The sequence below is a fragment of the Oncorhynchus keta genome, unplaced genomic scaffold, assembly GCF_023373465.1.
Source record: "Oncorhynchus keta strain PuntledgeMale-10-30-2019 unplaced genomic scaffold, Oket_V2 Un_contig_7036_pilon_pilon, whole genome shotgun sequence".
In the NCBI taxonomy this organism is placed as follows: domain Eukaryota; kingdom Metazoa; phylum Chordata; class Actinopteri; order Salmoniformes; family Salmonidae; genus Oncorhynchus; species Oncorhynchus keta.
In genome coordinates, this window is record NW_026289216.1 from 96874 (window position 1) to 168962 (window position 72089).

Here is a 72089-nt window from a genome sequence, read left to right on the forward strand (position 1 = left end):
GTCTTACTGGTCTCAGGTGACCAGGTTCTAACCAGAGTCTTACTGGTCTCAGGTGACCGGGTTCTAACCAGAGTCTTACTGGTCTCAGGTGACCGGGTTCTAACCAGAGTCTTACTGGTCTCAGGTGACCGGGTTCTAACCAGAGTCTTACTGGTCTCAGGTGACCGGGTTCTAACCAGAGTCTTACTGGTCTCAGGTGACCGGGTTCTAACCAGAGTCTTACTGGTCTCAGGTGACCGGGTTCTAACCAGAGTCTTACTGGTCTCAGGTGACCGGGTTCTAACCAGAGTCTTACTGGTCTCAGGTGACCGGGTTCTAACCAGAGTCTTACTGGTCTCAGGTGACCGGGTTCTAACCAGAGTCTTACTGGTCTCAGGTGACCCAGGTTCAAACCAGAGTCTTACTGGTCTCAGGTGACCAGGTTCAAACCAGAGTCTTACTGGTCTCAGGTGACCCAGGTTCAAACCAGAGTCTTACTGGTCTCAGGTGACCGGGTTCTAACCAGAGTCTTACTGGTCTCAGGTGACCGGGTTCTAACCAGAGTCTTACTGGTCTCAGGTGACCGGGTTCTAACCAGAGTCTTACTGGTCTCAGGTGGTTCTAACCAGAGTCTTACTGGTCTCAGGTGACCAGGTTCAAACCAGAGTCTTACTGGTCTCAGGTGACCAGGTTCAAACCAGAGTCTTACTGGTCTCAGGTGACCCAGGTTCAAACCAGAGTCTTACTGGTCTCAGGTGACCCAGGTTCAAACCAGAGTCTTACTGGTCTCAGGTGACCAGGTTCAAACCAGGGTCTTACTGGTCTCAGGTGACCAGGTTCAAACCAGAGTCTTACTGGTCTCAGGTGACCGGGTTCAAACCAGAGTCTTACTGGTCTCAGGTGACCGGGTTCTAACCAGAGTCTTACTGGTCTCAGGTGACCGGGTTCAAACCAGAGTCTTACTGGTCTCAGGTGACCAGGTTCAAACCAGAGTCTTACTGGTCTCAGGTGACCGGGTTCAAACCAGAGTCTTACTGGTCTCAGGTGACCCAGGTTCAAACCAGAGTCTTACTGGTCTCAGGTGACCGGGTTCTAACCAGAGTCTTACTGGTCTCAGGTGACCGGGTTCTAACCAGAGTCTTACTGGTCTCAGGTGACCGGGTTCTAACCAGAGTCTTACTGGTCTCAGGTGACCGGGTTCTAACCAGAGTCTTACTGGTCTCAGGTGACCGGGTTCTAACCAGAGTCTTACTGGTCTCAGGTGACCAGGTTCTAACCAGAGTCTTACTGGTCTCAGGTGACCCAGGTTCAAACCAGAGTCTTACTGGTCTCAGGTGACCAGGTTCAAACCAGAGTCTTACTGGTCTCAGGTGACCCAGGTTCAAACCAGAGTCTTACTGGTCTCAGGTGACCGGGTTCTAACCAGAGTCTTACTGGTCTCAGGTGACCGGGTTCTAACCAGAGTCTTACTGGTCTCAGGTGACCAGGTTCTAACCAGAGTCTTACTGGTCTCAGGTGACCGGGTTCTAACCAGAGTCTTACTGGTCTCAGGTGACCGGGTTCTAACCAGAGTCTTACTGGTCTCAGGTGACCCAGGTTCAAACCAGAGTCTTACTGGTCTCAGGTGACCAGGTTCAAACCAGAGTCTTACTGGTCTCAGGTGACCCAGGTTCAAACCAGAGTCTTACTGGTCTCAGGTGACCCAGGTTCAAACCAGAGTCTTACTGGTCTCAGGTGACCAGGTTCAAACCAGGGTCTTACTGGTCTCAGGTGACCAGGTTCAAACCAGAGTCTTACTGGTCTCAGGTGACCGGGTTCTAACCAGAGTCTTACTGGTCTCAGGTGACCGGGTTCTAACCAGAGTCTTACTGGTCTCAGGTGACCGGGTTCTAACCAGAGTCTTACTGGTCTCAGGTGACCCAGGTTCAAACCAGAGTCTTACTGGTCTCAGGTGACCAGGTTCAAACCAGAGTCTTACTGGTCTCAGGTGACCCAGGTTCAAACCAGAGTCTTACTGGTCTCAGGTGACCCAGGTTCAAACCAGAGTCTTACTGGTCTCAGGTGACCAGGTTCAAACCAGGGTCTTACTGGTCTCAGGTGACCAGGTTCAAACAAGGGTCTTACTGGTCTCAGGTGACCAGGTTCAAACCAGAGTCTTACTGCACTCAGGTGACCAGGTTCAAACCAGAGTCTTACTGGTCTCAGGTGACCCAGGTTCAAACCAGGGTCTTACTGGTCTCAGGTGACCAGGTTCAAACAAGGGTCTTACTGGTCTCAGGTGACCAGGTTCAAACCAGAGTCTTACTGCACTCAGGTGACCAGGTTCAAACCAGAGTCTTACTGGTCTCAGGTGACCCAGGTTCAAACCAGGGTCTTACTGGTCTCAGGTGACCAGGTTCAAACCAGGGTCTTACTGGTCTCAGGTGACCCAGGTTCAAACCAGGGTCTTACTGGTCTCAGGTGACCAGGTTCAAACCAGAGTCTTACTGGTCTCAGGTGACCAGGTTCTAACCAGAGTCTTACTGGTCTCAGGTGACCGGGTTCTAACCAGAGTCTTACTGGTCTCAGGTGACCAGGTTCTAACCAGAGTCTTACTGGTCTCAGGTGACCGGGTTCTAACCAGAGTCTTACTGGTCTCAGGTGACCAGGTTCTAACCAGAGTCTTACTGGTCTCAGGTGACCGGGTTCTAACCAGAGTCTTACTGGTCTCAGGTGACCGGGTTCTAACCAGAGTCTTACTGGTCTCAGGTGACCGGGTTCTAACCAGAGTCTTACTGGTCTCAGGTGACCGGGTTCTAACCAGAGTCTTACTGGTCTCAGGTGACCGGGTTCTAACCAGAGTCTTACTGGTCTCAGGTGACCCAGGTTCAAACCAGAGTCTTACTGGTCTCAGGTGACCAGGTTCAAACCAGAGTCTTACTGGTCTCAGGTGACCCAGGTTCAAACCAGAGTCTTACTGGTCTCAGGTGACCGGGTTCTAACCAGAGTCTTACTGGTCTCAGGTGACCGGGTTCTAACCAGAGTCTTACTGGTCTCAGGTGACCGGGTTCTAACCAGAGTCTTACTGGTCTCAGGTGACCGGGTTCTAACCAGAGTCTTACTGGTCTCAGGTGACCCAGGTTCAAACCAGAGTCTTACTGGTCTCAGGTGACCAGGTTCAAACCAGAGTCTTACTGGTCTCAGGTGACCCAGGTTCAAACCAGAGTCTTACTGGTCTCAGGTGACCCAGGTTCAAACCAGAGTCTTACTGGTCTCAGGTGACCAGGTTCAAACCAGGGTCTTACTGGTCTCAGGTGACCAGGTTCAAACCAGAGTCTTACTGGTCTCAGGTGACCGGGTTCTAACCAGAGTCTTACTGGTCTCAGGTGACCGGGTTCTAACCAGAGTCTTACTGGTCTCAGGTGACCGGGTTCTAACCAGAGTCTTACTGGTCTCAGGTGACCCAGGTTCAAACCAGAGTCTTACTGGTCTCAGGTGACCGGGTTCTAACCAGAGTCTTACTGGTCTCAGGTGACCCAGGTTCAAACCAGAGTCTTACTGGTCTCAGGTGACCGGGTTCTAACCAGAGTCTTACTGGTCTCAGGTGACCGGGTTCTAACCAGAGTCTTACTGGTCTCAGGTGACCGGGTTCTAACCAGAGTCTTACTGGTCTCAGGTGACCGGGTTCTAACCAGAGTCTTACTGGTCTCAGGTGACCGGGTTCTAACCAGAGTCTTACTGGTCTCAGGTGACCGGGTTCTAACCAGAGTCTTACTGGTCTCAGGTGACCGGGTTCTAACCAGAGTCTTACTGGTCTCAGGTGACCCAGGTTCAAACCAGAGTCTTACTGGTCTCAGGTGACCAGGTTCAAACCAGAGTCTTACTGGTCTCAGGTGACCCAGGTTCAAACCAGAGTCTTACTGGTCTCAGGTGACCCAGGTTCAAACCAGAGTCTTACTGGTCTCAGGTGACCAGGTTCAAACCAGGGTCTTACTGGTCTCAGGTGACCAGGTTCAAACCAGAGTCTTACTGGTCTCAGGTGACCGGGTTCTAACCAGAGTCTTACTGGTCTCAGGTGACCGGGTTCTAACCAGAGTCTTACTGGTCTCAGGTGACCGGGTTCTAACCAGAGTCTTACTGGTCTCAGGTGACCCAGGTTCAAACCAGAGTCTTACTGGTCTCAGGTGACCAGGTTCAAACCAGAGTCTTACTGGTCTCAGGTGACCCAGGTTCAAACCAGAGTCTTACTGGTCTCAGGTGACCCAGGTTCAAACCAGAGTCTTACTGGTCTCAGGTGACCAGGTTCAAACCAGGGTCTTACTGGTCTCAGGTGACCAGGTTCAAACCAGAGTCTTACTGGTCTCAGGTGACCGGGTTCTAACCAGAGTCTTACTGGTCTCAGGTGACCGGGTTCTAACCAGAGTCTTACTGGTCTCAGGTGACCGGGTTCTAACCAGAGTCTTACTGGTCTCAGGTGACCCAGGTTCAAACCAGAGTCTTACTGGTCTCAGGTGACCGGGTTCTAACCAGAGTCTTACTGGTCTCAGGTGACCCAGGTTCAAACCAGAGTCTTACTGGTCTCAGGTGACCGGGTTCTAACCAGAGTCTTACTGGTCTCAGGTGACCGGGTTCTAACCAGAGTCTTACTGGTCTCAGGTGACCGGGTTCTAACCAGAGTCTTACTGGTCTCAGGTGACCGGGTTCTAACCAGAGTCTTACTGGTCTCAGGTGACCGGGTTCTAACCAGAGTCTTACTGGTCTCAGGTGACCGGGTTCTAACCAGAGTCTTACTGGTCTCAGGTGACCGGGTTCTAACCAGAGTCTTACTGGTCTCAGGTGACCCAGGTTCAAACCAGAGTCTTACTGGTCTCAGGTGACCAGGTTCAAACCAGAGTCTTACTGGTCTCAGGTGACCCAGGTTCAAACCAGAGTCTTACTGGTCTCAGGTGACCCAGGTTCAAACCAGAGTCTTACTGGTCTCAGGTGACCAGGTTCAAACCAGGGTCTTACTGGTCTCAGGTGACCAGGTTCAAACCAGAGTCTTACTGGTCTCAGGTGACCGGGTTCTAACCAGAGTCTTACTGGTCTCAGGTGACCGGGTTCTAACCAGAGTCTTACTGGTCTCAGGTGACCGGGTTCTAACCAGAGTCTTACTGGTCTCAGGTGACCCAGGTTCAAACCAGAGTCTTACTGGTCTCAGGTGACCAGGTTCAAACCAGAGTCTTACTGGTCTCAGGTGACCCAGGTTCAAACCAGAGTCTTACTGGTCTCAGGTGACCCAGGTTCAAACCAGAGTCTTACTGGTCTCAGGTGACCAGGTTCAAACCAGGGTCTTACTGGTCTCAGGTGACCAGGTTCAAACCAGAGTCTTACTGGTCTCAGGTGACCGGGTTCTAACCAGAGTCTTACTGGTCTCAGGTGACCGGGTTCTAACCAGAGTCTTACTGGTCTCAGGTGACCGGGTTCTAACCAGAGTCTTACTGGTCTCAGGTGACCCAGGTTCAAACCAGAGTCTTACTGGTCTCAGGTGACCAGGTTCAAACCAGAGTCTTACTGGTCTCAGGTGACCCAGGTTCAAACCAGAGTCTTACTGGTCTCAGGTGACCCAGGTTCAAACCAGAGTCTTACTGGTCTCAGGTGACCAGGTTCAAACCAGGGTCTTACTGGTCTCAGGTGACCAGGTTCAAACCAGAGTCTTACTGGTCTCAGGTGACCGGGTTCTAACCAGAGTCTTACTGGTCTCAGGTGACCGGGTTCTAACCAGAGTCTTACTGGTCTCAGGTGACCGGGTTCTAACCAGAGTCTTACTGGTCTCAGGTGACCCAGGTTCAAACCAGAGTCTTACTGGTCTCAGGTGACCAGGTTCAAACCAGAGTCTTACTGGTCTCAGGTGACCCAGGTTCAAACCAGAGTCTTACTGGTCTCAGGTGACCCAGGTTCAAACCAGAGTCTTACTGGTCTCAGGTGACCAGGTTCAAACCAGGGTCTTACTGGTCTCAGGTGACCAGGTTCAAACCAGAGTCTTACTGGTCTCAGGTGACCGGGTTCTAACCAGAGTCTTACTGGTCTCAGGTGACCGGGTTCTAACCAGAGTCTTACTGGTCTCAGGTGACCGGGTTCTAACCAGAGTCTTACTGGTCTCAGGTGACCCAGGTTCAAACCAGAGTCTTACTGGTCTCAGGTGACCGGGTTCTAACCAGAGTCTTACTGGTCTCAGGTGACCCAGGTTCAAACCAGAGTCTTACTGGTCTCAGGTGACCGGGTTCTAACCAGAGTCTTACTGGTCTCAGGTGACCGGGTTCTAACCAGAGTCTTACTGGTCTCAGGTGACCGGGTTCTAACCAGAGTCTTACTGGTCTCAGGTGACCGGGTTCTAACCAGAGTCTTACTGGTCTCAGGTGACCGGGTTCTAACCAGAGTCTTACTGGTCTCAGGTGACCGGGTTCTAACCAGAGTCTTACTGGTCTCAGGTGACCCAGGTTCAAACCAGAGTCTTACTGGTCTCAGGTGACCAGGTTCAAACCAGAGTCTTACTGGTCTCAGGTGACCCAGGTTCAAACCAGAGTCTTACTGGTCTCAGGTGACCGGGTTCTAACCAGAGTCTTACTGGTCTCAGGTGACCGGGTTCTAACCAGAGTCTTACTGGTCTCAGGTGACCGGGTTCTAACCAGAGTCTTACTGGTCTCAGGTGACCGGGTTCTAACCAGAGTCTTACTGGTCTCAGGTGACCGGGTTCTAACCAGAGTCTTACTGGTCTCAGGTGACCCAGGTTCAAACCAGAGTCTTACTGGTCTCAGGTGACCAGGTTCAAACCAGAGTCTTACTGGTCTCAGGTGACCCAGGTTCAAACCAGAGTCTTACTGGTCTCAGGTGACCCAGGTTCAAACCAGAGTCTTACTGGTCTCAGGTGACCAGGTTCAAACCAGGGTCTTACTGGTCTCAGGTGACCGGGTTCAAACCAGAGTCTTACTGGTCTCAGGTGACCGGGTTCTAACCAGAGTCTTACTGGTCTCAGGTGACCGGGTTCTAACCAGAGTCTTACTGGTCTCAGGTGACCGGGTTCTAACCAGAGTCTTACTGGTCTCAGGTGACCCAGGTTCAAACCAGAGTCTTACTGGTCTCAGGTGACCAGGTTCAAACCAGAGTCTTACTGGTCTCAGGTGACCCAGGTTCAAACCAGAGTCTTACTGGTCTCAGGTGACCCAGGTTCAAACCAGAGTCTTACTGGTCTCAGGTGACCAGGTTCAAACCAGGGTCTTACTGGTCTCAGGTGACCAGGTTCAAACCAGAGTCTTACTGGTCTCAGGTGACCAGGTTCAAACCAGAGTCTTACTGGTCTCAGGTGACCAGGTTCAAACCAGAGTCTTACTGGTCTCAGGTGACCAGGTTCAAACCAGAGTCTTACTGGTCTCAGGTGACCCAGGTTCAAACCAGAGTCTTACTGGTCTCAGGTGACCAGGTTCAAACCAGAGTCTTACTGGTCTCAGGTGACCCAGGTTCAAACCAGAGTCTTACTGGTCTCAGGTGACCCAGGTTCAAACCAGGGTCTTACTGGTCTCAGGTGACCAGGTTCAAACCAGAGTCTTACTGGTCTCAGGTGACCAGGTTCAAACCAGAGTCTTACTGGTCTCAGGTGACCCAGGTTCAAACCAGAGTCTTACTGGTCTCAGGTGACCAGGTTCAAACCAGAGTCTTACTGGTCTCAGGTGACCAGGTTCAAACCAGAGTCTTACTGGTCTCAGGTGACCCAGGTTCAAACCAGAGTCTTACTGGACTCAGGTGACCAGGTTCAAACCAGAGTCTTACTGGTCTCAGGTGACCAGGTTCAAACCAGGGTCTTACTGGTCTCAGGTGACCCAGGTTCAAACCAGAGTCTTACTGGTCTCAGGTGACCAGGTTCAAACCAGGGTCTTACTGGTCTCAGGTGACCAGGTTCAAACCAGAGTCTTACTGTGTCTTAAACTCAGGTGACAGTTCTGACCAGGTGACCAGGTTCAAACCAGAGTCTTACTGGTCTGACCAGGTGACCAGGTTCAAACCAGAGTCTTACTGTCTCAGGTGACCAGGTTCAAACCAGAGTCTTACTGGTCTCAGGTGACCAGGTTCAAACCAGAGTCTTACTGGTCTCAGGTGACCAGGTTCAAACCAGAGTCTTACTGGTCTCAGGTGACCAGGTTCAAACCAGAGTCTTACTGGTCTCAGGTGACCAGGTTCAAACCAGAGTCTTACTGGTCTCAGGTGACCAGGTTCAAACCAGAGTCTTACTGGTCTCAGGTGACCCAGGTTCAAACCAGGGTCTTACTGGTCTCAGGTGACCCAGGTTCAAACCAGGGTCTTACTGGTCTCAGGTGACCAGGTTCAAACCAGAGTCTTACTGTGACCAGGTGACCAGGTTCAAACCAGAGTCTTACTGTGCTCAGGTGACCAGGTGACCAGGTTCAAACCAGGGTCTTACTGTGCTCAGGTGACCCAGGTTCAAACCAGAGTCTTACTGGTCTCAGGTGACCAGGTTCAAACCAGGGTCTTACTGTGCTCAGGTGACCAGGTTCAAACCAGGGTCTGACTGTGCTCAGGTGACCAGGTGACCAGGTTCAAACCAGAGTCTTACTGTGCTCAGGTGACCAGGTTCAAACCAGGGTCTTACTGTGCTCAGGTGACCAGGTGACCAGGTTCGAACCCAGACAGCCGTATAAACAGAGGAGAGTCTGATGGTGAGAAGGATAGGAGAACATCCCATGTCTAAAGGAATACAAATGTTTACCATAACACCCAGGTGGACAAATGTTTACCATAACACCAAACCCAGGTGGACAAATGTTTACCATAACACCAAACCCAGGTGGACAAATGTTTACCATAACACCCAGGTGGACAAATGTTTACCGTAACACCAAACCCAGGTGGACAAATGTTTACCATAACATCAAACCCAGGTGGACAAATGTTTACCATAACATCAAACCCAGGTGGACAAATGTTTACCATAACACCCAGGTGGACAAATGTTTACCATAACACCAAACCCAGGTGGACAAATGTTTACCGTAACACCAAACCCAGGTGGACAAATGTTTACCATAACACCAAACCCAGGTAGACAAATGTTTACCATAACACCCAGGTGGACAAATGTTTACCATAACACCAAACCCAGGTGGACAAATGTTTACCATAACACCAAACCCAGGTGGACAAATGTTTACCGTAACACCCAGGTGGACAAATGTTTACCATAACACCAAACCCAGGTGGACAAATGTTTACCATAAACCAAACCCAGGTGGACAAATGTTTACCGTAACATCACCCAGGTGGACAAATGTTTACCATAACATCAAACCCAGGTGGACAAATGTTTACCATAACACCCAGGTGGACAAATGTTTACCATAACACCCAGGTGGACAAATGTTTACCGTAACATCAAACCCAGGTGGACAAATCTCAGTAGGTTATTCAAGAAACAGCAGTCCATTATACACAATGTCCATTATAAAGTATTAAGGCCAGGGTAACAGTCAGAAGCATCCCACTCCTCAGCCTTATGTGACCCAGGAGACATCTGCTCCCGATGGATAACAGAGAGAGAACAGGAGAAGTGTGCTCCCTATGGATAACAGAGAGAGAACAGGAGAAGTGTGCTCCCTATGGATAACAGAGAGAGAACAGGAGAAGTGTGCTCCCTATGGATAACAGAGAGAGAACAGGAGAAGTGTGCTCCCTATGGATAACAGAGAGAGAACAGGAGAAGTGTGCTCCCTATGGATAACAGAGAGAGAACAGGAGAAGTGTGCTCCCTATGGATAACAGAGAGAACAGGAGAAGTGTGCTCCCTATGGATAACAGAGAGAACAGGAGAAGTGTGCTCCCTATGGATAACAGAGAGAGAGCAGGAGAAGTGTGCTCGCTATGGATAACAGAGAGAACAGGAGAAGTGTGCTCCCTATGCTCCCCCCTCTCTACCCCCCCACCCCTCTCTCTCTCTACCCCCCCCCCCCCCTCTCTCTCTACCCCCCCACCCTCTCTCTCTCTATCCCCCACCCCTCTCTCTCTATCCCCCCACCCTCTCTCTCTCTATCCCCCCACCCCCTCTCTCTCTATCCCCCCACCCCCCCTCTCTCTCTCTCTCTATCCCCCCCACCCCTCTCTCTCTCTATCCCCCCACCCTCTCTCTCTCTCTATCCCCCACCCTCTCTCTCTCTCTATCCCCCCCCCCTCTCTCTCTCTATCCCACCCTGTCTCTATCTCTATCCCCCCCCCCCTCTCTCTCTCTCTATCCCCCCACCCTGTCTCTCTCTCTATCCCCCCACCCTCTCTCTCTCTATCCCCCCCACCCTCTCTCTCTCTCTATCCCCCCACCCTGTCTCTCTCTCTATCCCCCACCCCCACCATCTCTATCCCCCCACCCTGTCTCTCTCTCTATCCCCCCCCACCCTGTCTCTCTCTCTATCCCCCCACCCTGTCTCTCTCTCTATCCCCCCACCCTGTCTCTCTCTCTCTATCCCCCCACCCTGTCTCTCTCTCTATCCCCCCACCCTGTCTCTCTCTTCCCTCCCTCCCTCTCTCACTCTCTCCTCTCGCTCCCTGTCTCTCTCTTTCTCTCTATCTATTTCTCTCTCTCCATATCTCACACTAACACATTCACACCAACACACACACACACACACACACACACACACACACACACACACACACACACACACACACACACACACACACACACACACATTACTATACTGCTTACAACAAGGGCATAAGCATTCTATCCTCACCTACTTTTACAGATACAGAAATGTCACAATTTGAGGGCAGAATGTATTGATATCAATAAATAAATAACGTATTGTTTTAATCTTATGAGAGTAAATGTTCTGTAATGGACCTATAGTACAATGTAATAGGTCTAGAAACATGTATTTTTACACCTACACATTTGAAACAATAGGTATTTTGTCATTCTTTGGTTTCTGGACCAAGCAATTTAGCCTCGAGTGGACTAACGGTAAAGGACCAGAGTGACACTATAATGAACTCTCCGTGCGACTCGGGGAAGTGACACACATTTTCCAGTAGGCTACTGTTATTATTCTTACCTTGGGCTATTGCTATCGACTCAAACCGGTGCAGTTCTCTAAGCAGGGTTGTGCGTTCGGTGGGGTGAAGACTATAAATAAAATCCTTGGCTCCTTGAGGAGAGTTCAAGGGCTCCATCGGGTCCTTGTGAGGGTGTGTGCCCAAGTCGCAGCTCTGCTGGCTGGGTAGCATCGGTACAGGCTGGCGTAGCGGAGCTAGGTTTGACCCGCGGACTCTTGCCAACATGTTCCCCGACCTCAGAATGAGGGCGGGCCGCAGGACTCTCTGCAAACTGGGCAGCATGGTGGAGACAAAAGGGGAGTGGAGGCGTCGACAACCTAGAAGAGAAATACAATTTTAACGCTTACTGAAGCGTAAAGAAAAATACAGTAGGCTGGCTACTTACAATACAACATCCTCGACTGTTTCACATATGAACGCAATGGATTATTTTGACAGCAGTAGGCTACTGTGGAATGGCTAAGCCTATTCATAGGCAATAAATAACAAAGTAGAGACACAGACTCAGATCGGGCTGTCAAAGTGCAACTTATGACAACACCGACCTCTCGATCAGCGGATGCTCTGCCGGCCTGTCCTGTCAAAAAATCAGATCTCTTTCGGGTGTAAAGCGCAGCTCCGAACCATAAGTCCTTCGATCACAATGTCATAGATCATGAAAACAATTCGCCAACAAAACACATTCGTGGCAAAAATCGGTGAGTCAAAAAGGAAACATTCCTCATCTTCAAATCCACAACATCGCCGAGGCTACTTCCCCGTCTGCGGTCGGATGCTTCTCTTCCCCGTGATGTGCGCCCTTCTCTCGAGGCTAAAAATATTTTCCAATGGAATAGCTTGACTATACGTAGCTATGACGGCATTTGCCTTACGTTTTTGTATAGCTCATACAGTGAGTGCGAAGGTACCACTAGACCAATAGCCTACTGTAGGCCTATTAGCGGCAGGTATCGATAGACATCCTAAGGACGTCTGCACAGGACATATGAGCATAGTACATGTATGACAACATGGGAAATGTATTTTTCATTCCATATGTAATGCCATTAAAGAACGTTCTACATGCTATTTGTAGTTACTACATTTCCCAGATGAGCACTAGGGCTATTGAAAAACTACATTTCTGCTGCCGCATTATGGGAAACGTATTTTAGTCCGACCGGTGGCCTCTCCGCAATCTATTTATTAGACAACTGGGAACTCGAAAAAAAAAACGAGCTCCGACAGGCTAAAATGGTTTGAACGGTCAAGTCATTCGGAAATTCGTGCATCTTTCTCGAGCTTCGACTTTCCGATATGAAGATCACTGACGTCATGATTTGACCTGCTTTTTTCCCCGAGTTCCCAGTTGTCTTCAAAGCGCAATCTGGCGCATCATCAGTCCACAGACAGTGACCCAAGTCATCATATAGCTCTCCATCCAATCTCTGTATCCTGGCCACAGTCACCACTGAAACTAACAATCCCCTCATCACAGAGACAGACCTAAAAACTAAACATCCCTTTAATAATAAAGGGCTTGGTGTGGAATTACTACGTTACTACGACATCAGAGGGTAGACTACTAGTACAGGGACACAGAGTACTACAGAGTCACTAGTACAGGGACAGTCAGTCACTAGTACAGGGACAGTCAGTCACTAGTACAGGGACAGTCAGTCACTAGTACAGGGACAGGCAGTCACTAGTACAGGGACAGTCAGTCACTAGTACAGGGACAGGCAGTCACTAGTACAGGGACAGTCAGTCACTAGTACAGGGACAGGGACAGTCAGTCACTAGTACAGGGACAGTCAGTCAACTAGTACAGGGACAGGGACAGTCAGTCACTAGTACAGGGACAGTCAGTCACTAGTACAGGGACAGTCAGTCACTAGTACAGGGACAGTCAGTAACTAGTACAGGGACAGGGACAGTCAGTCACTAGTACAGGGACAGTCAGTCACTAGTACAGGGACAGTCAGTCACTAGTACAGGGACAGTCAGTCACTAGTACAGGGACAGTCAGTCACTAGTACAGGGACAGTCAGTCACTAGTACAGGGACAGTCAGTAACTAGTACAGGGACAGGGACAGTCAGTCACTAGTACAGGGACAGTCAGTCACTAGTACAGGGACAGTCAGTCACTAGTACAGGGACAGGGACAGTCAGTCACTAGTACAGGGACAGTCAGTCACTAGTACAGGGACAGTCAGTCACTAGTACAGGGACAGTCAGTCACTAGTACAGGGACAGTCAGTCACTAGTACAGGGACAGTCAGTCACTAGTACAGGGACAGTCAGTCACTAGTACAGGGACAGTCAGTCACTAGTACAGGGACAGTCAGTAACTAGTACAGGGACAGTCAGTAACTAGTACAGGGACAGTCAGTCACTAGTACAGGGACAGTCAGTAACTAGTACAGGGACAGTCAGTCACTATTACAGGAACAGTCAGTCACTAGTACAGGGACAGTCAGTCACTAGTACAGGGACAGTCAGTCACTAGTACAGGAACAGTCAGTCACTAGTACAGGGACAGTCAGTCATCTAGTACAGGGACAGTCAGTAACTAGTACAGGGACAGTCAGTCACTAGTACAGGAACAGTCAGTCACTAGTACAGGGACAGTCAGTCACTAGTACAGGGACAGTCAGTCACTAGTACAGGGACAGTCAGTCACTAGTACAGGGACAGTCAGTCACTAGTACAGGGACAGGCAGTCACTAGTACAGGGACAGTCAGTCACTAGTACAGGGACAGTCAGTCACTAGTACAGGACAGGGACAGTCAGTCACTAGTACAGGGACAGTCAGTCACTAGTACAGGGACAGTCAGTCACTAGTACAGGACAGGGACAGTCAGTCACTAGTACAGGGACAGTCAGTCACTAGTACAGGGACAGTCAGTCACTAGTACAGGGACAGTCAGTCACTAGTACAGGGACAGGCAGTCACTAGTACAGGGACAGTCAGTCACTAGTACAGGGACAGTCAGTCACTAGTACAGGGACAGTCAGTCACTAGTACAGGGACAGGCAGTCACTAGTACAGGGACAGTCAGTCACTAGTACAGGGACAGTCAGTCACTAGTACAGGGACAGTCAGTCACTAGTACAGGGACAGGCAGTCACTAGTACAGGGACAGGCAGTCACTAGTACAGGGACAGTCAGTCACTAGTACAGGGACAGTCAGTAACTAGTACAGTCAGTCAGTCACTAGTACAGTCAGTCAGTCACTAGTACAGGGACAGCCAGTCACTAGTACAGGGACAGGCAGTCACTAGTACAGGGACAGTCAGTAACTAGTACAGGGACAGTCAGTAACTAGTCAGTCACTAGTACAGGGACAGTCAGTCACTAGTACAGGGACAGTCAGTAACTAGTACAGGGACAGGCAGTCACTAGTACAGGACAGGGACAGTCAGTCGCTAGTACAGGGACAGGCAGTCACAGGGACAGGGACAGTCAGTCACTAGTACAGGGACAGGCAGTCACAGTCAGTCACTAGTACAGGGACAGTCAGTAACTAGTACAGGGACAGGCAGTCACTAGTACAGGACAGGGACAGTCAGTCACTAGTACAGGGACAGGCAGTCACTAGTACAGGGACAGTCAGTCACTAGTACAGGGACAGTCAGTAACTAGTACAGGGACAGGGACAGTCAGTCACTAGTACAGGGACAGTCAGTCACTAGTACAGGGACAGTCAGTCACTAGTCAGTCACTAGTACAGGGACAGTCAGTCACTAGTCAGTCACTAGTACAGGGACAGTCAGTCACTAGTACAGTCAGTCAGTCACTAGTACAGGGACAGCCAGTCACTAGTACAGGGACAGTCAGTCATTAGTACAGGGACAGTCAGTCACTAGTACAGGGACAGTCAGTAACTAGTACAGGGACAGTCAGTCACTAGTACAGGGACAGTCAGTCACTAGTACAGGGACAGTCAGTTACTAGTACAGGGACAGTCAGTAACTAGTACAGGGACAGTCAGTCACTAGTACAGGGACAGTCAGTCACTAGTACAGGGACAGGGACAGTCAGTCACTAGTACAGGGACAGGGACAGTCAGTCACTAGTACATGGACAGTCAGTCACTAGTACAGGGACAGGGACAGTCAGTCACTAGTACAGGGACAGTCAGTCACTAGTACAGGGACAGTCAGTAACTAGTCAGTCACTAGTACAGGGACAGTCAGTCACTAGTACAGGGACAGTCAGTCACTAGTACAGGGACAGTCAGTCACTAGTACAGGGACAGTCAGTCACTAGTACAGGGACAGTCAGTAACTAGTACAGGGACAGTCAGTCACTAGTACAGGGACAGTCAGTCACTAGTACAGGGACAGTCAGTCACTAGTACAGGGACAGGGACAGTCAGTCACTAGTACAGGGACAGGGACAGTCAGTCACTAGTACAGGGACAGTCAGTCACTAGTACAGGGACAGTCAGTCACTAGTACAGGGACAGTCAGTCACTAGTACAGGGACAGGGACAGTCAGTCACTAGTACAGGGACAGTCACAGGGACAGTCAGTCACTAGTACAGGGACAGTCAGTCACTAGTACAGGGACAGGGACAGTCAGTCACTAGTACAGGGACAGTCAGTCACTAGTACAGGGACAGTCAGTCACTAGTACAGGGACAGTCAGTCACTAGTACAGGGACAGTCAGTCACTAGTACAGGGACAGTCAGTCACTAGTACAGGGACAGTCAGTCACTAGTACAGGGACAGGGACAGTCAGTCACTAGTACAGGGACAGCCAGTCACTAGTACAGGGACAGGGACAGTCAGTAACTAGTACAGGTACAGGGACAGTCAGTCACTAGTACAGGGACAGTACAGGGACAGTCAGTAACAGTACAGGGACAGTCAGTCACTAGTACAGGGACAGTCAGTCACTAGTACAGGGACAGGGACAGTCAGTCACTAGTACAGGGACAGTCAGTAACTAGTACAGGGACAGTCAGTCACTAGTACAGGGACAGGGACAGTCAGTCACTAGTACAGGGACAGTCAGTAACTAGTACAGGGACAGTCAGTAACTAGTACAGGGACAGGGACAGTCAGGACTAGTACAGGGACAGTCAGTCACTAGTACAGGGACAGTCACAGGGACAGTCAGTCACTAGTACATGGACAGTCAGTCACTAGTACAGGGGTCAGTCACTAGTACAGGGACAGTCAGTCACTAGTACAGGGACAGTCAGTCACTAGTACAGGGACAGTCAGTCACTAGTACAGGGACAGTCAGTCACTAGTACAGGGACAGTCACAGTACAGGGACAGTCACTAGTACAGGGACAGTCAGTCACTAGTACAGGACAGTCAGTAACTAGTACAGGGACAGTCAGTCACTAGTACAGGAGACAGTCAGTCACTAGTACAGGGACAGTCAGTCACTAGTACAGGGACAGTCAGTCACTAGTACAGAGACAGTCAGTCACTAGTACAGGGACAGTCAGTCACTAGTACAGGGACAGTCAGTCACTAGTACAGGGACAGTCAGTCACTAGTACAGGGACAGTCAGTCACTAGTACAGGGACAGTCAGTCACTAGTACAGGGACAGTCAGTCACTAGTACAGGGACAGTCAGTCACTAGTACAGGGACAGTCAGTCACTAGTACAGGGACAGTCAGTCACTAGTACAGGGACAGTCAGTCACTAGTACAGGGACAGGCAGTCACACAGGGACAGTCAGTCACAGTACAGGGACAGTCAGTCACTAGTCAGGGACAGTCAGTCACTAGTACAGGGACAGTCAGTCACTAGTACAGGGACAGTCAGTCACTAGTACAGGGACAGGGACAGTCAGTCACTAGTACAGGGACAGTCAGTCACTAGTACAGGGACAGTCAGTAACTAGTACAGGGACAGGGACAGTCAGTCACTAGTACAGGGACAGTCAGTCACTAGTACAGGGACAGGGACAGTCAGTCACTAGTACAGGGACAGTCACAGGGACAGTCAGTCACTAGTACAGGGACAGTCAGTCACTAGTACAGGGACAGGGACAGTCAGTCACTAGTACAGGGACAGTCAGTCACTAGTACAGGGACAGTCAGTCACTAGTACAGGGACAGTCAGTCACTAGTACAGGGACAGTCAGTCACTAGTACAGGGACAGTCAGTCACTAGTACAGGGACAGTCAGTAACTAGTACAGGGACAGTCAGTCACTAGTACAGGGACAGTCAGTCACTAGTACAGGGACAGTCAGTCACTAGTACAGGGACAGTCAGTCACTAGTACAGGGACAGTCAGTAACTAGTACAGGGACAGTCAGTCACTAGTACAGGGACAGTCAGTCACTAGTACAGGGACAGTCAGTCACTAGTACAGGGACAGTCAGTCACTAGTACAGAGACAGGGACAGTCAGTCAGTCACTAGTACAGGGACAGTCAGTCACTAGTACAGGGACAGTCAGTCACTAGTACAGGGACAGTCAGTCACTAGTACAGGGACAGTCAGTCACTAGTACAGGGACAGTCAGTCACTAGTACAGGGACAGTCAGTCAGGGACAGTCAGTTACTAGTACAGGGACAGTCAGTCACTAGTACAGGGACAGTCAGTCACTAGTACAGGGACAGTCAGTCACTAGTACAGGGACAGGCAGTCACTAGTACAGGGACAGTCAGTAACTAGTACAGGGACAGTCAGTAACTAGTACAGGGACAGTCAGTAACTAGTACAGGGACAGTCAGTAACTAGTACAGGGACAGTCAGTAACTAGTACAGGGACAGGCAGTCACTAGTACAGGGACAGTCAGTCACTAGTACAGGGACAGTCATTGTTCTTACAGGAGAAGTTCTGTGAGACTGATGATGTCACTAACTGAATGCAGAGCCCAGAAGAGCCTGCTATGTGTGGGTTCATTTATTCTCCTGACAAAAGGCAGACTCATGTCCACCCTGTAAATAGTATGCTTCATTCACTGTATCTGCTACTATTATAGTCCTACTAGTGCTGTCGACCATCAATGAAAACCTTGACAAGACTGACCCCTAGTGGACACCAAGAGCAATGTCACCCGGACATGGACTGGTTGAGGGAAGGAAATACGGCACAGGGGGTTGGTGGTACCTTAATTGGGGAGGACGGGGCTCGTGGTCATGGCTGGAGCGGAGTTAGTGGAACGGTATCAAACACATCAAACAAACATAGTTTCCATGGTTTCCGTGGTTTCCATGGTTTCCATGTGCTTGCTGCCATTCCATTCACTCCGTTCCAGGTATTGTTATGAGCCGTCCTCTCCTCAGCAGCCTCCACTGAAAGACGGATATCCACCGAGTGGACAAAATATTAGGAACACCTGCTCTTTCCATGACAGACTGACCAGGTGAATCCAGGTGAAAGATATGATCCCTTACTGATGCCACTTTGTTTAATCCACTTCAATCAGTGTAGATGAAGGGGAGGAGACGGGTTAAAGAAGGATTTTTAAACCTTGAGACAATTAGAGACATGGATTGTGTGTGTGTGTCATTCAGAGGGTGAATGGGGCAAGACAGAGCCTTTGAACGGTGTTATGGTAGTAGGTGCCAGGCGCACCGGTTGGTGTCAAGAACTGCAACGTTGCTGGGTTTTTCACACATACAACAGTTTCCCGTGTGGATCAAGAACTGTGGGAAGCACTGGAGTCAACATGGGCCAGCATCCCTGTGGAACGCTTCTGACACCTTGTAGAGTCCCATGCCCCGACAAACTGAGGCTGTTCTGAGGGCAAATAGGGGGTGTTCCTAATGTTTTGTACACTCAGTGTAAGTGAATCACACAGTCAGTCACCACACAGATTCAAATAGTATTTGACATTTAATATGCGCTGAAGCATTCATTAATTACACAGAATTTAAAAAAAGTTCTAGAAACAGATATAGCCAGTAGAACTGCTGAACTTAACAGTGAAAACACAGAGGTCAACTCTCAGTACTAACTAACTACTAAACAGGGTTGGGATCAGTTCCATTTCAATTCCAGTCAATTCAGGAAGTAAACTGTAATTCCAATTCCAATCGTCTTCCGTTCCAATTTGGAATTGGAATTTGGTTTAACTTTCTGAAATGACTGGAATCGAAATGGAATTGATCCCAACTCTGCTACTAAATCATTAGAAAACAAGGTTTTAGTAATAATGTGACCATCTGCTTTTAACCATATAGCAAAACACAAAATGATTAATAAACTATTAGAATAATCATCATCTTACACATAACATTTGGCAACTCTAAAAAATATCAAGATATGCTTTGAATTTAAATATCTAGAAAAACAAACAATTATGTCTGTCCATTGAAATAAAGTACTGACACCATTACAACTAAAGGTTTATACACAACGTACAATGACCAGGATAATGTTTACGTCCCAAACAGCAACCTAATAGGGCGCCACTTGGAATGATAACATTATATGCAGAAAGCATCTGCTAGATGGGATGGGAGAACAGTTCACCGTTTTAGAATCAAATCAAATCAAATGTATTCATAAAGCCCTTCTTACATCAGATGATGTCACAATGTGCTGTACAGAATCCCAGCCTAAAACCCCTCAAACAGCAATGCAGGTGTAGAAGCACGGAGATCTCTTAGTGATACATTGTCTCTGTCCCAAATGTCATCCTATTCCTAATATAGTGTAGTACTTTTGGCCAGGGCCCATAGTAGTGCACTGTATTGTAGGGCCCATAGTAGTGCACTGTGTTGACTAGGGTGCCATTTGGGATGCACTCTATGAATACAGGCTTCAGATTTTTTTATTTATTTTTTATATATCCGTTATTTTATCAGGTAAGTTGACTGAGAACAAGTTCTCATTTGCAGCAACGACCTGGGGAATAGTTACAGGGGAGAGGAGGGGGATTAATGAGCCAATTGTAAACTGGGGATTATTAGGTGACAATGATGGTTTGAGGGTCAGATTGGGAATTTAGCCAGGACACCGGGGTTAACATCCCTAACTCTGACGATAAGTGCCATGGGATCTTTAATGACCTCAGAGAGTCAGGACACCGGGGTTAACACCCCTAACTCTGACGATAAGTGCCATGGGATCTTTAATGACCTCAGAGAGTCAGGACACCGGGGTTAACACCCCTAACTCTGACGATAAGTGCCATGGGATCTTTAATGACCTCAGAGAGTCAGGACACCGGGGTTAACACCCCTAACTCTGACGATAAGTGCCATGGGATCTTTAATGACCTCAGAGAGTCAGGACACCGGGGTTAACACCCCTAACTCTGACGATAAGTGCCATGGGATCTTTAATGACCTCAGAGAGTCAGGACACCGGGGTTAACACCCCTAACTCTGACGATAAGTGCCATGGGATCTTTAATGACCTCAGAGAGTCAGGACACCGGGGTTAACACCCCTAACTCTGACGATAAGTGCCATGGGATCTATAATGACCTCAGAGAGTCAGGACACACGTTTAACGTCCCATCTGAAAGATGAGGGGGAGGCGGGTAGAAACCACCAACGAGCAAAACAACGACAGTCAACAGACACCAACGACAGTCAACAGACACCAACGACAGTCAACAGACACCAACGACAGTCAACAGACACCAACGACAGTCAACAGACACCAACGACAGTCAACAGACACCAACGACAGTCAACAGACACCAACGGGGAAAATTATTGTTCAATAGATTTTCTGCAAACAATGTTCCATCTCGTATTAGCATAACGGAGATTCAATATGTTACGGAAATCAGGGTATGCTTTGCAAAGAACTAAAGGTTTAAATTCACAGTCATTTAAATGCAACAGAACCTGATTTAATATATATTTAAAAATGCTTAAGGTTTTTAATTTCCCATTTGTAGCACGAGGACCTCGACTTCTCAAACAGCTGTCCCTGGTCAGGTGGTCAGGGTCGACTCCTTTACTTCCTGAATGGACTGAATTGAAGTGGCATTGATCCCAAACCCTGCTGTTTAGATTGTTCTCATCACTTCTCATACAGCTGTCCCTGGTCAGGTGGTCAGGGTCGACTCCTTTACTTCCTGAATGGACTGAATTGAAGTGGCATTGATCCCAAACCCTGCTGTTCAGATTGTTCTCATCACTTCTCATACAGCTGTCCCTGGTCAGGTGGTCAGGGTCGACTCCTTTACTTCCTGAATGGACTGAATTGAAGTGGCATTGATCCCAAACCCTGCTGTTTAGATTGTTCCCATCAGGTTCAAGACAACATAAACACCAATCCTCAAGGCTCTTTACAGAATGATCATGTTGTTGGTTGTGTCCCAATCATTTGTATCCCAGTAATCTGTGTCCCAATAATCTGTGTCCCAGTAATTTGTGTTCCCAGTAATCTGTGTCCCAGTAATTTGTGTTCCCAGTAATCTGTGTCCCTGTCCCAATAATCTGTGTCCCAGTAATTTGTGTTCCCAGTAATCTGTGTCCCAGTAATTTGTGTTCCCAGTAATCTGTGTCCCTGTCCCAATAATCTGTGTCCCTGTCCCAGTAATCTGTGTCCCAGTAATCTGTGTCCCAGTAATTTGTGTCCCAGTAATCTGTGTCCCAGTCATTTGTGTCCCAGTAATCTGTGTCCCTGTCCCAGTAATCTGTGTCCCAGTAATCTGTGTCCCAGTAATTTGTGTCCCAGTAATCTGTGTCCCATTAATCTGTGTCCCATTAATCTGTGTCCTAGTAATCTGTGTCCCAGTAATCTGTGTCCCAGTAATCTGTGTCCCAGTAATTTGTGTTCCCAGTAATCTGTGTCCCAGTAATTTGTGTCCCAGTAATCTGTGTCCCAGTAATCTGTGTCCCCAGTAATCTGTGTCCCAGTAATTTGTGTCCCAGTAATCTGTGTCCCAGTAATCTGAAGTGGCCATTACACTACAACTCATCTGGTCTGCTAGCTTGGCATTTTCTGATCTGTACAGTAATCATGAATAGTTTGTCCGTGTTCTGGAGATATTCAATTACATATGAGGCCATTTGGTTCTTTGAAAAACAAGCAAAGAGCTTAATCTATAGATGGAGATGGAGAAGAGAAATACTGAAGGTCAGACCAGTAGAGTAGTGGAACAGAGAAACCAGTAGAGTAGTGGAACAGAGAAACCAGTAGAGTAGTGGAACAGAGAAACCAGTAGAGTAGTGGAACAGAGAAACCAGTAGAGTAGTGGAACAGAGAAACCAGTAGAGTAGTGGAACAGAGAAACCAGTAGAGTAGTGGAACAGAGAAACCAGTAGAGTAGTGGAACAGAGAAACCAGTAGAGTAGTGGAACAGAGAAACCAGTAGAGTAGTGGAACAGAGAAACCAGTAGAGTAGTGGAACAGAGAAACCGGATCTGTGATCTGATCTGAGTACAGCGACAGAACCGGATCTGTGATCTGATCTGAGTACAGCGACAGAACCGGATCTGTGATCTGATCTGAGTAGAGCGACAGAACCGGATCTGTGATCTGATCTGAGTACAGCGACAGAACCGGATCTGTAATCTGATCTGAGTACAGCGACAGAACCGGATCTGTGATCTGATCTGAGTACAGCGAGTACACAAAAAGAGAAATAAAGATCTGAAGAGGGAATAAATGAATAAACATGTGTTCCTGGTCTGTCTCGTCAATACGGTATTTACACTGGATTACATATTGATTTCTCTAGTGCACTATATGGGGAAGAGGATGCTATTTGGGATGCACCCTAGGTCTCCATCTGCTGCTACGGCTCAGAGCTTCAACTGAAATACAATTCAAGCAGGGATTTAAAAGTTGTTGATTTACAATGAATTATCACGAGGGAGTAGACTGGATGGATACTTGATATTAAATGCTTTACTATGAGCCTGTTGTAAGATAGTTATGCCTTCTTCTTCTTCGTGGTTGGAGGAATAAGATAGTTATGCCTTCTTCTTCTTCGTGGTCGGAGGAATAAGATAGTTATGCCTTCTTCTTCTTCTTCTTCGTGGTCGGAGGAATAAGATAGTTATGCCTTCTTCTTCTTCGTGGTCGGAGGAATAAGATAGTTATGCCTCCTTCTTCTTCTTCTTCGTGGTCGGAGGAATAAGATAGTTATGCCTTCTTCTTCTTCTTCGTGGTCGGAGGAATAAGATAGTTATGCCTTCTTCTTCTTCTTCGTGGTCGGAGGAATAAGATAGTTATGCCTTCTTCTTCTTCTTCGCTGGTCAGAGGAATAATATAATATATAATATATAATATAATAATAAGATAGTTATGCCTTCTTCTTCTTCTTCGTGGTTGGAGGAATAAGAATTATGCCTTCTTCTTCTTCTTCTTCGTGGTCGGAGGAATAAGATAGTTATGCCTTCTTCTTCTTCTTCGTGGTCGGAGGAATAAGATAGTTATGCCTTCTTCTTCTTCGTGGTTGGAGGAATAAGACAGTTATGCCTTCTTCTTCTTCTTCGTGGTCGGAGGAATAAGATAGTTATGCCTTCTTCTTTTTCTTCTTCGTGGTTGGAGGAATAAGACAGTTATGCCTTCTTCTTCTTCTTCGTGGTCGGAGGAATAAGATAGTTATGCCTTCTTCTTCTTCGTGGTTGGAGGAATAAGATAGTTATGCCTTCTTCTTCTTCTTCTTCGTGGTCGGAGGAATAAGATAGTTATGCCTTCTTCTTCTTCTTCGTGGTTGGAGGAATAAGATAGTTATGCCTTCTTCTTCTTCTTCGTGGTCGGAGGAATAAGATAGTTATGCCTTCTTCTTCTTCTTCGTGGTCGGAGGAATAAGATAGTTATGCCTTCTTCTTCTTCGTGGTCGGAGGAATAAGATAGTTATGCCTTCTTCTTCTTCTTCGTGGTCGGAGGAATAAACAGTGTAACTTTTACAGAGGTAAGGCTTTAATCACGCGTCTCTGATCAGAACTGTCAAGGACAGAAAACACAAAATCACAAACTGAATAATAATAAAATTAGAATAATAACATGACATAATCAAACGCAACCTTTATTTCTCTCTTCTAGTCAAAACCATTTCAACGTTGTACATCTTTCACACTCCCCGTAATAAAGGGGTCTTCCCGTTCTCATACGTGGTGTTATTGTCTGTATTGGTGAATAATGACAGGTTCATCAGGTCCATCATGACACATTTGAAACGTGGAAATGTACAGCGTAAATGTGAAAGTAAGTTGTTACCCAGAGATGACTGATTAACTGGCAAAACACATGCTATTAAAAACAGTTGAAATACTGAGCGTAACATAAAGCCTCCTCCTACAACAGCTATTGTGGATTGTAGATCTGAAAATATGACATTGAAACATGAAATCGGTTTACATACCAAACAGCTTGGTGCCCCTGATAGTTGTGTCACTGAGATGCCACAATCTTCACAATAAATCTAAAACACTTCTTTCAATAGCTTCAAATAATTTGGCACCTTGGAACTGAGGCGAGGAGGAATGGGGGTGGGAGGACTAGAGTCAACAGAACTGAGGAGGGGAGGACTAGAGTCAACAGAACTGAGGAGGGGAGGACTACAGTCAACAGAACTGAGGAGGGGAGGACTAGAGTCAACAGAACTGAGGATGGGGAGGACTAGAGTCAACAGAACTGAGGAGGGGAGGACTAGAGTCAACAGAACTGAGGAGGGGAGGACTAGAGTCAACAGAACTGAGGAGGGGAGGACTAGAGTCAACAGAACTGAGGAGGGGAGGACTAGAGTCAACAGAACTGAGGGGGGAGGACTAGAGTCAACAGAACTGAGGAGGGGAGGACTAGAGTCAACAGAACTGAGGAGGGGAGGACTAGAGTCAACAGAACTGAGGAGGGGAGGACTAGAGTCAACAGAACTGAGGAGGGGAGGACTAGAGTCAACAGAACTGAGGAGGGGAGGACTAGAGTCAACAGAACTGAGGAGGGGAGGACTAGAGTCAACAGAACTGAGGTGGGAGGACTAGAGTCAACAGAACTGAGGAGGGGAGGACTAGAGTCAACAGAACTGAGGTGGGAGGACTAGAGTCAACAGAACTGAGGGGGGGGAGGACTAGAGTCAACAGAACTGAGGAGGGGAGGACTAGAGTCAACAGAACTGAGGAGGGGAGGAATGGGGGTGGGAGGACTAGAGTCAACAGAACTGAGGTGGGAGGACTAGAGTCAACAGAACTGAGGAGGGGAGGACTAGAGTCAACAGAACTGAGGAGGGGAGGACTAGAGTCAACAGAACTGAGGAGGGGAGGACTAGAGTCAACAGAACTGAGGAGGGGAGGACTAGAGTCAACAGAACTGAGGAGGGGAGGACTAGAGTCAACAGAACTGAGGAGGGGAGGACTAGAGTCAACAGAACTGAGGAGGGGAGGACTAGAGTCAACAGAACTGAGGAGGGGAGGAATGGGGGGGGGAGGACTAGAGTCAACAGAACTGAGGAGGGGAGGACTAGAGTCAACAGAACTGAGGAGGGGAGGAATGGGGGTGGGAGGACTAGAGTCAACAGAACTGAGGAGGGGAGGACTAGAGTCAACAGAACTGAGGTGGGAGGACTAGAGTCAACAGAACTGAGGAGGGGAGGACTAGAGTCAACAGAACTGAGGAGGGGAGGACTAGAGTCAACAGAACTGAGGGGGGGAGGACTAGAGTCTGAACAGAACTGAGGAGGGGAGGACTAGAGTCAACAGAACTGAGGAGGGGAGGACTAGAGTCAACAGAACTGAGGTGGGAGGACTAGAGTCAACAGAACTGAGGAGGGGAGGACTAGAGTCAACAGAACTGAGGAGGGGAGGACTAGAGTCAACAGAACTGAGGAGGGGAGGACTAGAGTCAACAGAACTGAGGAGGGGAGGACTAGAGTCAACAGAACAGAGGTGGGAGGACTAGAGTCAACAGAACTGAGGAGGGGAGGACTAGAGTCAACAGAACTGAGGTGGGAGGACTAGAGTCAACAGAACTGAGGAGGGGAGGACTAGAGTCAACAGAACTGAGGAGGGGAGGACTAGAGTCAACAGAACTGAGGTGGGGAGGACTAGAGTCAACAGAACTGAGGTGGGAGGACTAGAGTCAACAGAACTGAGGAGGGGAGGACTAGAGTCAACAGAACTGAGGTGGGGAGGACAGAACTGAGGAGGGGAGGACTAGAGTCAACAGAACTGAGGAGGGGAGGACTAGAGTCAACAGAACTGAGGTGGGGAGGAATGGGGGTGGGAGGACTAGAGTCAACAGAACTGAGGTGGGGAGGAATGGGGGTGGGAGGACTAGAGTCAACAGAACTGAGGTGGGGAGGAAGGACTAGAGTCAACAGAACTGGGCCCCAGGAAGCAACAAAGAGAAAATACCATGCATAATTATTTACACATTCAGAACTAAGAGAGAACATAATTAACACAACTCTGAGCTGCTCCACTGTCTGTCCAACAAGAGACCACCTTCTGCACCGTCTGAGACGACGAGCAGAGCTCTGTCTGTCACCACACACAGCATCACATGGAATGGACATGAGCTGAGTTCTGTTCTGTCCCGCCTGTCAGTGAGGCAGCTGGACGGTAAGTAGTATACAGGAGACCCCCCCTTTAGCGCAGTGGACATGAGCTGTGTCCTGTCTGTCACTGAGGCCGCTGGACGGTATAAGTAGTATACAGGAGACCCCCCCTTAGCACAGAGGACATGAGCTGTGTCCTGTCTGTCCTGTCAATGGGCAGGCGGTAGGCTAGCTAGGTACAGCTAGGTAGGATGCCCTCCTCTGATGCTGCCACGGTGGCTCTCCTCTTATACGATGCGCGGTGCTGAGCGATCGTTGGTATTGGTCCTCTTCAGCTTGACCCCTCTCTGGATAACCAGCAGCATGTTTCCCCCCTGACCATCCATAACCTCCCCATCCTCCAGGGACCCCCCCTCGCCCTGACACTGGACCCTAGGCTGGTGAGGGGCCAAGGGAGGGTTTGTGGTTGCTTGACCACTCCAGAACGCCAGGGGAAGTACACCCAGCTCCCCCTCCTCTCCCTGGGCTGGAGACTCAGGGCTCTGGGCCTCCTCTGGTTCCTCCATCCCTACTCCTGGTCCTACAGGAATCCCCAGCCCCCCAGAGAATCCTCCCCCAACGAGGCCAGGCACGGTGGGGATCTTGACTGGGATGACGGGGGTCCGGATGGGGATGGGGCCGGTGGTCCCGCGGCGGGCCGAGGGCTTGGTGGAGGGCGTGCGGCGGATGGTGGCGACCCCAGGGGTCATGATGACGGAGCCAGCCGTAGAAGGTAGGCCGGCGGTCGAGGCTGGTCTCTTGGACTGGAACATCCTACGGTAGGACTGGCTGATGTCACTGTTACGGGGGATGGTGGATGACTTGTCAAACTCCTGCTGGTCAACCTCCTGGTCCCCTCCCATGGAGAAATAGTCGTAGTCTGACACTGGAATAAACAGAGAGAGAGAGAGAGAGAGAGAGAGAGAGAGAGGGTTTATTATGGATCCCCATTAGTTCCTGCCAAGACAGCAGCTACTCTTCCTGGGGTTTATTATGGATCCCCATTAGTTCCTGTCAAGACAGCAGCTACTCTTCCTGGGGTTTATTATGGATCCCCATTAGTACCTGCCAGGACAGCAGCTACTCTTCCTGGGGTTTATTATGGATCCCCATTAGTTCCTGTCAAGACAGCAGCTACTCTTCCTGGGGTTTATTATGGATCCCCATTAGTTCCTGTCAAGGCAGCAGCTACTCTTCCTGGGGTTTATTATGGATCCCCATTAGTTCCTGCCAGGACAACAGCTACTCTTCCTGGTGTTTATTATGGATCCCCATTAGTTCCTGCCAGGACAACAGCTACTCTTCCTGGGGTTTATTATGGATCCCCATTAGTTCCTGTCAAGACAGCAGCTACTCTTCCTGAGGTTTATTATGGATCCCCATTAGTTCCTGTCAAGACAGCAGCTACTCTTCCTGGGGTTTATTATGGATCCCCATTAGTTCCTGCCAGGACAGCAGCTACTCTTCCTGGGGTTTATTATGGATCCCCATTAGTTCCTGTCAAGACAGCAGCTACTCTTCCTGAGGTTTATTATGGATCCCCATTAGTTCCTGTCAAGACAGCAGCTACTCTTCCTGGGGTTTATTATGGATCCCCATTAGTTCCTGCCAGGACAGCAGCTACTCTTCCTGGGGTTTATTATGGATCCCCATTAGTTCCTGTCAAGACAGCAGCTACTCTTCCTGAGGTTTATTATGGATCCTCTTTAGTTCCTGTCAAGACAGCAGCTACTCTTCCTGGGGTTTATTATGGCTCCCCATTAGTTCCTGTCAAGACAGCAGCTACTCTTCCTGGGGTCCAAACTAATTAAGGCAAAAACAAAACGGCACAATAAGTCCACCTTAAAACTATTGAATAAGATGTTTCTTTCTTTAAAAATGTCCTTTTATGGGCCTCCAGAGTGGTACAGTATTACTACTAGACTCCTGGTTACTATGGCCTCCAGAGTGGTACAGTATTACTACTAGACTCCTGGTTACTATGGTCTCCAGAGTGGTACAGTATTACTACTAGACTCCTGGTTACTATGGTCTCCAGAGTGGTACAGTATTACTACTAGAGTCCTGGTTACTATGGTTTCCAGAGTGGTACAGTATTACTACTAGACTCCTGGTTACTATGGTCTCCAGAGTGGTACAGTATTACTACTAGACTCCTGGTTACTATGGTCTCCAGAGTGGTACAGTATTACTACTAGACTCCTGGTTACTATGGTCTCCAGAGTGGTACAGTATTACTACTAGACTCCTGGTTACTATGGTCTCCAGAGTGGTACAGTATTACTACTAGACTCCTGGTTACTATGGCCTCCAGAGTGGTACAGTATTACTACTAGACTCCTGGTTACTATGGTTTCCAGAGTGGTACAGTATTACTACTAGACTCCTGGTTACTATGGTCTCCAGAGTGGTACAGTATTACTACTAGACTCCTGGTTACTATGGTCTCCAGAGTGGTACAGTATTACTACTAGACTCCTGGTTACTATGGTCTCCAGAGTGGTACAGTATTACTACTAGACTCCTGGTTACTATGGTCTCCAGAGTGGTACAGTATTACTACTAGACTCCTGGTTACTATGGTCTCCAGAGTGGTACAGACATTACTACTACTCCTGGTTACTATGGTCTCCAGAGTGGTACAGTATTACTACTAGACTTCCTGGGGTTTACTATGGTCTCCAGAGTGGTACAGTATTACTACTAGACTTCCTGGTTACTATGGCCTCCAGAGTGGTACAGTATTACTACTAGACTCCTGGTTACTATGGTCTCCAGAGTGAGTACAGTATTACTACTAGACTCCTGGTTACTATGGTCTCCAGAGTGGTACAGTATTACTACTAGACTCCTGGTTACTATGGTCTCCAGAGTGGTACAGTATTACTACTAGACTCCTGGTTACTATGGTCTCCTTAGTGGTACAGTATTACTACTAGACTCCTGGTTACTATGGTCTCCAGAGTGGTACAGTATTACTACTAGACTCCTGGTTACTATGGTCTCCAGAGTGGTACAGTATTACTACTAGACTCCTGGTTACTATGGTCTCCTTAGTGGTACAGTATTACTACTAGACTCCTGGTTACTATGGTCTCCAGAGTGGTACAGTATTACTACTAGACTCCTGGTTACTATGGTCTCCAGAGTGGTACAGTATTACTACTAGACTCCTGGTTACTATGGTCTCCAGAGTGGTACAGTATTACTACTAGACTCCTGGTTACTATGGTCTCCAGAGTGGTACAGTATTACTACTAGACTCCTGGTTACTATGGTCTCCAGAGTGGTACAGTATTACTACTAGACTCCTGGTTACTATGGTCTCCAGAGTGGTACAGTATTACTACTAGACTCCTGGTTACTATGGTCTCCAGAGTGGTACAGTATTACTACTAGACTCCTGGTTACTATGGTCTCCAGAGTGGTACAGTATTACTACTAGACTCCTGGTTACTATGGTCTCCAGAGTGGTACAGTATTACTACTAGACTCCTGGTTACTATGGTCTCCAGAGTGGTACAGTATTACTACTAGACTCCTGGTTACTATGGTCTCCAGAGTGGTACAGTATTACTACTAGACTCCTGGTTACTATGGTCTCCAGAGTGGTACAGTATTACTACTAGACTCCTGGTTACTATGGTCTCCAGAGTGGTACAGTATTACTACTAGACTCCTGGTTACTATGGTCTCCAGAGTGGTACAGTATTACTACTAGACTCCTGGTTACTATGGTCTCCAGAGTGGTACAGTATTACTACTAGACTCCTGGTTACTATGGTCTCCAGAGTGGTACAGTATTACTACTAGACTCCTGGTTACTACGGTCTCCAGAGTGGTACAGTATTACTACTAGACTCCTGGTTACTATGGTCTCCAGAGTGGTACAGTATTACTACTAGACTCCTGGTTACTATGGTCTCCAGAGTGGTACAGTATTACTACTAGACTCCTGGTTACTATGGTCTCCAGAGTGGTACAGTATTACTACTAGACTCCTGGTTACTATGGTCTCCAGAGTGGTACAGTATTACTACTAGACTCCTGGTTACTATGGTCTCCAGAGTGGTACAGTATTACTACTAGACTCCTGGTTACTATGGTCTCCAGAGTGGTACAGTATTACTACTAGACTCCTGGTTACTATGGTCTCCAGAGGGTACAGTATTACTACTAGACTCCTGGTTACTATGGTCTCCAGAGTGGTACAGTATTACTACTAGACTCCTGGTTACTATGGTCTCCAGAGTGGTACAGTATTACTACTAGACTCCTGGTTACTATGGTCTCCAGAGTGGTACAGTATTACTACTAGACTCCTGGTTACTATGGTCTCCAGAGTGGTACAGTATTACTACTAGACTCCTGGTTACTATGGTCTCCAGAGTGGTACAGTATTACTACTAGACTCCTGGTTACTATGGTCTCCAGAGTGGTACAGTATTACTACAGTTACTATGGTCTTACAGTATTACTACTAGACTCCTGGTTACTATGGTCTCCAGAGTGGTACAGTATTACTACTAGACTCCTGGTTACTATGGTCTCCAGAGTGGTACAGTATTACTACTAGACTCCTGGTTACTATGGTCTCCAGAGTGGTACAGTATTACTACTAGACTCCTGGTTACTATGGTCTAGTGGTACAGTATTACTACTAGACTCCTGGTTACTATGGTCTCCAGAGTGGTACAGTATTACTACTAGACTCCTGGTTACTACGGTCTCCAGAGTGGTACAGTATTACTACTAGACTCCTGGTTACTATGGTCTCCAGAGTGGTACAGTATTACTACTAGACTCCTGGTTACTATGGTCTCCAGAGTGGTACAGTATTACTACTAGACTCCTGGTTACTATGGTCTCCAGAGTGGTACAGTATTACTACTAGACTCCTGGTTACTATGGTCTCCAGAGTGGTACAGTATTACTACTAGACTCCTGGTTACTATGGTCTCCAGAGAAGTACAGTATTACTACTAGACTCCTGGTTACTAGGGCTGTTTTTCATGGTTCGGGCTAGGCCCCTTAGTTCCAGTGAAGGGAAATCTTAACGCTACAGCATACAATGACATTCTAGACGATTCTGTGCTTCCAACTTTGTGGCAACAGTTTGGGGAAGCCCCTTTCCTGTTTCAGCATGACAATGCCCCCGTGCACAAAGCGAGGTCCATACAGAAATGGCTTGTCGAGTTCGGTGTGGAAGAATTTGACTGGCCTGCACAGAGCCCTGACCTCAACCCCATCAATCACCTTTGGGATGAATTGGAACGCAGACTGTGAGCCAGGAGGCCTAACCGCCCAACTTCACTAATGCTCTTGTGGCTGAATGGAAGCAAGTCCCCGCAGCAATGTTCCAACATCTAGTGGAAAGCCTTCCCAGGAGAGTGGAGGCTGTTATAGCAGCAATGTTCCAACATCTAGTGGAAAGCCTTCCCAGAAGAGAGGAGGCTGTTATAGCAGCAATGTTCCAACATCTAGTGGAAAGCCTTCCCAGAAGAGTGGAGGCTGTTATAGCAGCAATGTTCCAACATCTAGTGGAAAGCCTTCCCAGAAGAGTGGAGGCTGTTATAGCAGCAATGTTCCAACATCTAGTGGAAAGCCTTCCCAGAAGAGTGGAGGCTGTTATAGCAGCAATGTTCCAACATCTAGTGGAAAGCCTTCCCAGGAGAGTGGAGGCTGTTTTAGCAGCGAAGGGGGGCAACTCCATATTAATAGCCATTATTTTGGAATGAGATTGTTAGACGAGCAGATGTCCACATACCTTTGGGCATTTAGTGCACCTGTATCCTATTTTTATCAGACACGTACCTGGTATAGAGACAACATGAATTAGAATATATTTACTGTCACGAGTCCGACCGAGGGTGGCTTCCCTTCCCGGGCGGGTGGCGCTCGGCGGTCGTCGTCACCGGCCTATTAGCTGCCACTGATTGTCTTTCCTCCCCCTCCTTGTATGTTTATTGTTAGCACCTGTTTGTGAATCATTAGTTGGGCTTCTTTAGACAGCCGGTCCGCCTGTTTCTTTGTGCGGGATGAATTATTGTGACCTTCGGTTAGGTAGTAGACAGCCGGTCCGCCTGTTTCTCTGTGCGGGATGAATTATTGTGACCTTCGGTTACGTAGTAGACAGCCGGTCCGCCTGTTTCTTTGTGCGGGATGAATTATTGTGACCTTCGGTTACGTAGTAGAGGAACGTGTTTGTTCCTGGTCGTGTATTTCGGTTGTACTGTTTTCGTCCCCCGTGTTTGGGGCATTTGGTTGTGTGTGTGTGTGTGTGTGTGTGTGTGTGTGTGTGTGTGTGTGTCTGTGCACCAGTGGTGCGTTTGTGCGTTAAAGAGCACAGCATTGCACTCTCTGTTTCCTGCGTCTGACTCCACACCCACGACACCCAGAGCGTGACATTTACACAGAAGGATATGGTGCTACAAGTCATGCACGCCTTTTGCATATTTTCTCAGTGTGTTTTGTGTGTGTGTGTGTGTGTTAACCTTGTGAAGGTATGGTGTCCTCTGAACAGCACGGGGTGGTACTCTGGGTACTGTAGCCACTAGAACAGTGTAGAGAGTCCCTACTGGAACGCTGTGTGTGTGAGTCCAGCTGTAGACCTCTGGACAGGGCCAGAGCCAGCTCCTCATGGGTCTCCATCTCACACACCTGGAGACAGAGACACGCACGCACGCACACACACACACACACACACACACACACACACACACACACACACACACACACACACACACACACACACACACACACACACACACACACACACACACACACACACACACGGTTAAGAAAACGTAATCCTTCTTTGAGCAGCATGAAGATAAATCAATCGATATAAACTGGATGGTTTGAGCCCTGAATTCTGATTGGCTGAAGGCCGTGGCATATCAGACCATATACCACGGGTATGACAAAACATTTAGTTTTACTGCTCTAATTACGTTGGTAACCAGTTTATAATCGTCGTGCCTAAGAGCAGCCCTTTGCCGTGGTATATTGGCCACCTCCTCGGGCCTTATTGCTTAATTATAAACTGGTTGGTTTGAACCCTGAATGCTGACTGGCTGACAGCCGTGGTATATTGGCCACCTCCTTGTGCCTTATTGCTCTATTATAAACTGGTTGGTTTGAGCCCAGAATGCTGACTGGCTGACAGCCGTGGTATATTGGCCACCTCCTCGGGCCTTATTGCTTAATTATAAACTGGTTGGTTTGAACCCTGAATGCTGACTGGCTGACAGCCGTGGTATATTAGACGGTATACCACGGGTACGACGAAACATTTGTTTTTCCTGCTCTAATTACGTTGGTAACCAGTTTATAATAGCAGTAAGGTACCTCTGGGGTTTGTGGTATATGGCCAATATACCACGGGCTAAGGGCTGTGTCCAGGTACTCCGCGTTGCGTCGTGATTAAGAAAAGAGCTTAGCTGTGGTATAGTGGCCATATACCACAAAGCCCCGAGGTGCCTTATTACCTAAATATATCACAGACATTGAATCACCACACACACACACACACACACACACACACACACACACACACACACACACACACACACACACACACACACACACACACACACACACACACACACACACACACACACACACAAACTAGACATTTCAAGAAAAATTGTGTGCCTTGCTGCAGACATTTGTATAAAATATAGATTAACTTCTCTGGGATAGGGGGCAGCATTTTCACTTTTGGATGAATACCACCCAGAGTAAACTGCCTCCTACTCAGTCCCAGATGCTTATATATGCATATGATTATTAGTATTGGATTGAAAACACTCTGAAGTTTCTAAAACTGTTTGAATGATGTCTGTGAGTATAACATAACTCATATAACAGGCAAAAACCTGAGAAAAAATCCAAACAGGAAGTGGGAAATCTGAGGTTTGTAGTTTTTGAACTCAGTCCCTGTCAAATACACAGTGGGATATGGGTTATGTTGCACTTCCCAAGGCTTCCACTAGATGTCAACCATCTTTAGAACGTTGTTTCAGGCTGCTCCTGTGAAGGGGGGCCGGATGGGAGCTGTTTGACTAAGGGGCCTGGCAGCAGCCTCGTTCTCAGTCACGCACATTTCACATGAGAGGTATCTCTCGTTCCATTGCTTTTCTACAGAAAAGCAATGGAACGAATTCTCCGGTTGGAACATTATTGAACATTTATGATAAAAACATCCTAAAGATTGATTATTTTCTTAGTTTGACAAGTTTCTTCGAACTGTAAAATAACTTTTTGAACTTTTCGTCCAACTGGACCAGAACGTGCTAACAAAAGAAGCTATTTGGACATAAATAGACATAAATGATGGACATTATCGAACAAAACAAGCATTTATTGTGGAACTGCGATTCCTGGGAGTGCATTCTGATGAAGATCATCAAAGGTAAGTGAATATTTATAATGCTATTTATGACTAATGTTGACTACCCAACATGGCAGATATTTCTCTGGCTGGATTGGGCTCTGAGCGCCGTTCTCAGATTATGCTTTTTCCGTTTTTTGAAATCTGACACAGCGGTTGCATTAAGGAGAAGTGTAATCCAAAGTTCCATGCATAACACTTGAATTTTCATCAACATTTATAATGAGTATTTCTGTGAATTCATGTGGCTCTCTGCAATATCACTGCATGTTTTGGAACTACTGAACATAACACGCCAATGTAAAATAAGATTTTTGGATATTAATATGCACTTTACCAAATAAAACATACATGTATAGTGTAACATGAAGTCCTATGAGTGTCATCTGATGAAGGTCATCAAAGGTTAGTGATTCATTTGATCTATATTTGTGCTTTTTGTGACTCCTCTCTTTGGATGGAAAAATGGCTGGGTTTTTCTGTGAGTTGGTGGTGACCTAACATGATCGTTTGTGGAGCTTTCGCTGTATAGCATTTTTGAAATCAGACACGGTGGCTGGATTAACGAAAATTATATCTTTAAAATGGTGCCTAATACTTGTATGTTTGAGAAATTTGATTTATGAGATTTTTGATGATTTGTATTTGGCGCCCTGCAATTTCATTGGCTGTTGGCGAGGGGTTCCGCTAACGGAACTCCCAGTCCTAGACAGGTTAGAGCATGTGTCCAGCTGACCTTGGGTGGTGGAGGTAATGGTTGACTCCTGCCCCCAAGTGCTGGGATGACACCAGCAGGCAGTGGTAGACTCCTGCCCCCAGGTGCTGGGATGACACCAGCAGGCAGTGGTAGACTCCTGCCCCCAGGTGCTGGGATGACACCAGCAGGCAGTGGTAGACTCCTGCCCCCAGGTGCTGGGATGACACCAGCAGGCAGTGGTAGTGGGGCATAGCTGGTGTCTGCTGGTACAGGATCCTTGTCCTTCCTCCTTCTAAGGGTGTTCACCATGGGCTGGTCATAGGGTCCTGGTTTAGCCCAGTCCTACAGGATACAGATACATAGCTGAGTTCACCTCCTCTACCCAGTCCTACAGGACACAGAAATATAGCTGAGTTCACCTCCTCTACCCAGTCCTACAGGATACAGATACATAGCTGAGTTCACCTCCTCTACCCAGTCCTACAGGACACAGAAATATAGCTGAGTTCACCTCCTCTACCCAGTCCTACAGGACACAGATACATAGCTGAGTTCACCTCCTCTACCCAGTCCTACAGGACACAGATACATAGCTGAGTTCACCTCCTCTACCCAGTCCTACAGGATACAGATACATAGCTGAGTTCACCTCCTCTACCCAGTCCTACAGGATACAGATACATAGCTGAGTTCACCTCCTCTACCCAGTCCTACAGGATACAGAAACATAGCTGAGTTCACCTCCTCTACCCAGTCCTACAGGATACAGAAACATAGCTGTGGGGATTCTGAACTATTATCACCATCTTCAAATACATCTTCTGCAGGAACACATCTGAAATCTACCAATGAAACGTGTAGAAGACGATGTAGTATATCGTCCTACAGTAATTTTTCAATCTGACTGTAACATAATCATAATGTCATAGTAATTCAGAGGGTCCTACGTAATGACAGGATGTTGATGTTTCAGGAACACAAGGAGACATGATGAGGAGGAGGACTGAACCAACAAACAAACCTTCCAGCTGGGGACTTTAGAGGTGGGGACCATGTTAGGCCCCAGGGTGCAGTAATGAGGGTAGTCAGGTAGCAGGGCCGAGCCCGGCCTGGACCACGACTGGGACGGACAGGAGGAGGAGGAGGTGGTGATGGAGGTGGAATGGGAGGAGGGAGGGAAGAGGGGGTAGGAACCCACCAGGCCTGAGCCCCCTCCCATCAGGTAGGACCCCCCCAGGCCTGAGCCCCCTCCCATCAGGTATGAAGAGTCTGAATGATGGTGATCCCCGTAGTGGTCATACCCGTTAGACAACTGAGCATGAGCAGGGGAACGGAATGACACAAACAAACAAACATAAAATTGGAGAAATTTGTCAAATTATAAAAACCAACACAATAGGGTCAGGATAATAAACCAACACAATAGGGTCAGGATAATAAAACAACACAATAGGGTCAAGATAATAAACCAACACAATAGGGTCAGGATAATAAACCAACACAATAGGGTCAGGATAATAAACCAACACAATAGGGTCAGGATAATAAACCAACACAATAGGGTCAGGATAATAAACCAACACAATAGGGTCAAGATAATAAACCAACACAATAGGGTCAGGATAATAAACCAACACAATAGGGTCAAGATAATAAACCAACACAATAGGGTCAGGATAATAAACCAACACAATAGGGTCAAGATAATAAAACAACACAATAGGGTCAGGACAATAAACCAACACAATAGGGTCAGGACAATAAACCAACACAATAGGGTCAAGATAATAAACCAACACAATAGGGTCAGGATAATAAACCAACACAATAGGGTCAGGATAATAAACCAACACAATAGGGTCAGGACAATAAAACAACACAATAGGGTCAGGATAATAAACCAACACAATAGGGTCAGGATAATAAACCAACACAATAGGGTCAGGATAATAAACCAACACAATAGGGTCAGGATAATACAACAACACAATAGGGTCAGGACAATAGGGTCAGGATAATAACCAACACAATAGGGTCAGGATAATAAAACAACACAATAGGGTCAGGATAATACAACAACACAATAGGGTCAGGATAATAGGGTCAGGATAATAAAACAACACAATAGGGTCAGGATAATAAAACAACACAATAGGGTCAGGATAATAAACCAACACAATAGGGTCAGGATAATAAACCAACACAATAGGGTCAAGATAATAAAACAACACAATAGGGTCAGGATAATAAACCAACACAATAGGGTCAGGATAATAAACCAACACAATAGGGTCAGGATAATAAACCGACACAATAGGGTCAGGACAATAGGGTCAGGATAATAAACCAACACAATAGGGTCAGGATAATAAACCAACACAATAGGGTCAGGATAATAAAACAACACAATAGGGTCAGGATAATAAAACAACACAATAGGGTCAGGACAATAGGGTCAGGATAATAAAACAACACAATAGGGTCAGGATAATAAAACAACACAATAGGGTCAGGACAATAGGGTCAGGATAATAAACCAACACAATAGGGTCAGGATAATAAACCAACACAATAGGGTCAGGATAATAAACCAACACAATAGGGTCAGGATAATAAACCAACACAATAGGGTCAGGATAATAAACCAACACAATAGGGTCAGGATAATATACCAACACAATAGGGTCAGGATAATAAACCAACACAATAGGGTCAGGATAATAAACCAACACAATAGGGTCAGGATAATAAACCAACACAATAGGGTCAAGATAATAAAACAACACAATAGGGTCAGGATAATAGGGTCAGGATAATACAACAACACAATAGGGTCAGGACAATAGGGTCAGGATAATAAAACAACACAATAGGGTCAAGATAATAAAACAACACAATAGGGTCAGGATAATACAACAACACAATAGGGTCAGGATAATAAAACAACACAATAGGGTCAGGATAATAGGGTCAGGATAATAAAACAACACAATAGGGTCAGGATAATACAACAACACAATAGGGTCAGGATAATAAAACAACACAATAGGGTCAGGAAAATAGGGTCAGGACAATAGGGTCAGGATAATAAAACAACACAATAGGGTCAGGATAATAAACCAACACAATAGGGTCAGGATAATAAACCAACACAATAGGGTCAAGATAATAAAACAACACAATAGGGTCAGGATAATAGGGTCAGGATAATACAACAACACAATAGGGTCAGGACAATAGGGTCAGGATAATAAAACAACACAATAGGGTCAAGATAATAAAACAACACAATAGGGTCAGGATAATAGGGTCAGGATAATAAAACAACACAATAGGGTCAGGATAATACAACAACACAATAGGGTCAGGATAATAAAACAACACAATAGGGTCAGGATAATAAAACAACACAATAGGGTCAGGACAATAGGGTCAGGACAATAGGGTCAGGATAATAAAACAACACAATAGGGTCAGGATAATAAAACAACACAATAGGGTCAGGATAATAAAACAACACAATAGGGTCAGGACAATAGGGTCAGGACAATAGGGTCAGGATAATACAACAACACAATAGGGTCAGGATAATAGGGTCAGGATAATAAAACAACACAATAGGGTCAGGATAATAAACCGACACAATAGGGTCAGGATAATAAAACAACACAATAGGGTCAGGATAATAAACCAACACAATAGGGTCAGGATAATAAACCAAACAATAGGGTCAGGATAATAAACCAACACAATAGGGTCAGGATAATAAACCAACACAATAGGGTCAGGATAATAAACCAACACAATAGGGTCAGGATAATAAAACAACACAATAGGGTCAGGATAATAAACCAACACAATAGGGTCAGGATAATAAAACAACACAATAGGGTCAGGATAATAAACCAACACAATAGGGTCAGGATAATAAACCAACACAATAGGGTCAGGATAATAAACCAACACAATAGGGTCAGGATAATAAACCAACACAATCAGAAACACAAGATAAAAGTTGGTGAATGAAATACAAATAACTCAACATTTCGGAAGAACAAATAAACAAAAGGAGTAAACTAAGAAAATGAATCCTGCCTGATTGACAAACCCGGATCGCGGTTCTGAATTCTGAAATGTATGTGAACGACCACGATGACCCATGAGACTGGATACGTAACAGAGGCGATCAGAGACAGGTGAAAGGAAGCTGTGGGTGGAACACCTGGATGGGGTAGAGGGATGTGGAGAAGGTGAACACGATGGTTCCTGTGAGGAGAATCTAGAATCAGGGCTACAGCAAGGAGACGAGGGGTAGGGGATCTATCATGAGGAGACGAGGGGTAGGGGATCTATCATGAGGAGACGAGGGGTAGGGTATCTATCATGAGGAGACGAGGGGTAGGGGATCTATCATGAGGAGACGAGGGGTAGGGTATCTATCATGAGGAGACGAGGGGTAGGGGATCTATCATGAGGAGACGAGGGGTAGGGGATCTATCATGAGGAGACGAGGGGTAGGGTATCTATCATGAGGAGACGAGGGGGGTAGGGTATCTATCATGAGAGGAGACGAGGGGGGTGAGGAGACGAGGGGGGGATCTATCATGAGAGGGAGGGATCATGAGGGAGGGAGATGAGGAGACGAGGGGTATCTATCATGAGGAGACGAGGGGTAGGGGATCTATCATGAGGAGACGAGGGGTAGGGGATCTATCATGAGGGGACGAGGGGTAGGGTATCTATCATGAGGAGACGAGGGGTAGGGTATCTATCATGAGGAGACGAGGGGTAGGGTATCTATCATGAGGAGACGAGGGGTAGGGTATCTATCATGAGGAGACGAGGGGTAGGGTATCTATCATGAGGAGACGAGGGGTAGGGTATCTATCATGAGGAGACGAGGGGTAGGGTATCTATCATGAGGAGACGAGGGGTAGGGTATCTATCATGAGGAGACGAGGGGTAGGGTATCTATCATGAGAGGGGACGAGGGGTAGGGGATCTATCATGAGAGGGGACGAGGGGTAGGGTATCTATCATGAGAGGGAGGGGTAGGGATCTATCATGAGGGGTATCTATCATGAGGAGGGTAGGGGAGACGAGGGGTAGGGTATCTATCATGAGGAGAGGGGTAGGGGATCTATCATGAGGAGACGAGGGGTAGGGTATCTATCATGAGGAGACGAGGGGTAGGGGATCTATCATGAGGAGACGAGGGGTAGGGGATCTATCATGAGGAGACGAGGGGTAGGGGATCTATCATGAGGAGACGAGGGGTAGGGGATCTATCATGAGAGGGGACGAGGGGTAGGGGATCTATCATGAGGAGACGAGGGGTAGGGGATCTATCATGAGAGGGGGATCTATCATGAGGAGACGAGGGGTAGGGGATCTATCATGAGAGGGGACGAGGGGTAGGGTATCTATCATGAGAGGGGACGAGGGGTAGGGTATCTATCATGAGAGGGGACGAGGGGTAGGGTATCTATCATGAGAGGGGACGAGGGGTAGGGTATCTATCATGAGAGGGGACGAGGGGTAGGGTATCTATCATGAGAGGGGACGAGGGGTAGGGTATCTATCATGAGAGAGGACGAGGGGTAGGGTATCTATCATGAGAGGGGACGAGGGGTGCTTCCTCTCAAAGGAGGGATGGAGGGAGTATTTCACCTTGTCAACTGCAGCCAGAGGCCCTCCTGAGGTGGGAGAGCTGCACTCACTGACTGACTGGCAGGTGTCAGAGGCCTCAGACGAGCCAGAGCTGGAGCAAGGCTGGAGGAACGGCAGGTTGGGAGGAGGCAGACAGACACGGCACGAGGACGAGCACAAGACGAGAGCAGAGAGTTTTGGTGTTAAAAAAATGAGAGGAGTTTGAGTTCAGTGTAGGGTTAAAAGATGACCGGATATGAACATACACGCAGTCACAGACAGTCACAGACAGTCACAGACAGTCACAGACCGCCACACACAGTCACAGACGGTCAAATATGGTCACAGACAGTCACAGACAGTCACAGACAGTCACACACAGTCACAGACAGTCACAGACAGTCACACACAGCCACACACCGTCAAACATGGCCACAGGCAGTCACAGACAGTCACAGACAGTCACAGACAGTCAGACAGTCACACGTCGCCACAGACCGTCACAGACCGTCACATACGGTCACAGAGTCACACACAGTCACAGACGGTCACAGACAGTCACATACGGTCACAGACGGTCACAGACAGTCACAGACAGTCACAGACAGTCACAGACAGTCACAGTCACAAACAGTCACAGACAGTCACAGACAGTCACAGACAGTCACAGACAGTCACAGACAGTCACAGACAGTCACAGACGTCAAACATGGCCACAGGCAGTCACAGACAGTCACAGACAGTCACAGACAGTCACAGACACGGTCACACGTCACACAGTCACAGACCGTCACATACGGTCACAGAGTCACACACAGTCACAGACAGTCACAGACAGTCACAGACATGGTCACAGACAGTCACAGACAGTCACAGACAGTCACAGACAGTCACAGACAGTCACAGACAGTCACAGACAGTCACACACAGCCACAGACCGTCAAACATGGCCACAGGCAGTCACAGACAGTCACATACAGTCACAGACAGTCACAGACAGTCACAGACAGTCAGTCACACGTCGCCACAGACAGTCACAGACGGTCACAGAGTCACACACAGTCACAGACGGTCACAGACGGTCACAGACAGTCACAGACAGTCACAGACAGTCACAGACAGTCACAAGACAGTCACAGACAGTCACAGACAGTCACAGACAGTCACAGACAGTCACACACCGTCACACACCGTCACACACGGTCACAGACAGTCACAGACAGTCACAGACGGTCACAGTCACAGACAGTCACAGACGGTCACAGACAGTCACAGACAGTCACAGACGGTCACAGGCGGTCACAGACGGTCACAGACAGTCACACGTGGCCACAGACGGTCACAAAAGGTTACAGACGGTCACAGACGGTCGGTTACAGACGGTCACAGACGGTCACAGACGGTCACAGACGGTCACAGACGGTCACAGACGGTCACAGACAGTCACAGACAGTCACAGACAGTCACACAGGAATAGAACACATAAAGGAGAGGAAGGCGTGTATTGTAGCCAGCACATAAAGACAGAACAGCAGGGAAGACGTTAGAAGGCATCAGTCAGTCAGTGAGCTGCATCAGCACGTTTAAAAACAACAGTTCCCTGCCAGCAGGGAGGTTAGCACCGAGATTCAGGGGGGAATTAGCTGAAGTGAAACCAAGCAGAGAGGTGAGTCAGAGGATAGAATCATTTAGCATTAACTGTCCTTGTGGACAGCAGAGGGAGAAGCAGATAGACAGTCTGGTACTAAGCATCATGGTTAAAGAGTTTAAAGCCAGACACAGAAAGCCCAGGAGTATTATTATCCTGGTGGTTTTCTATGGAGTATTATTCTCCTGCTGGTTTTCTATGGAGTAGTATTCTCCTGCTGGTTATCTATGGAGTATTATTCTCCTGGTGGTTTCTGTGGAGTATTATTCTCCTGGTGGTTTTCTATGGAGTATTATTCTCCTGCTGGTTATCTATGGAGTAGTATTCTCCTGGTGGTTTTCTATGGAGTAGTATTCTCCTGGTGGTTTCTATGGAGTAGTATTCTCCTGCTGGTTATCTATGGAGTATTATTCTCCTGGTGGTTTCTGTGGAGTATTATTCTCCTGGTGGTTTTCTATGGAGTATTATTCTCCTAGTGGTTTTCTATGGAGTAGTATTCTCCTGGTGGTTTTCTATGGAGTATTATTCTCCTGCTGGTTATCTATGGAGTAGTATTCTCCTGGTGGTTTTCTATGGAGTAGTATTCTCCTGGTGGTTTTCTATGGAGTAGTATTCTCCTGCTGGTTATCTATGGAGTAGTATTCTCCTGGTGGTTTTCTATGGAGTAGTATTCTCCTGGTGGTTTCCTATGGAGTAGTATTCTCCTGCTGGTTATCTATGGAGTAGTGTTTCCCTGGTGGTTTTCTATGGAGTAGTATTCTCCTGGTGGTTTTCTATGGAGTAGTATTCTCCTGGTGGTTTCCTATGGAGTAGTATTCTCCTGGTGGTTTTCTATGGAGTAGTATTCTCCTGGTGGTTTCCTATGGAGTAGGTATTCTCCTGGTGGTTTCCTATGGAGTAGTATTCTCCTGGTGGTTTCCTATGGAGTAGTATTCTCCTGGTGGTGTTCTATGGAGTAGTATTCTCCTGGTGGTTTCCTATGGAGTAGTATTCTCCTGGTGGTTTTCTATGGAGTAGTATTCTCCTGGTGGTTTCCTATGGAGTAGTATTCTCCTGGTGGTTTTCTATGGAGTAGTATTCTCCTGGTGGTTTCCTATGGAGTAGTATTCTCCTGCTGGTTTTCTATGGAGTATTATTCTGACAGTGACCTAACAGAGGAAGGAACTCTACTCTAGACTGACAGTGACCTAACAGAGGAAGGAGGAACTCTACTCTAGACTGACAGTGACCTAACAGAGGAAGGAACTCTACTCTAGACTGACAGTGACCTAACAGAGGAAGGAACTCTACTCTAGACTGACAGTGACCTAACAGAGGAAGGAGGAACTCTACTCTAGACTGACAGTGACCTAACAGAGGAAGGAACTCTACTCTAGACTGACAGTGACCTAACAGAGGAAGTAGGAACTCTACTATAGACTGACAGTGACCTAACAGAGGAAGGAGGAACTCTACTATAGACTGACAGTGACCTAACAGAGGAAGGAGGAACTCTACTCTAGACTGACAGTGACCTAACAGAGGAAGGAGGAACTCTACTCTAGACTGACAGTGACCTAACAGAGGAAGTGGGGACTCTACTCTGGACTGGAAGTTGGCCTTGTAACGAGTTGTAACGAACCTCAACTATAACCGAGTTCCAAGCCCATCCCTCTAATCAAGGTTGTCCCAAAACAGAGTGAGCGAGGAGCTAAATTGAGGGATTGAGGGTTAATTAGAGCCAGGATGGTTTGTGATCAGGGTTAGGGCTCCCCATCATGACCAATAGACTCCAGGGGTGAACACCAAGGCCTGCTCATGTGATCAACCTTGTCTGAACAGGGTTTCCTAAGCAACCTGGGATGGCTAGTGTCTCTCATATATGATGTATAAGGAAGTCAAAGGTCACTTGAGGACCAGTCGATCATAATATATGTATTGTTGACATATACAGTCAGCCTGGGACAGGACACTGACGAAAACTAAACTGTCAATACACTTCCAGAAGATGTCAAGGTTTAATCTCAGGGTCAAGAGTCCAGTGTACAGATAGTAGGGTCTTACCACTTGGTACTGTACTGTAGTGTAGTGTACTGTAGTGTAGTGTACTGTACTGTAGTGTAGTGTAGTGTACTGTAGTGTAGTGTAGTGTACTGTACTGTAGTGTACTGTACTGTAGTGTAGTCTACTGTAGTGTAGTGTAGTGTACTGTAGTGTAGTGTACTGTAGTGTAGTGTAGTGTACTGTACTGTAGTGTACTGTAGTGTAGTGTACTGTAGTGTAGTGTAGTGTACTGTAGTGTAGTGTAGTGTACTGTACTGTAGTGTACTGTAGTGTAGTCTACTGTAGTGTAGTGTACTGTAGTGTAGTGTAGTGTACTGTACTGTAGTGTAGTGTACTGTCTTACCTGCGGTAGTGTTTCCTGGGGCATGGGTGATGGTGACTTGGAGGTGTAGGTGTCTGCCTGGGAGATGAATCCTGAGTCATGGGAGGACATGGAGGACAGTCGTGCCGCGGCCTGCTGGGGCAGGGTGGAGCTACGGTAGCCGTAGTGGGAGGAGCAGGAGGAGGAGGAAGGGGAGTGAGAGTGGGATGTGCCGCTGGAGCGAGAGTCACTACTGTTTACGCTGTTCAGACTGCTGTTAGGGTGAGACGGGTGGAGAGACAGACAGACAGGTGGAGAGACAGACAGACAGACAGACAGGTGAGACAGACAGACAGACAGACAGACAGACAGACAGACAGACAGACAGACAGACAGACAGACAGACAGACAGACAGACAGACAGACAGAGGGTGAGAGACAGACAGACAGACAGATGGGTGGACAGACAGACAGACAGACAGACAGACAGACAGACAGACAGACAGACAGGCAGGAGGAGGGTGAGAGACAGACAGACAGACAGACAGACAGACAGACAGACAGACAGACAGACAGACAGACAGACAGACAGACAGACAGACAGACAGACAGACAGACAGACAGACAGACAGACAGACAGACAGACAGACAGACAGACAGACAGACAGACAGACAGACAGACAGACAGTGAATGGGTTAACACTCCAAACCAATGCAGCAGACAGTGACTGTGAACAAACCAGTCAAATTAAAATATTAAAACACCCAGGCATGAAATCATAATAAACGTTACCACAATATACACATATATATATATATATCAACGTCTATCATGCTCAGTGCAACTACAAGCAAGTTGGACTGTGGTCGCCATACAGACATGTGCCTTTATCATTGGGTCCATTGACCGACCATCAACAGTGACATTTTAACTAGGATCTGTGGATCCAACAACTGGCATTAAACTGATGTAAACAAAGTGAAATGCATCACAAGATGAAAACAAGACATCACAGCACAAAGTGTTTTACAAACCCAACCAGTGTGACGACAACAACAACCATGTACGGAAGGACACGAGGTGGAGGGGGGGTTATTATGAGTCATATTCTATAGGTGGGGCGGCAGGGTAGCCTAGTGGTTAGAGCGTTGGACTAGTAACCGGAAGGTTGTAAGTTCAAACCCCCGAGCTGACAAAGGTACAAATCTGTCGTTCTGCCCCTGAACAAGGCAGTTAACCCACTGTTCCCAGGCCGTCATTGAAAATAAGAATTTGTTCTTAACCGACTTGCCTGGTTAAATAAAGGTAAAATAAAAAATAAAAACAGCTGGAAGGCTGAAATTACAATGACATTTAATATTGAAATGTCTACATTCATAACACACGCAATGTTATATTTACAAGTCTGGGTGAAATGAATGAACTATCTTCAATTCCCCCAGGAAACAAGTAGGTGAAGAGATTGGGCATCACAAACGGCTGCAGTTCCTCTACCCACCACCGGGGGGCGGGGTCTGTCTTCATCAGGGCGTCGAAGAGTAGGATCAGTTCCCCACTGTCTATATAATTGTTTCAGTATGTAAAATTTAGGCGAAACTGATCCTAGATCAGATCTATGTGTGAATGTGGGTCTAAGGTTGTTTTTCAGTTCAAGGTGAAACATTCTGGATGTGGTCTGGTTCTGGTCCAAGACACCACTACATACTGGGACTACTAGAGATGACCCATTTCCACCACTACATACTGGGACTACTAGAGATGACCCATTTCCACCACTACATACTGGGACTACTAGAGATGACCCATTTCCACCACTACATACTGGGACTACTAGAGATGACCCATTTCCACCACTACATACTGGGACTACTAGAGATGACCCATTTCCACCACTACATACTGGGACTACTAGAGATGACCCATTTCCACCACTACATACTGGGACTACTAGAGATGACCCATTTCCACCACTACATACTGGGACTACTAGAGATGACCCATTTCCACCACTACATACTGGGACTACTAGAGATGACCCATTTCCACCACTACATACTGGGACTACTAGAGATGACCCATTTCCACCACTACATACTGGGACTACTAGAGATGACCCATTTCCACCACTACATACTGGGACTACTAGAGATGACCCATTTCCATCTGAAGGTTCTGAACAGGCCCCTCCCCCTGCGTAGATAAAGGTGACAAGCTGCGGTTCTGGTCCTAGGACACCTACCTGCACATACTGGACTTCCTGGACCTAGTGGTGCTGGGGGAGGAGGGAGGAGTCTGATAGGACCAGTTATAGTCAGAGCCTTTCAGATCCAGAATCACCTGACAGGACAGAACAACAATGACAGATCAGTGTCTGAGGAGGAAACACATGGGACAGATATGGAATGGAACCCTACAGTCTGAGGAGGAAACACATGGGACAGATATGAAATGGAACCCTACAGTCTGAGGAGGAAACACATGGGACAGATATGAAATGGAACCCTATAGTCTGAGGAGGAAACACATGGGACAGATATGAAATGGAACCCTACAGTCTGAGGAGGAAACACATGGGACAGATATGAAATGGAACCCTATAGTCTGAGGAGGAAACACATGGGACAGATATGAAATGGAACCCTATAGTCTGAGGAGGAAACACATGGGACAGATATGAAATGGAACCCTATAGTCTGAGGAGGAAACACAGATATGAAATGGAACCCTACAGTCTGAAGAGGAAACAAATGGGACAGATATGAAATGGAACCCTACAGTCTGAGGAGGAAACACATGGGACAGATATGAAATGGAACCCTATAGTCTGAGGAGGAAACACAGATATGAAATGGAACCCTACAGTCTGAGGAGGAAACACAGATATGAAATGGAACCCTACAGTCTGAGGAGGAAACACAGATATGAAATGGAACCCTATAGTCTGAGGAGGAAACACAGATATGAAATGGAACCCTATAGTCTGAGGAGGAAACACATGGGACAGATATGAAATGGAACCCTACAGTCTGAGGAGGAAACACAGATATGAAATGGAACCCTACAGTCTGAGGAGGAAACACAGATATGAAATGGAACCCTATAGTCTGAGGAGGAAACACATGGGACAGATATGAAATGGAACCCTACAGTCTGAGGAGGAAACACATGGGACAGATATGAAATGGAACCCTACAGTCTGAGGAGGAAACACATGGGACAGATATGAAATGGAACCCTACAGTCTGAGGAGGAAACACATGGGACAGATATGAAATGGAACCCTACAGTCTGAGGAGGAAACACATGGGACAGATATGAAATGGAACCCTATAGTCTGAGGAGGAAGCACATGGGACAGATATGAAATGGAACCCTATAGTCTGAGGAGGAAACACAGATATGAAATGGAACCCTACAGTCTGAGGAGGAAACAAATGGGACAGATATGAAATGGAACCCTACAGTCTGAGGAGGAAACACATGGGACAGATATGAAATGGAACCCTATAGTCTGAGGAGGAAACACAGATATGAAATGGAACCCTACAGTCTGAGGAGGAAACACATGGGACAGATATGAAATGGAACCCTATAGTCTGAGGAGGAAACACAGATATGAAATGGAACCCTATAGTCTGAGGAGGAAACACATGGGACAGATATGAAATGGAACCCTATAGTCTGAGGAGGAAACACAGATATGAAATGGAACCCTACAGTCTGAGGAGGAAACACAGATATGAAATGGAACCCTACAGTCTGAGGAGGAAACACATGGGACAGATATGAAATGGAACCCTATAGTCTGAGGAGGAAACACAGATATGAAATGGAACCCTATAGTCTGAGGAGGAAACACATGGGACAGATATGAAATGGAACCCTACAGTCTGAGGAGGAAACACATGGGACAGATATGAAATGGAACCCTACAGTCTGAGGAGGAAACACAGATATGAAATGGAACCCTACAGTCTGAGGAGGAAACACATGGGACAGATATGAAATGGAACCCTACAGTCTGAGGAGGAAACACATGGGACAGATATGAAATGGAACCCTACAGTCTGAGGAGGAAACACAGATATGAAATGGAACCCTACAGTCTGAGGAGGAAACACAGATATGAAATGGAACCCTACAGTCTGAGGAGGAAACACAGATATGAAATGGAACCCTACAGTCTGAGGAGGAAACACATGGGACAGATATGAAATGGAACCCTACAGTCTGAGGAGGAAACACAGATATGAAATGGAACCCTACAGTCTGAGGAGGAAACACAGATATGAAATGGAACCCTACAGTCTGAGGAGGAAACACAGATATGAAATGGAACCCTACAGTCTGAGGAGGAAACACAGATATGAAATGGAACCCTACAGTCTGAGGAGGAAACACAGATATGAAATGGAACCCTATAGTCTGAGGAGGAAACACATGGGACAGATATGAAATGGAACCCTACAGTCTGAGGAGGAAACACATGGGACAGATATGAAATGGAACCCTATAGTCTGAGGAGGAAACACAGATATGAAATGGAACCCTACAGTCTGAGGAGGAAACACAGATATGAAATGGAACCCTACAGTCTGAGGAGGAAACACAGATATGAAATGGAACCCTACAGTCTGAGGAGGAAACACAGATATGAAATGGAACCCTACAGTCTGAGGAGGAAACACAGATATGAAATGGAACCCTACAGTCTGAGGAGGAAACACAGATATGAAATGGAACCCTACAGTCTGAGGAGGAAACACATGGGACAGATATGAAATGGAACCCTACAGTCTGAGGAGGAAACACAGATATGAAATGGAACCCTATAGTCTGAGGGGGAAACACAGATATGAAATGGAACCCTACAGTCTGAGGAGGAAACACAGATATGAAATGGAACCCTACAGTCTGAGGAGGAAACACAGATATGAAATGGAACCCTACAGTCTGAGGAGGAAACACAGATATGAAATGGAACCCTATAGTCTGAGGAGGAAACACAGATATGAAATGGAACCCTACAGTCTGAGGAGGAAACACATGGGACAGATATGAAATGGAACCCTACAGTCTGAGGAGGAAACACAGATATGAAATGGAACCCTACAGTCTGAGGAGGAAACACAGATATGAAATGGAACCCTACAGTCTGAGGAGGAAACACAGATATGAAATGGAACCCTATAGTCTGAGGAGGAAACACATGGGACAGATATGAAATGGAACCCTATAGTCTGAGGAGGAAACACAGATATGAAATGGAACCCTATAGTCTGAGGAGGAAACACAGATATGAAATGGACCCAGAGTCTGAGGAGGAAACACAGATGAAATGGAACCCTACAGTCTGAGGAGGAAAACATGGGACAGATATGAAATGGAACCCTACAGTCTGAGGAGGAAACACAGATATGAAATGGAACCCTATAGTCTGAGGAGGAAACACAGATATGAAATGGAACCCTATAGTCTGAGGAGGAAACACAGATATGAAATGGAACCCTATAGTCTGAGGAGGAAACACAGATATGAAATGGAACCCTACAGTCTGAGGAGGAGGAAATGGAACATAGTCTGAGGGACAGATATGAAATGGAACCCTATAGTCTGAGGAGGAAACACAGTCTGAGGAGGAAACACAGATATGAAATGGAACCCTACAGTCTGAGGAGGAAACACAGATATGAAATGGAACCCTACAGTCTGAGGAGGAAACACAGATATGAAATGGAACCCTACAGTCTGAGGAGGAAACACAGATATGAAATGGAACCCTATAGTCTGAGGAGGAAACACAGATATGAAATGGAACCCTACAGTCTGAGGAGGAAACACAGATATGAAATGGAACCCTATAGTCTGAGGAGGAAACACAGATATGAAATGGAACCCTACAGTCTGAGGAGGAAACACAGATATGAAATGGAAATCTGAGGGAAAACAGATATGAAATGGAACCCTATAGTCTGAGGAGGAAACACATGGGACAGATATGAAATGGAACCCTACAGTCTGAGGAGGAAACACAGATATGAAATGGAACCCTACAGTCTGAGGAGGAAACACAGATATGAAATGGAACCCTACAGTCTGAGGAGGAAACACAGATATGAAATGGAACCCTACAGTCTGAGGAGGAAACACAGATATGAAATGGAACCCTATAGTCTGAGGATCAGGGTCAGGGTTAGGGTCAGGGTTAGGGTCAGGGTTAGGGTCAGGGTTAGGGTCAGGGATACGGTCAGGGTCAGGGTTAGGGTCAGGGTTAGGGTCAGGGTTAGGGTCAGGGATACGGTCAGGTCAGGGATAGGATCAGGGTTTATGGTCAGGGTCAGGGTTAGGGTTAGGGTCGGTCAGGGTCAGGGTTAGGGTCAGGGTTAGGGTCAGGGTTAGGGTCAGGGATACGGTCAGGGTCAGGGTTAGAGATACGGTCAGGGTCAGTGTCAGGCTAACGGTACCTGTTCGCTGGCGGGGGGCAGCTTGTGAGGGTCCATGGTCAGCATCTTGAGGTCGTCAGATATGGTCTGGAGGTGGGTGACCTCTCCTAGCATGGAGATCTCCTCATCCTGGAAGGATCACAATGTGTTTATTGATCCTGCATTTATCCAGGTGATGTCATCAGTCCTACTCATACTGATCACAACAACAACAACACCAACAACATCTTAAACTGAAACGTCAGCAATGTGCTTCTTATGGAACATCTCCTCTGGGTGTTAATGAGGAACATTTCCTCTGGGTGTTAATGAGGAACATCTCCTCTGGGTGTTAATGAGGAACATTTCCTCTGGGTGTTAATGAGGAACATTTCCTCTGGGTGTTAATGAGGAACATTTCCTCTGGGTGTTAATGAGGAACATTTCCTCTGGGTGTTAATGAGGAACATTTCCTCTGGGTGTTAATGAGGAACATTTCCTCTGGGTGTTAATGAGGAACATTTCCTCTGGGTGTTAATGAGGAACATTTCCTCTGGGTGTTAATGAGGAACATTTCCTCTGGGTGTTAATAATGAGGAACATTTCCTCTGGGTGTTAATGAGGAACATTTCCTCTGGGTGTTAATAATGAGGAACAGAACATCTCCTCTGGGTGTTAATAATGAGGAACAGAACATCTCCTCTGGGTGTTAATGAGGAACATTTCCTCTGGGTGTTAATAATGAGGAACATTTCCTCTGGGTGTTAATAATGAGGAACATTTCCTCTGGGTGTTAATGAGGAACATTTCCTCTGGGTGTTAATGAGGAACATTTCCTCTGGGTGTTAATGAGGAACATTTCCTCTGGGTGTTAATAATGAGGAACATTAACCACGGCCTTAGCCTGACCTCGGACCTCTGTGTTGTGTGTGTTAGTGTGTGTGTTATGTTATGACTCACCACGACAGGTCGTAGCATGGAGACGAAGGTGCACAACCTGCTCCTCTCCTCGACGAGGGCCTTCCTGACGGCCTGTTTCTCCGTCTCCTCCAGCAGCAGGTATTTATCACTGACGTCCTGCATGGCGCTGTTCAGCTGGGGCTGGACGTCTCCTCGCCCTGGACACACCGCTACTGTTAATATACTGGTACTATCATTACACATCACACTGGGGCTGGACGTCTCCTCGCCCTGGACACACCGCTACTGTTAATATACTGGTACGATCATTACACATCACACTGGGGCTGGACGTCTCCTCGCCCTGGGACACACCGCTACTGTTAATATAATGGTACTATCATTACACATCACACTGGGGCTGGACCGCTCCTCTCCTCGCCCCTGGCCACACCGTCTCCTCCAGCAGCTGTTAATATACTGGTACTATCATTACACATCACACTGGGGCTGGACGTCTCCTCGCCCTGGACACACCGCTACTGTTAATATACTGGTACGATCATTACACATCACACTGGGGCTGGACGTCTCCTCGCCCTGGACACACCGCTACTGTTAATATACTGGTACTATCATTACACATCACACTGGGGCTGGACGTCTCCTCGCCCTGGACACACCGCTACTGTTAATATACTGGTACTATCATTACACATCACACTGGGGCTGGACGTCTCCTCGCCCTGGACACACCGCTACTGTTAATATACTGGTACGATCATTACACATCACACTGGGGGGCTCTTCACCACAGACCTGGGACACACCGCTACTGTTAATATACTGCTACTATCATTACACATCACTCACATCACACTGGGGGGCTCTTCACCACAGACCTGGGACTAAAATGTATTTGAGGGCCCTTGATTTAGCTTGGAGTCTGCTCTTTTGTGAATATTCCATGTGCAATGTAGGTATGATGTATGAGAGGACAACGGTCATGGTGTCATATTGTAACTTATCACTACTGGGCTTCTGTTGTTTATCCTGTCCTTGAAGACTGGCAGACTCTCTCTCCTCTCTCTCTCTCTCTCTCTCTCTCTCTCTCTCTCTCTCTCTCTCTCTCTCTCTCTCTCTCTCTCTCTCTCTCTCTCTCTCTCTCTCTCTCTCTCTCTCTCTCTCTCTCTCTCTCTCTCTCTCTCTCTCTCTCTCTCTCTCTCTCTCTCTCTCTCTCTCTCTCTCTCTCTCTCTCTCTCTCTCTCTCTCTCTCTCTCTCTCTCTCTCTCCCTCTCCCTCTCTGTGTGTCTCTCTCTCTCTCTCCTCTCTCTCCCTCCTTCTCTCTCTCTCTCTCTCTCTCCTTCTCTGTCTCTCCTTCTCTCTATCTCTCTCCTTCTCTCTCTCTCTCGCTCTCTCCTCTCTCTCTCTCTCTCTCCCTCCTTCTCTCTCCTCTCTCCTTCTCTCTCTCTCTCCCTCCCTCTCTCCCTCTCTCTCTCTCTCTCCCTCTCTCATTCTCTCTCCTTCTCTCTCTCTCCTGGACTCGGCCTAAGCAGCCAGCCCGTCCAGGGGTATCATCTAACCTTTTTGTCACCAGCCTCTCCTAGACCCCATCAAGGTCCCAACCAGGCTGGAAAATGTAAGTAAACTGTTTCTCAACAGTGAGGTTTTACCCTGAGGCTTTGCGGATGACAACACCAGAATAGGCTGCTACTGTAAGTCAAACGTATGACTGCATCGTTGTGCTTCAATGAGCAGTGAGAACGTAACTTAGACATTTAGGGGAAACTCCAGATTATTCAGTAGTCGTTTAACACAATGGATGGATGATATTTCCATCTAGGAATCCAAACATTTTTCCATTTTGGTTTGGCTGTCTTTCCAGCGCTCTTTGAGAAATATGGGAGAAATGTTGTGTTTATAGAACTATTTAAACTTTTCTAGGATTTTTTGGGGAAACGATCAGAGGAGTTGAAGCGTGACCGGAACTGGGAACTCAAACTGACACCTACAGTTAAAATGACTCTATACTTTTACATAAAAACTGGGATCCAAGAAAAACTTTTCACAAGACATATAATTACTCTGTGATTTCTATGAGAGCTGCCTGGACTCAGAAAAGTGCCCTCGTCAAAAAGTCCAGCCCTGGTTGGTGTTACCCTCTGACCATGGAATGCACTGTTTTTACACAGTGTCTAAGGCAGTCGGATGTTGGTGTGTGTGTGTGTGTGTGTGTGTGTGTGTGTGTGTGTGTGTGTGTGTTATGTCTGTATCTCTGTGTCAATGACGAGGGCCAGATTGCTGCTTCCTCTGCCTGAAGCCACAGACAACATACCAAACCATACCGAAGCATACCATACCATACCAAACCCATACCAACCCATACCATACCATACTGAAACATACCATACCATACCAAACCATACCATACCATACCAAACCCATACCAACCCACACCATACCATACCATACTGAAACATACCATACCATACCAAACCATACCATACCATACCAAACCCATACCAACCCACACCATACCATACTGAAACATACCATACCATACCAAACCGAAACACACCATACCATACCAAACCATACCAAACCCATACCAACCCACACCATACCATACCGAAACATACCATGCCATACCATACCATTCGAAACACACCATACCATACCATACCAAACCATACATACCATACCATACCAAACCATACCGAAACATACCATAACATACCGAAACATACCATGCCATACCATACCATACCGAAACATACCATACCGAAACATACCATACCAAACCATACCGAAACATACCATAACATACCGAAACATACCATGCCGAAACATACCATACCAAACCATACCGAAACATACCATACCATACATACCATACCATACCATACCGAAGCATACCATACCATACCAAACCATACCGAAACATACCATAACATACCAAAACATACCGAAACATACCATACCATACCGAAACATACCATACCGAAACATACCATACCATACCATACTAAACCATACCATACTAAACCATACCATACAAACCATAACATACCAAACCATAACATACCAAACCATACCGAAACATACCATACCATACCATAACATACTAAACATACCATACCAAACCATACCGAAACATACCATAACATACCGAAACATACCATAACATACCATGCCGAAACATACCATACCATACAAAAACATACCATACCATACCATACCGAAACATACCATACCATACCAAACCATACCGAAACATACCATACCATACCATACCAAACATACCGAAACATACCATACCATACCAAACCATACCGAAACATACCAAACCATACCAACAAACCATACCATACTAAACCATACCATACCAAACCATACCAAAACATACCATACCATACCATACCATACCATACCATACCATACTAAACCATACCGAAGCATACCATACCAAACCATAACATACCAAACCATAACATACCATACCAAACCATACCATACTAAACCATACCATACCAACCCATACCATACTAAACCATACCATACCAAACCATAACATACTAAACCATACCGAAGCATACCATACCATACCATACTAAACCATACCAAACCATACCATACCAAACCATAACATACCAAACCATACCATACCATACCATACCATACCAAACCATACCATACTAAACCATACCATACTAAACCATAACATACCATACCATACCATACCAAACCATAACATACCATACCATACCAAACCATACCATACCATACCATACCATACCATACCATACCATACCAAACCATACCATACCATACCATACCATACTAAACCATACCATACTAAACCATAACATACCATACCATAACATACCAAACCATACCATACCAAACCATACCATACCATACCATACCATACCATACCATACCAAACCATACCATACTAAACCATAACATACCATACCATAACATACCATACCATAACATACCATACCATACTAAACCATACCATACCAAACCATAACATACCATACCATAACATACCATACCATACCATACATACAAACCATACCATACCATACTAAACCATACCATACCAAACCATACCATACTAAACCATACCATACTAAACCATACCATACCATACCATACATACTAAACCATACCATACCATACCAAACCATACTAAACCATAACATACCATACCATACCAAACCATAACATACCATACCATAACATACCATAACATACCATACTAAACCATAACATACCATACCATAACATACCATACCAAACCATACCATACTAAACCATAACATACCATACCATACTAAACCATAACATACCATACCATAACATACCATACCAAACCATACCATACTAAACCATAACATACCATAACATACCATACCAAACCATACCATACCATACCAAACCATACCATACCAAACCATAACATACCATACCATAACATACCATACCATAACATACCATACTAAACCATACCATACTAAACCATACCAAACCATAACATACCAAACCATAACATACCATAACATACCATACCAAACCATACCATACTAAACCATACCATACCAACCCATACCATACTAAACCATACCATACCAAACCATAACATACCATACCATAACATACCATACTAAACCATACCATACTAAACCATACTAAACCATAACATACCATACCAAACCATACCATACCAAACCATACTAAACCATACCAAACCATACCATACTAAACCATACGAAACCATAACATACCATACCAAACCATACCATAACATACCATACTAAACCATACCATACCATACCATACCAAACCATAACATACCATAACATACCATACTAAACCATACTAAACCATACCATACTAAACCATAACATACTAAACCATACCATACTAAACCATACCATACTAAACCATACCATACTAAACCATACCATACTAAACCATACCATACTAAACCATACCATACTAAACCATACCATACTAAACCATACCATACCAAACCATAACATACCATACCATACCAAACCATACCATACTAAACCATACCATACCAAACCATACCATACTAAACCATACCATACCAAACCATAACATACCATACCTTAACATAACATACCAAACAATACCATACTAAACCATACCATACTAAACCATACTAAACCATACCATACTAAACCATACCATACTAAACCATAACATACCATACCATAACATACCATACCAAACCAAACCACAACATACCATACCATAACATACTAAACCATACCATACCATACCATACCATAATATACCATACCAAACCATACCATACTAAACCATAACATACCATACCATAACATACCATAACATACCATACCATACCAAACCATACCATACTAAACCATACCATACCATACCATACCATAACATACCATACCATACCATACCATACCAAACCATACCATACCAAACCATACCATACTAAACCATACCATACCATACCATACTAAACCATAACATACCATACCATAACATACCATACCAAACCATACCATACTAAACCATAACATACCATACCATACTAAACCATAACATACCATACCATAACATACCATACTAAACCATACCATACTAAACCATAACATACCATACTAAACCATACCATACTAAACCATACCATACCAAACCATACCATACCAAACCATACCATACCATACCATACTAAACCATACCATACCAAACCATACCATACCAAACCATACCATACTAAACCATACCATACTAAACCATACCATACCAAACCATACCATACTAAACCATACCATACTAAACCATACTAAACCATAACATACCATACCATACCATACTAAACCATACCATACCAAACCATACCATACTAAACCATACCATACCATACCATACCAAACCATAACATACCATACCTTAACATAACATACCAAACAATACCATACTAAACCATACCATACCAAACCATACTAAACCATACCATACTAAACCATAACATACCATACCATACCATAACATACCATACCAAACCATACTAAACCATACCATACTAAACCATAACATACCATACCATAGCATACCATACCATACCAAACCATACCATACTAAACCATAACATACCATACCATAGCATACCATAACATACCATACCAAACCATACCATACTAAACCATAACATACTAAATCATACTAAACCATAACATACCATACCATACTAAACCATACCATACCAAACCATACTAAACCATACCATACCATACTAAACCATACCATACTAAACCATTCCATACTAAACCATACCATACCATACCATACCATACCAAACCATACCATACCATACCATTCCAAAACATACCATACCCATACCAAACCATACCCACACAATACACTATCGTGGCACAAACATTGGGACAGGAATGAATCTCTGACAATAATTCATTAGATAACATGCATCAGAATTTCATGCTACTGCAATGCCTCAAACACAGTATCTAACAAACAGTTACTAAACCATCACCATACCATTCCCTCCTACTAAACTAGCCAGACAACAACCAGTTCATCACATTGGTTTGATAACAGACAGGGGGGGAGGATAGGAGGAGGGAGTGAGACAGAGAGCAAACCATACCATACAGAGCAAACCAGGACACTAAACTATACCATACTAAACCATACCATACTAAACAGGAGGAGGGATGAGACAGAGCAGAACAGACAGGACAGTACTATACCATAGGACAAAGGAGGGATACCAGAACAGACAGGACAGAGTGAGACAAACCATACAGGACATACCATAACAGGGGAACCATACCATGAGACAGAGCAGAACAGACAGGACATACAGAGAGGAGAACAGACAGGACAGGAGGAGGGAGTGACAGAGAGCAGAACAGACATACATACTGAGACAACCATAGGATACTGAAACCAGACCATACTAAACCATACCATACAGAGAGCAGAACAGACAGGACATACCATACAAACCATACCATACAGGAGAACAGACAAACCATGAGACAGAGAGCATAACAGACCATACCATGAGAGAGCAGAACAGACAGGACAGGAGGAGGGAGTGAACAGAGGAGAACAGACAGGACAGGAGGATACCAGAACAGACAGGACAGGAGGAGGGATGAGACAGAGCAACACCATACCATACTAAACCAGACAGGACATGAGATAACCATACTAAACCATACCATACTCAAACCATACCATACAAACAGAACATACCATACTAAACCATACCATACTAAACCATACCATACAGAGAGCAGAACCATACAGCATGAGACAGAGAGCAAACAGACAGGACCATGAGGGCAGGGCAGGACATGAGACAGAACAGAACATACCAGGAGGAGGGAGTGATGAGACAGAGAGGAGAACAGACAGGACAGGAGGAGGGAGTGAGACAGAGAGCAGAACAGACAGGACATGAGACAGAGAGCAGAACAGACAGGACAGGGAGTGAGACAGAGAGGAGAACAGACAGGACATGAGACAGAGCAGAACAGACAGGACATGAGACAGAGCAGAACAGACAGGACAGGAGGAGGGATGAGACAGAGCAGAACAGACAGGACAGGAGGGACTGAGACAGAGAGGAGAACAGACAGGACACCCATGAGACCAGAGGAGAACAGACAGGACAGGAGGAGGGAGTGAGACAGAGAGCAGAACAGACAGGACAGGAGGAGGGAGTGAGACAGAGAGCAGAACAGACAGGACAGGAGGAGGGAGTGAGACAGAGAGGAGAACAGACAGGACAGGAGGAGGGAGTGAGACAGAGAGCAGAACAGACAGGACAGGAGGAGGGAGTGAGACAGAGCAGAACAGACAGGACAGGAGGAGGGAGTGAGACAGAGCAGAACAGACAGGACAGGAGGAGGGAGTGAGACAGAGAGCAGAACAGACAGGACAGGAGGAGGGAGTGAGACAGAGCAGAACAGACAGGACAGGAGGAGGGAGTGAGACAGAGCAGAACAGACAGGACAGGGCTAGACAGGGGAGGACAGGACAGGAGGAGGGAGTGAGACAGAGAGGAGAACAGACAGGACAGGAGGAGGGAGTGAGACAGAGCAGAACAGACAGGAGAGGAGGAGGGAGTGAGACAGAGAGGAGAACAGACAGGACAGGAGGAGGGAGTGAGACAGAGAGCAGAACAGACAGGACAGGAGGAGGGAGTGAGACAGAGCAGAACAGACAGGACAGGAGGAGGGAGTGAGACAGAGAGGAGAACAGACAGGACAGGAGGAGGGAGTGAGACAGAGCAGAACAGACAGGACAGGAGGAGGGAGTGAGACAGAGCAGAACAGACAGGACAGGAGGAGGGAGTGAGACAGAGAGGAGAACAGACAGGACAGGAGGAGGGAGAGACAGAGAGGAGAACAGACAGGACAGGAGGAGGGAGTGAGACAGAGAGGAGAACAGACAGGACAGGAGGAGGGAGTGAGACAGAGCAGAACAGACAGGACAGGAGGAGGGAGTGAGACAGAGCAGAACAGACAGGACAGGAGGAGGGAGTGAGACAGAGAGGAGAACAGACAGGACAGGAGGAGGGAGTGAGACAGAGAGCAGAACAGACAGGACAGGAGGAGGGAGTGAGACAGAGAGGAGAACAGACAGGACAGGAGGAGGGAGTGAGACAGAGAGCAGAACAGACAGGACAGGAGGAGGGAGTGAGACAGAGAGCAGAACAGACAGGACAGGGCTAGATGAGGGAGGGCAGGACAGGAGGAGGGAGTGAGACAGAGCAGAACAGACAGGACAGGAGGAGGGAGTGAGACAGAGAGCAGAACAGACAGGACAGCAGGAGGGAGTGAGACAGAGCAGAACAGACAGGACAGGGCTAGACAGGGGAGGACAGGACAGGAGGAGGGAGTGAGACAGAGAGCAGAACAGACAGGACAGCAGGAGGGAGTGAGACAGAGCAGAACAGACAGGACAGGGCTAGACAGGGGAGGATAGGACAAGAGGAGGGAGTGAGACAGAGCAGACAGACAGAGACAGACAGACAGGACAGGAGGAGGGAGTGAGAGAGAGGAGAACAGACAGGACAGGAGGGAGTGAGACAGAGAGCAGAACAGACAGGACAGGGCTAGATGAGGGAGGGCAGGACAGGAGGAGGGAGTGAGACAGAGAGCAGAACAGACAGGACAGGAGGAGGGAGTGAGACAGAGAGGAGAACAGACAGGACAGGAGGAGGGAGTGAGACAGAGAGGAGAACAGACAGGACAGGAGGAGGGAGTGAGACAGAGAGGAGAACAGACAGGACAGGAGGAGGGAGTGAGACAGAGAGCAGAACAGACAGGACAGGGCTAGATGAGGGAGGGCAGGACAGGCAGTGAGACAGACAGAACAGACAGGAGATGAGGGAGGACAGACAGGAGGATACAGGGAGTCCTCCTGTCACTGAGACAGAGAGCAGAACAGACAGGACAGGAGGAGGGAGTGAGACAGAGCAGAACAGACAGGACAGGACTGTCAGACTGTGTTGCTCATCCAGAGGGCTAACTGAGGACTAAGAGAGAGGAGAAACTACTGTCAGACTGTGTTGCTCATCCAGGGGCTAACTGAAGACTAAGAGAGAGGAGAAACTACTGTCAGACTGTGTTGCTCATCCAGAGGGCTAACTGAGGACTAAGAGAGAGGAGAAACTACTGTCAGACTGTGTTGCTCATCCAGGGGCTAACTGAGGACTAAGAGACAGGAGAAACTACTGTCAGACTGTGTTGCTCATCCAGGGGCTAACTGAGGACTAAGAGACAGGAGAAACTACTGTCAGACTGTGTTGCTCATCCAGGGGCTAACTGAGGACTAAGAGACAGGAGAAACTACTGTCAGACTGTGTTGCTCATCCAGGGGCTAACTGAGGACTAAGAGACAGGAGAAACTACTGTCAGACTGTGTTGCTCATCCAGGGGCTAACTGAGGACTAAGAGACAGGAGAAACTACTGTCAGACTGTGTTGCTCATCCAGGGGCTAACTGAGGACTAAGAGACAGGAGAAACTACTGTCAGACTGTGTTGCTCATCCAGGGGCTAACTGAGGACTAAGAGACAGGAGAAACTACTGTCAGACTGTGTTGCTCATCCAGGGGCTAACTGAGGACTAAGAGACAGGAGAAACTACTGTCAGACTGTGTTGCTCATCCAGGGGCTAACTGAGGACTAAGAGACAGGAGAAACTACTGTCAGACTGTGTTGCTCATCCAGGGGCTAACTGAGGACTAAGAGACAGGAGAAACTACTGTCAGACTGTGTTGCTCATCCAGGGGCTAACTGAGGACTAAGAGACAGGAGAAACTACTGTCAGACTGTGTTGCTCATCCAGGGGCTAACTGAGGACTAAGAGACAGGAGAAACTACTGTCAGACTGTGTTGCTCATCCAGGGGCTAACTGAGGACTAAGAGACAGGAGAAACTACTGTCAGACTGTGTTGCTCATCCAGGGGCTAACTGAGGACTAAGAGACAGGAGAAACTACTGTCAGACTGTGTTGCTCATCCAGGGGCTAACTGAGGACTAAGAGACAGGAGAAACTCATACTAGATCATTATTTTTTTATTTTTAATTTCACCTTTATTTAACCAGGTAGGCTAGTTGAGAACAAGTTCTCATTTGCAACTGCGACCTGGCCAAGATAAAGCATAGCAGTGTGAACAGACAACACAGAGTTACACATGGAGTAAACAATTAACAAGTCAATAACACAGTAGAAAAAAAGGGGAGTCTATATACATTGTGTGCAAAAGGCATGAGGAGGTAGGCGAATAATTACAATTTTGCAGATTAACACTGGAGTGATAAATGATCAGATGGTCATGTACAGGTAGAGATATTGGTGTTTAATATTTATTATTTCATACTGCATTAGTTACAGTATGTGTGTCAATACTGGATGCCTTGGAGATATAGGTCAGTTACAGAAGGCAGCTTGCAGGCTCTAGAACTGATTCATCAGCACCGCCTGCTCTTCCATCAGATGAAACTGGGCCACAACTAGAAAGAACTACAGTATAGAATCATACATATTAAACTAGAGTGAACTACAGTATAGAATCATAAATATTAAACTAGAGAGAACTACAGTATAGAATCATAAATATTCAACTAGAGTGAACTCCCCTCATACGGTACAGCATAGAATCATAAATATTAAACTAGAAAGAACTACAGTATAGAATCATAAATATTAAACTAGAGTGAACTACAGTATAGAATCATAAATATTAAACTAGAGTGAACTACAGTATAGAATCATAAATATTCAACTAGAGTGAACTCCCCTCATACGGTACAGCATAGAATCATAAATATTAAACTAGAGTGAACTACAGTATAGAATCATAAATATTAAACTAGAGTGAACTACAGTATAGAATCATAAATATTAAACTAGAGTGAACTCCCCTCATACGGTACAGCATAGAATCATAAATATTAAACTAGAAAGAACTACAGTATAGAATCATAAATATTAAACTAGAGTGAACTACAGTATAGAATAGAATCATAAATATTAAACTAGAGTGAACTACAGTATAGAATCATAAATATTAAACTAGAGTGAACTACAGTATAGAATCATAAATATTAAACTAGAGTGAACTCCCCTCATACGGTACAGCATAGAATCATAAATATTAAACTCGAAGGAACTACAGTATAGAATCATAAATATTAAACTAGAGTGAACTACAGTATGAAATAATACAATTTAAACTAGAGTGAACTACAGTATAGAATCATAAATATTAAACTAGAGTGAACTCCCCTCATACAGTACAGCATAGAATCATAAATATTAAACTAGAAAGAACTACAGTATAGAATCATAAATATTAAACTAGAGTGAACTACAGTATAGAATAATAAATATTAAACTAGAGTGAACTACAGTATGAAATAATAAATATTAAACTAGAGTGAACTACAGTATAGAATCATAAATATTAAACTAGAGTGAACTACAGTATGGAATCATAAATATTAAACTAGAGTGAACTACAGTATAGAATCATAAATAATAAACTAGAGTGAACTACAGTATAGAATCATAAATATTAAACTAGAGAGAGCTCCCCTCATACGGTACAGCATAGAATCATAAATATTAAACTAGAGTGAACTACAGTATAGAATCATAAATATTAAACTAGAGAGAGCTCCCCTCATACGGTACAGCATAGAATCATAAATATTAAACTAGAGTGAACTACAGTATAGAATCATAAATATTCAACTAGAGAGTGAACTCCTTTCATACGATACAGTATGAAATCATAAATATTCAGTGAGAGGCTGCAGTTATAAGTCCATTCCCTCTCTGTTACTGTTAGCTCTGTACCTTACCCTCCCCCTCCCTCCCTCCCTCTCCCCCCTCCCTCCCCCCCTCCAAGTCTGAGATTATCCTCAGTCCCTTATCTTCATTTGACTGATAAAATGTCCCAGAATCCCAGTTGTCCCTCTAGGTCTGGGGTCTGTTGAAAACATCATACCAAACAACATAGGTTCCAGGTGAGTAGAGCAGCCCTCTCTCCAAGGACGACAACTAAAACACACACGCTACCGTTCAAACGTTTGGGGTCACTTATAAAGGTCCTTGTTCCTCTCTACAGTGTCTGTGTTCTTTTGCCCGTCTTAATCTTGTCTTCTTATTGGCCAGTCTGAGATATGGCTTTTTATTGGCCAGTCTGAGATATGGCTTTTTATTGGCCAGTCTGAGATATGGCTTTTTATTGGCCAGTCTGAGATATGGCTTTTTCTTTGCAACTCTACCTAGAAGGGCAGCATCCCGGAGTCGCCTCTTCACTGCTTCATCTACATGCTGAGCAGACCTCTGTCCTGACTGGGAAAACAGACCAGCTTCATCTACATGCTGAGCAGACCCCTGTCCTGACTGGGAAAACAGACCAGCTTCCTCTACATGCTGAGCAGACCTCTGTCCTGACTGGGAAAACAGACCAGCTTCATCTACATGCTGAGCAGACCTCTGTCCTGACTGGGAAAACAGACCAGCTTCATCTACATGCTGAGCAGACCTCTGTCCTGACTGGGAAAACAGACCAGCTTGTTTTCATAATGACAGACCCCTGTCCCAGACCAGCTTCATCTACATGCTGAGCAGACCCCTGTCCTGACTGGGAAAACAGACCAGCTTCATCTACATGCTGAGCAGACCTCTGTCCTGACTGGGAAAACAGACCAGCTTCCTCTACATGCTGAGCAGACCTCTGTCCTGACTGGGAAAACAGACCAGCTTCATCTACATGCTGAGCAGACCCCTGTCCTGACTGGGAAAACAGACCAGCTTCATCTACATGCTGAGCAGACCCCTGTCCTGACTGGGAAAACAGACCAGCTTCATCTACATGCTGAGCAGACCCCTGTCCTGACTGGGAAAACAGACCAGCTTCCTCTACATGCTGAGCAGACCCCTGTCCTGACTGGGAAAACAGACCAGCTTCATCTACATGCTGAGCAGACCCCTGTCCTGACTGGGAAAACAGACCAGCTTCATCTACATGCTGAGCAGACCCCTGTCCTGACTGGGAAAACAGACCAGCTTCATCTACATGCTGAGCAGACCCCTGTCCTGACTGGGAAAACAGACCAGCTTCATCTACATGCTGAGCAGACCCCTGTCCTGACTGGGAAAACAGACCAGCTTCATCTACATGCTGAGCAGACCCCTGTCCTGACTGGGAAAACAGACCAGACCAGCTTCATCTACATGCTGAGCAGACCCCTGTCCTGACTGGGAAAACAGACCAGCTTCATCTCATCTAGCAGACCCCTGTCCTGACTGGGAAAAAACAGACCACCCCTGCTGAGCAGACCCCTGTCCTGACTGGGAAAACAGACCAGCTTCATCTACATGCTGAGCAGACCCCTGTCCTGACTGGGAAAACAGACCAGCTTCCTCTACATGCTGAGCAGACCTCTGTCCTGACTGGGAAAACAGACCAGCTTCATCTACATGCTGAGCAGACCCCTGTCCTGACTGGGAAAACAGACCAGCACAGCTTCATCTACATGCTGAGCAGACCCCTGTCCTGACTGGGAAAACAGACCAGCTTCCTCTACATGCTGAGCAGACCCCTGTCCTGACTGGGAAAACAGACCAGCTTCATCTACATGCTGAGCAGACCCCTGTCCTGACTGGGAAAACAGACCAGCACAGCTTCATCTACATGCTGAGCAGACCCCTGTCCTGACTGGGAAAACAGACCAGCACAGCTTCATCTACATGCTGAGCAGACCCCTGTCCTGACTGGTAAAACAGACCAGACCAGCTTCATCTACATGCTGAGCAGACCCCTGCTCTGATGCTGTGAAGGGCTGTGTGTGACCTCTGCCAATCATCAGGGAAGACTGGGGGTGAGAGTGGTGGATTGGAAAATCAGCACTTTGTGCCCCACCTCCACAGATAATGATTAGTGTGTGTGTGTGTTCCCCACCTCCACAGATAATGATTAGTGTGTGTCTGTGTTCCCCACCTCCACAGATAATGATTAGTGTGTGTGTGTGTGTTCCCCACCTCCACAGATAATGATTAGTGTGTGTGTGTGTTCTCCACCTCCACAGATAATGATTAGTGTGTGTGTGTGTTCTCCACCTCCACAGATAATGATTAGTGTGTGTCTGTGTTCCCCACCTCCACAGATAATGATTAGTGTGTGTCTGTGTTCCCACCTCCACAGATAATGAGTTGTGTGTGTTCTCCACCTCCACAGATAATGATTAGTGTGTGTCTGTGTTCTCCACCTCCACAGATAATGATTAGTGTGTGTCTGTGTTCCCCACCTCCACAGATAATGATTAGTGTGTGTGTGTGTTCTCCACCTCCACAGATAATGATTAGTGTGTGTCTGTGTTCCCCACCTCCACAGATAATGATTAGTGTGTGTGTGTGTTCCCCACCTCCACAGATAATGATTAGTGTGTGTCTGTGTTCCCCACCTCCACAGATAATGATTAGTGTGTGTGTGTGTTCTCCACCTCCACAGATAATGATTAGTGTGTGTGTGTTCTCCACCTCCACAGATAATGATTAGTGTGTGTGTGTGTTCCCCACCTCCACAGATAATGATTAGTGTGTGTGTGTGTGTGTGTGTGTGTGTGTGTGTGTGTGAGCTTCGGTGGCGCTGAGCTGATTAACAAAGACGATTGAATCCAAAACTAACCACGAAGCAGTGAAGGCAAGAGAATTAAACCACAGAGAGAGAGAGATGGAGAGAGAGGAGAGAGGAGGAGACAGAACAGTAGGATGCAGAGCAGGGGACAGAGGAGGAGACAGAACAGTAGGATGCAGAGCAGGGGACAGAGGAGGAGACAGAACAGTAGGATGCAGAGCAGGGGACAGAGGAGGAGACAGAACAGTAGGATGCAGAGCAGGGGACAGAGGAGGAGACAGAACAGTAGGATGCAGAGCAGGGGACAGAGGAGGAGACAGAACAGTAGGATGCAGAACAGGGGAGAGAGGAGGAGACAGAACAGTAGGATGCAGAGCAGGGGACAGAGGAGGAGACAGAACAGTAGGATGCAGAGCAGGGGACAGAGGAGGAGACAGGACAGTAGGATGCAGAGCAGGGGACAGAGGAGGAGACAGGACAGTAGGATGCAGAGCAGGGGACAGAGGAGGAGACAGAACAGTAGGATGCAGAGCAGGGGACAGAGGAGGAGACAGAACAGTAGGATGCAGAGCAGGGGACAGAGGAGGAGACAGGACAGTAGGATGCAGAGCAGGGGACAGAGGAGGAGACAGGACAGTAGGATGCAGAGCAGGGGAGAGAGGAGGAGACAGAACAGTAGGATGCAGAGCAGGGGACAGAGGAGGAGACAGGACAGTAGGAAGCAGAACAGGGGACAGAGGAGGAGACAGAACAGTAGGATGCAGAGCAGGGGACAGAGGAGGAGACAGGACAGTAGGAAGCAGAGCAGGGGACAGAGGAGGAGACAGAACAGTAGGAAGGAGAGCAGGGGACAGAGGAGGAGACAGAACAGTAGGAAGCAGAACAGGGGACAGGAGGAGACAGAGCAGGGGAGGAGAGACAGAACAGTAGGATGCAGAACAGGGGACAGAGGAGGAGACAGAACAGTAGGATGCAGAGCAGGGGACAGAGGAGGAGACAGAACAGTAGGAAGCAGAACAGGGGACAGAGGAGGAGACAGGACAGTAGGAAGCAGAACAGGGGACAGAGGAGGAGACAGGACAGTAGGATGCAGAGCAGGGGACAGAGGAGGAGACAGAACAGTAGGATGCAGAGGGGACAGAGGAGGAGACAGAACAGTAGGAGCAGACAGGGACAGAGGAGGAGACAGGACAGTAGGAAGCAGAACAGGGGACAGAGGAGGAGACAGGACAGTAGGATGCAGAACAGGGGACAGAGGAGGAGACAGGACAGTAGGATGCAGAGCAGGGGACAGAGGAGGAGACAGGACAGTAGGATGCAGAGCAGGGGACAGAGGAGGAGACAGGACAGTAGGATGCAGAGCAGGGGACAGAGGAGGAGACAGGACAGTAGGAAGCAGAACAGGGGACAGAGGAGGAGACAGAACAGTAGGATGCAGAGCAGGGGACAGAGGAGGAGACAGAACAGTAGGAAGCAGAACAGGGGACAGAGGAGGAGACAGAACAGTAGGATGCAGAACAGGGGACAGAGGAGGAGACAGAACAGTAGGATGCAGAGCAGGGGACAGAGGAGGAGACAGAACAGTAGGAAGCAGAACAGGGGACAGAGGAGGAGACAGGACAGTAGGATGCAGAGCAGGGGACAGAGGAGGAGACAGGACAGTAGGATGCAGAGCAGGGGACAGAGGAGGAGACAGAACAGTAGGAAGCAGAGCAGGGGACAGAGGAGGAGACAGAACAGTAGGAAGCAGAACAGGGGACAGAGGAGGAGACAGAACAGTAGGATGCAGAGCAGGGGACAGAGGAGGAGACAGGACAGTAGGATGCAGAGCAGGGGACAGAGGAGGAGACAGAACAGTAGGATGCAGAACAGGGGAGAGAGGAGGAGACAGAACAGTAGGATGCAGAGCAGGGGACAGAGGAGGAGACAGGACAGTAGGAAGCAGAGCAGGGGACAGAGGAGGAGACAGAACAGTAGGAAGCAGAACAGGGGAGAGAGGAGGAGACAGAACAGTAGGATGCAGAGCAGGGGACAGAGGAGGAGACAGAACAGTAGGATGCAGAGCAGGGGACAGAGGAGGAGACAGAACAGTAGGATGCAGAACAGGGGACAGAGGAGGAGACAGAACAGTAGGATGCAGAGCAGGGGACAGAGGAGGAGACAGAACAGTACGAAGCAGAACAGGGGACAGAGGAGGAGACAGGACAGTAGGATGAGAACAGGGGACAGAGGAGGAGACAGAGCAGGGGACAGAGGAGGAGACAGGACAGTAGGATGCAGAACAGGGGACAGAGGAGGAGACAGAACAGTAGGATGCAGAGCAGGGGACAGGAGGAGGAGACAGGACAGTAGGATGGAGAGCAGGGGACAGAGGAGGAGACAGAACAGTAGGAAGCAGAACAGGGGACAGAGGAGGAGACAGAACAGTAGGATGCAGAGCAGGGGACAGAGGAGGAGACAGAACAGTAGGATGCAGAACAGGGGACAGAGGAGGAGACAGAACAGTAGGAAGCAGAGCAGGGGACAGAGGAGGAGACAGGACAGTAGGAAGGAGAACAGGGGACAGAGGAGGAGACAGAACAGTAGGAAGGAGAGCAGGGGACAGAGGAGGAGACAGAACAGTAGGATGCAGAGCAGGGGAGAGAGGAGGAGACAGAACAGTAGGATGCAGAGCAGGGGACAGAGGAGGAGACAGAACAGTAGGATGCAGAACAGGGGACAGAGGAGGAGACAGAACAGTAGGATGCAGAGCAGGGGACAGAGGAGGAGACAGAACAGTAGGATGCAGAGCAGGGGACAGAGGAGGAGACAGAACAGTAGGATGCAGAGCAGGGGACAGAGGAGGAGACAGAACAGTAGGATGCAGAGCAGGGGACAGAGGAGGAGACAGAACAGTAGGAAGCAGAACAGGGGAGAGAGGAGGAGACAGAACAGTAGGATGCAGAGCAGGGGACAGAGGAGGAGACAGAACAGTAGGAAGCAGAACAGGGGAGAGAGGAGGAGACAGAACAGTAGGATGCAGAGCAGGGGAGAGAGGAGGAGACAGAACAGTAGGATGCAGAGCAGGGGACAGAGGAGGAGACAGAACAGTAGGAAGCAGAGCAGGGGAGAGGAGGAGACAGAACAGTAGGATGCAGAGCAGGGGGACAGAGGAGGAGACAGAACAGTAGGATGCAGAACAGGGGAGAGAGGAGGAGACAGAACAGTAGGATGCAGAACAGGGGAGAGAGGAGGAGACAGAACAGTAGGATGCAGAGCAGGGGACAGAGGAGAGACAGAACAGTAGGATGCAGAGCAGGGGAGAGAGGAGAGACAGAACAGTAGGATGCAGAGCAGGGGACAGAGGAGGAGACAGAACAGTAGGATGCAGAGCAGGGGACAGAGGAGGAGACAGAACAGTAGGAAGGAGAGCAGGGGACAGAGGAGGAGACAGGACAGTAGGAAGGAGAGCAGGGGACAGAGGAGGAGACAGGACAGTAGGAAGGAGAGCAGGGGACAGAGGAGGAGACAGGACAGTAGGATGCAGAGCAGGGGACAGAGGAGGAGACAGAACAGTAGGATGCAGAACAGGGGACAGAGGAGGAGACAGAACAGTAGGATGCAGAGCAGGGGACAGAGGAGGAGACAGGACAGTAGGATGCAGAACAGGGGACAGAGGAGGAGACAGGACAGTAGGATGCAGAGCAGGGGACAGAGGAGGAGACAGAACAGTAGGAAGCAGAGCAGGGGACAGAGGAGGAGACAGAACAGTAGGATGCAGAACAGGGGACAGAGGAGGAGACAGGACAGTAGGATGCAGAACAGGGGAGAGAGGAGGAGACAGGACAGTAGGAAGCAGAACAGGGGACAGAGGAGGAGACAGAACAGTAGGATGCAGAGCAGGGGACAGAGGAGGAGACAGGACAGTAGGATGCAGAGCAGGGGACAGAGGAGGAGACAGAACAGTAGGATGCAGAGCAGGGGACAGAGGAGGAGACAGGACAGTAGGATGCAGAGCAGGGGACAGAGGAGGAGACAGGACAGTAGGAAGCAGAACAGGGGACAGAGGAGGAGACAGGACAGTAGGAAGCAGAGCAGGAGACAGAGGAGGAGACAGAACAGTAGGAAGCAGAGAGGGGACAGAGGAGGGACAGACAGGGAAGGAGAGCAGGGGACAGAGGAGGAGACAGAACAGTAGGATGCAGAACAGGGGAGAGAGGAGGAGACAGAACAGTAGGAAGCAGAACAGGGGACAGAGGAGGAGACAGGACAGTAGGATGCAGAGCAGGGGACAGAGGAGGAGACAGAACAGTAGGATGCAGAACAGGGGAGAGAGGAGGAGACAGAACAGTAGGATGCAGAACAGGGGACAGAGGAGGAGACAGAACA

At 47.1% G+C, this 72089-nt stretch overlaps 3 protein-coding genes and 1 long non-coding RNA gene across 7 annotated transcripts in view; 1 reads left to right on the plus strand and 3 right to left on the minus strand.

The window, feature by feature from the left end:
- The window catches only part of LOC127926159 (transmembrane protein 65-like), a 90838-nt gene extending 78823 nt beyond the window's left edge, over nt 1-12015 (minus strand). Inside the window, exons 1-2 of the mRNA XM_052511636.1 lie at nt 11598-12015; nt 11052-11369 (exon numbers count right to left, since the gene is read on the minus strand). Coding sequence (XP_052367596.1) covers nt 11052-11334 — 283 coding nt within the window. The 5' untranslated portion in view covers nt 11335-11369; nt 11598-12015. The remainder of the gene's footprint in view (nt 1-11051; nt 11370-11597) is intronic.
- Nucleotides 12016-18834: 6819 nt separating this feature from the next.
- On the minus strand, nt 18835-21255 carry LOC127926160 (uncharacterized). Its single transcript, XR_008123495.1, has 2 exons — nt 20452-21255; nt 18835-20381 (listed from the first exon to the last, which is right to left on the minus strand). It is a non-coding gene; the product is annotated as an uncharacterized LOC127926160 (long non-coding RNA).
- Nucleotides 21256-22032: 777 nt separating this feature from the next.
- On the plus strand, nt 22033-26379 carry LOC127926162 (transcription termination factor Rho-like). Its single transcript, XM_052511638.1, has 9 exons — nt 22033-22060; nt 24694-24902; nt 25022-25096; nt 25276-25485; nt 25607-25666; nt 25726-25815; nt 25904-25993; nt 26073-26198; nt 26233-26379. Exons 1-9 carry the CDS (start codon nt 22033-22035, stop codon nt 26290-26292), a joined length of 948 nt encoding a protein of 315 aa, XP_052367598.1. The 3' UTR covers nt 26293-26379.
- Nucleotides 26380-26488: 109 nt separating this feature from the next.
- Nucleotides 26489-52852, minus strand: LOC127926163 (protein MTSS 1-like). 4 transcript variants are annotated; one of them, XM_052511641.1, is made up of 9 exons: nt 52582-52852; nt 51664-51771; nt 47439-47536; nt 45241-45469; nt 41228-41329; nt 36579-36869; nt 35597-35899; nt 32960-33125; nt 26489-27351 (listed from the first exon to the last, which is right to left on the minus strand). In XM_052511641.1, the coding sequence occupies exons 1-9, from the start codon at nt 52783-52785 to the stop codon at nt 26714-26716; spliced, it is 2139 nt and encodes a 712-aa protein (XP_052367601.1). In that variant the 5' UTR covers nt 52786-52852; the 3' UTR covers nt 26489-26713. The 4 variants fall into 4 exon arrangements, with proteins under 4 accessions (XP_052367601.1, XP_052367603.1, XP_052367599.1 ...); XM_052511643.1 differs by having other exon boundaries at nt 45241-45370; nt 52582-52851; XM_052511639.1 differs by having other exon boundaries at nt 45241-45472; nt 52582-52848.
- Between the last annotated feature and the right edge of the window lie 19237 nt (nt 52853-72089).

What these genes read in the sequence shown, in the direction of transcription:
- LOC127926162 (XM_052511638.1), top strand. Translation starts at nt 22,033, where the DNA reads ATGGAGATGGAGAAGAGAAATACTGAAG. An exon ending in CTAGAGTCAACAGAACTGAG is followed by an intron (nt 25,667 to 25,725) that starts GTGGGAGGACTA and finishes AACAGAACTGAG; the next exon opens with GAGGGGAGGACTAGAGTCAA. An exon ending in TGGGGAGGAATGGGGGTGGG is followed by an intron (nt 26,199 to 26,232) that starts AGGACTAGAGTC and finishes AGGTGGGGAGGA; the next exon opens with AGGACTAGAGTCAACAGAAC.
- LOC127926163 (XM_052511639.1), bottom strand. Translation starts at nt 52,785, where the DNA reads ATGTGTAATGATAGTACCAGTATATTAACAGTAGCGGTGTGTCCAGGG. An exon ending in CTAAAGTCCCCAGCTGGAAG is followed by an intron (nt 35,900 to 36,578) that starts GTTTGTTTGTTG and finishes TGTATCCTGTAG; the next exon opens with GACTGGGCTAAACCAGGACC. An exon ending in CATTACCTCCACCACCCAAG is followed by an intron (nt 33,126 to 35,596) that starts GTCAGCTGGACA and finishes CTCTGTCTCCAG; the next exon opens with GTGTGTGAGATGGAGACCCA.